At 35.4% G+C, this 72,089-nt stretch overlaps 1 non-coding gene across 1 annotated transcript; it reads right to left on the reverse strand.

Annotated features, from left to right (window-relative positions):
* Positions 1–26,603: 26,603 nt before the first annotated feature.
* On the reverse strand, positions 26,604–26,710 carry LOC113601609 (U6 spliceosomal RNA). The gene has a single exon (XR_003422902.1). It is a non-coding gene; the product is annotated as a U6 spliceosomal RNA (small nuclear RNA).
* Between the last annotated feature and the right edge of the window lie 45,379 nt (positions 26,711–72,089).

Genomic DNA, 72,089 nt, shown 5'->3' on the forward strand with positions numbered 1-72,089 from the left:
TTATTATTTTATTATTATTTTTTTAATTTTTAATTTTTTTCTGTGCTTCTCTTCTCTTTTCTCTTTTTTCTATCAAGCTTCTTTTAAGCAAACCAAAACACATGTAGGATCTAGCTTCCTTTATTTGATTTTTTTTTTTTAATTGAAATTTTTATTTTATTCTATTATTATTATTATTATTATTATTATTACTATTATTATGGTTTTTTCTTGACCCAGAATGACAAGATGGAGGAATTCATCTCAAAAGAAAGAACAGGAAAAATGATGGCCAGGGATTTCATCAATGCAGATATAAGTAAGATGTCAGAACTAGAATTTAAGATGATTATAAGGATACTAGCTAGGCTTGAAAAAGCATGGAGGACACCAGAGAATCCCTTTCTATAGAGATAAAAGAACTAGGGGCGCCTGGGTGGCTCTGTTGGCTAAGCGTCTGACTTTAGCTCAAGTCATGATCTCACAGTTGGTGGGTTTGAGCCCTGCCGCGGGCTTTGTGCTGACAGCTCAGAGCCTGGAGCCTGCTTCAGATTCTGTGTCTCCCTCTCTCTCTGCCCCTCCCATGCTCATGCTCTGTCTCTGTCTCTCAATAATAAATAAACATTAAAAGAAAATTTTAAAAAGAACTAAAATCTAGTCAGGCTGAAATTAAAAATGCTATAACTGAGATGCAATCCCAAATGGAGGCTATAAAAATGAGGATGAACTAGGCAGAGGAGTGAATTAGTAACATAGAAGATAAAATTATGAAAAACAATAAAGGTGAAAACAAGAGGGAAACAAAGGTCAGGAATCACAAAGGCAGACTTAGGGCACTCAGTGATTTATTAAAACATATGATCATTTGTATCATCATAGTCCCAGAAGATGAAGAGAGAGAAAAAAGGGCAGAAGGTTTATGGGACAAAATTATAGAGCAAAACCTTTCCTAATCTGGGGAAGGACATAGACAGAGAACTCCCATTAAACTTCACAAAAGCTGGCTATTTCCAACACATATCATAGTCAAATTCACAAAATACACAGACAAGGAAAGAATTCTGAAAGCAGCAAGGGAAAAAAAGTCCTTAACCTACAAGGGAAGACAGATCAGGTTTGCAGCAGATCTGTCCAAAGAAATTTGAGAATCCAGAAAGTAGTGGCAGGATATATTCAACATGCTGAATAGAAAAAATATGCAGCCAAGAATACTCTATCCAGCAAGGCTGTCATTCAAAGTAGAAGGAGAGACAAAATTTCCCAGACAAACAAAAACTAAAGGAGTTCATGACCAGTAAACCAGTCCTACTAGAAATTTTGGGGCCTCTTTGAGTGGAGAAAAAAAAAACAAAACAACAAAGACTAGAAACAACCAGAGAGCATCCCCTGAAACACCAACTCTATAGGTAACACAATGGCACTGAATTCATATCTTTCAATAATCACTCTGAATGTAAATGGACTAAATGCTCCAATCAAAAGGTGAGGGTATCAGAATGGATTAAAAAAAAAAAAGACCCCACAAGAGACTCATTTTAGACCTAAAGACACCTGTTGATTGAAAGTGGCAGGATGGAGAACCATGTATCATGCTAATGGATGTCAAAAGAAAGCCAGAGTGGTCATACTCCTATCAGACAAACTGGATTTTATTTTATGTTATGTTATGTTATGTTATGTTATGTTATGTTATGTTATTTTATTGATGTTTATTATTTATTTTGAGAGAGAGAGAGAGAGAGAGAGAGAGCGAGCACGAGCAGGGGAGGGGCAGAGAGAGAAGGAGGGAGAATTCCAAGTAGGCTCTGCACTGTCTGCACAGAGCCCAATGTGGGGCTCAATCTCATGAACCTTGAGATCATGACCTGAGCCAAAATCATGAGCCTGATGGTCAACCAACTGAGCCACCCAGGTGCCCCACGTTAAAACAAAGACTCTAATTGATGAAGAAGGGAATTACATCATAATTAAGGGGTCTATCCATCAAGAGGATCTAACAATTGTAAAGGTACTTGGGTGGCTCAGTCGGTTGAGCGTCTGATTTCAGCTCAGGTCATGATCTCATGGTTTATGAGTTCAAGCCCCATGTTGGGCTCTGTGCTGACAGCCTATGGTCTGGAGCCTACTTCGGATTCTGTGTCTCCTCTCTCTGCCCCTCCCCTGCTCACACCCTCTTTCTCAAAAAATAAATAGACATTAAAAAATTTTTAAAAAATCTAACTATTATAAAATATTTATGCTCCCAAATATAAATCAATTAATAACAGATATAAAGAAACTCATTGAAAATAATACAATAATAGTAGGGGACTTTAACACCATTTTACAGCAGTGGACAGATCAGTGAAGCAGAAAATCAACAAGGAAATAATGGCTTAGGATGACACGCTGGACCAGATGGATTTAAGAGATATATTCAGAATATTTCATTCTAAAGCAGCAGAATACACATTCTTCTCGAGTGCACATGGAAAATTCTCCAGAATAGTGGCTTACAAATCAGCTCCCAACAAGTACAAAAAGGTGGAGATCATACCATGAGTATTTTCAGACCACAATGCCATGAAACTTGGTCAACCATAAGAACAAATTTGGGAAGCCCTCAAATACAAGGAGCTTAAACAACTTCCTACTAAGTAATAAATGGGTTAACCAGGAAATTAAAAGAAGATTTAAAAAATTCATGGAAGCAAATGAAAATGAAAACATGTCAGTCCAAAATTTTTGGGATGCAGCAAAGGCAGTCCTAAGAAGGAAGCATATTACAATTCATGCATATCTCAAGAAATAAGAAAGGTCCCAAATATATATCCAAATCTTACATCTAAGGAAGGTAGAAAAGGAATAGCAAATAAAGCCTAAAGCCAGCAGAAGAAGGGAAATAATAAAGACTAGAGCAGAAATAAATTATATAGAAATTAAAAAAAAAACAGTAGAACTGATCAGCAAAACTAAGAGGTGGTTCTTCGAAAGAATTAAACCCCTAACCAGACTTATCAAAGAGAAAAGAGAAAGGATCCAAATAGATAAAATCATGAATGAAAGAGATCACACCAGCACCACAGAAATACAAACAATCATAAGAGATTACTATGAAAAATTATATGCCAAAAAACTGGGCAATCTGCAAGAAATGGACACATTTCTAGAAACTCACAAAGTGCCAAAACTGAAACAGGTAGAAATAGAAAATTTGAACAGGCCCATAACCATCAAAGAAATTGAATCAGTGACCAAAAATCTCCCAGCAAACAAAAGTCCTGGGCCAGATGGCTTCCTGGACTGATGGCTTCCCAGGGGAATTCTACCAGGCATTTAAAGAAGAGTTAATACCTATAATTCTCAAACTGTTCCAAAAAACAGAAATAGAAGGAAAACTTCCAAACTCATTATATGAAGCCAGCATTACCTTGATTCCAAAACCAAAGACCCCTCTATAAAGGAAAATTATAGGCAAATATCCCTGATGAACACAGATGAAAAAATTCTCAACAAGATATTAGCATATCAAATTCAACCGTACATTAAAAGAATTATTCATCATGATCAAGTGGGATTTATTCCTGGGCTGTAGGGCTGGTTCACTAATTGCAAATCAATCAACGTGGTACACTGCTTTAATAAAATAAAGAATAAGAACCATGTGATCCTATCAATAGATGCAGAAAAAGAATCTGGCAAAATACCACATCCATTCTTGATAAAAACCCTCAACAAAGTAGGGATATATAGAACATACCTCAAGATCATAATGCCTTATACAAAAGACCCATAGCTAATATCATCCTCAGTGGGGAAAACTGAGAACCTTTCCCCTACAGTCAGGAAGAAGACAAGGATGTCCACTCATCTTTACTATTTAACATAGTACTGGAAGTCTTAGCCTCAGCAATCAGACAACAAAAAGAAATAAAAAGTATTTGAATTGGCAAGGACAAGTGAAAACTTCAATATTTGCAGATAATGTGATACTCTATGAAGAAAACCTGAAAGACTCCACTAAAAACTTGCTAGAACTAATACATGAATTCAACAAATTTGCAGCATATAAAATCAATGTGCAGAAATCTGTTACATTACTATACATCAATAACGAAGCAGTAGAAAAAGAAATCAAGGAATTGCTTTCATTGTAATTGCACCTAAACCAATAAGATAACAGGAATAAACTTAACTAAGAAGTAAAAGATCTATACCCTGAAAACTATAGAGCATTTATGAAAGAAACTGAAGAGGACCCAAAGAAATGGAAAATCCCCTGCTCATGGATTGGAAGAACAAACATTGTTAAAATGTCTATACTACCCAAAGCAATCTACACATTTAATGAAATTCCTATCAAAAAACCACCAGCATGTTTTACAGAGCTAGAACAAACTATCCTAAAATTTGTATAGGATCACAAAAGACTTTGAATAACCAAATAAATCTTGAAAAATAAAAACTGGAGGCATCATGATTCCGGATTTCAAGCTATATTATGAAGTTGTCATCAAGACAGTATTGTACTGGCATAAAAACAGACACATAGATCAATGGTCCAGAAATGGACCTACCACTATATACTCAACTAATCTTTGACAAAGCAGGAAAGAATATACAATTGAAAAAAGGCAGTCTCTTCAACAAATGGGGTTGGGAAAACTAGACAGCAACTTGCAGAAGAATGAAATTGGACCACTTTCTTATACCGTATACAAAAATAAATTCAAAATGGATGAAATACCTAAATGTGAGGCAGGGAACCATCAAAATCCTAGAGAAGAACACAGGCAGCAACCTCTTTACCCTCAGCCAGAGCAACTTCTTACTAGACACATTGCCGAAGGCAAGGGAAACAAAAGCAAATGTGAACTTTTGGGACTTGGTCAAGATAAAAATCTTCTTCACAGTGAAGGAAACAATCAACAAAACTAAAAGACAGCCTACAGAATGGGAGAAGATATTTGCAAATGACATATATGATAAAGGGTTAGTATCCAAAATCTATAAAGAACTTGTGAAACACAGCACCCAAAAAACAACTCTCCCAGTTAAGAATGAGCAGAAGACATGAATAGACATTTTTCCAAAGAAAACATCCAGGTGGCTAATAGGCACATGAATGATGCTCAACATCACTCATCATGGAAATACAGATCAAAACCAGGATGAGATGTCTGTCCAGGATGACTTCAATTAACAACACAAGAAACAGCAGGTGTTGAGGAGGGTGCAGAAAAAGGGGAACTCTCTTTCACCATTGGTGGGAATGTAAACTGTTGCAGCCACTTTGGAGAACAGTATGGAGGTTTCTCAAGAAACTAAAAACAGAACTACTCTATTATCCAGCAATTGCACTATTAGGTATTTACCTAAAGGATACAAAAAACCAGATTTTAAGGGGTGCATGCACCCCAATGTTTATAGCAGCATTTTCAACAATAGCTAAACTATGGAGAGAACCCAAATGTCCTTTGACTGATGAATGGGTAAAGAAGAGGTGTTTTGAGTGTGTGTGTGTGTGTGTGTGTGTGTGTGTGTGTGTGTAATGGAATATTACTCAGCCATCAAAAATAATGAAATCTTGCCATTTGCAATGATGTGGATGAAACTAGAATGTATTAAGCTAAGAGAAATGTCAGTCAGATAAAGACAAATATCATATGACCTCACTCATGTGGAATTTAATAAACAAAACAGATGAATATATGGGAAGGGGAAAAAAGAGAAGAGAGGGAAACAAACCACAAGAAACTCTTAACAACCCATAGAGAATAAACTATGGCTTGATGGAGGAAGGTGGGTAGAGTTGGCTAGATGGGTGATGGGGACTAAAGAGGGCACTTGTTGTGATGAGCACTGTGTGTTGTATGTAATCACTGAATTCCACTCCTGAAACCAATATGGCACTACATGTTAACTAACTAAAATTTGAATTTAAAAGAAAGGAAAAAAATAAAAAAAATACAAATGTCTAGAAATAGCAAACCTGGACAATTAAGTATCACTTTCCTTTAGGTAATCAATAACTGCCTACTTTTGGGTAATTTTTATTCATAGCATTTCAACTTTATTTTAATGTCTGTCTCCCCCTGCTTCCCTCTTTGTCCATGGGTCTCCTATTACATTCCCCTCTTTCTTTACTCTGTCTTCTCCCCACCCCCAGCCATGTGTTATTCTCCATCTCATATTCTCTCTGTCTCCCTTTGTCTTTCCCTATCTTATCTCTCTCTATATCTTCCTATGTTTGATGCCATTTTGCCTTTCAGCTTACTCTCCTAAAGCAATAAGCCAAAGACCCTAGTAGGGTACACTGATATATTTACATAGCTTGAATTTCAACATATGCTGTATAATTGTTGGGTTTGGACAGCTGTAATTTCTAAGTTTTCCTATGCCTGTATTTATATTTTCAGAATTTCTTGGCTTTTTCTTCATCAGTTAACAACATTTTTTTTGAGCACACACTGTAGACTCAGAACTTTGGTAAGTATTGTGGGAAGTTTGGTAGAATAGAACAGCAACTCATATACCCAAATGAATGCTTACAGTGTAGTTAGAGAAGATGTGATTTTAGTGAACAGTACAAGTCAGAATATGTACTGTTCTCAATTTATAAATAGAGTATGTTTCAAGATTATTTGAGAGATATTCATCTTGGAATCTGAAGGCTTTTTCCTCACAGAAAAAATATTGTATGGCCGTAATAATCTGATCTAAAGAAGCTAGTTATACTTACAATTAGTTGGATTAATGGTGCCATAGAACTTAAATACTACTAGGACAAGATACTCCTGCATTTTAACTGGGATAGTAGAAATACATCTTCCTCCTCTAGCACAGGACTTAGGGTTTATCTCTGGTAGTAGAGGAATGTAAGAACATGAAAGTAGGGGGCATGACAATGTGGACGTGGAAGTGGTTTCTAAAGCAGTGTTCACATGAGGGCAATTTGAGGGTAATATGGCCTCAGTCTGTGTGGGAGAGACTGTTCACACTGTATAAGGTCCAAAGAGAAGGAGATTAATGAATGCTCGAGTAGCCATGGATGTCTGTAAAGAAGAACACAGGACTTGAATTGAGTGTTAAAAAATTAACGGCTTCTTACTCATGTTTTAATATCATTTTTCCTGCATATTTTTTCTGGTTGGTTATTTCTTGAGTTAGTGCCTCCCTTCATCATCAAGTGTTTTAACCGACTTGAAATCTGCGAGTTGGCTGTTCTCATGCCGTTGCTATGTTCAGGAAGCATCTTCTCAGATGATAGAGAGCACAGGTAGCAAGGAGAAGTTCTTCAAGCCATGACATCATACTTAAATTATATGCAACTGACTTTCAGGTTATCTGCATGAGGACTATCTGTGTTTGTGGATTATTTTAAGAGCAATATGAAGGCTGGGAAAATTTTTCTTTGATGTTTTTCATAAACCAGGACATATTCTTGCACCGTTCAATTTAATGTTGAGGTTTGTAAACTCAGCTCTGTCAAGTAAAATTGGAAAGGGATGCTTTTCTCAAAAGATAACAGAATGCTTTTGAAGATGCAATTTACAGAAATTTGGACATCAGACCTGTGTGAGAAAAATATGGCATAGTGGAAAGAGCATTAGACTTAGAGCAAAAGACCCAGGAATTTATCCTTTTGGCTCAGTTTATTAGGCGTGTGGTCTTGGTGAAGGCATTAACTTCTTTGAGGCTCAGTTTCTTTATCTGGCAGAGTAACTAATAATACAAGTTGGTTTATCACATAGAAGGTTCCCAGCCTTGAATGAGATAAAGAGAAAGTGGTACTGCTGTGGAAATGACTACAAATCTACTTACTGATCACTATATTATTCTCTTGGCCCTGAATTACAATCCCAGGGTTTGTATTCCAGGACTTGTCGAATTAGATGGTACCTCAAGATACTGGTTAGTCTATCCTCCTGCCTTTAAGCAGATAATACAATTCAGAAATTGAGACCCAGAGAAGTTAAGTAACTTATACATTGTCACACAGACTGTGAGTAGTTGAAAACTGAAGGACTGTTTTTTGCATTGTATCAGACTAGCTCTTACAAAACATAATGCATCTCATTGGAGCAGAATATTTTTAAAGTAAACAATTATTTTCTTTTTTACTTCAAAACAAGCAAACATTCCTTTAAAGGAGAGATATGGAATGTCTATAATAGTGACCATTTTCATAGTGTGAATTTGGGACTCAGAGTACGGAACATCCATAACTGTATTTCTTAGAACGATATCCAGTTTAACTTAAAATATCAAGTTGCAGAAGAATTTGTATTTGACCCTTTTGACTTGAGTAACTAAAATCAGTAAACATTGCACAGGTCACTCATCAATGCCAAATTTGTGGGAATCAGAGAGGATATGAGTATCTGGTAAATGAACAGAAGAGTATTTACAATGTTTGCTAATTAAAGCAATTGATATTATTTAAGTAAAGAGGAGGGTAAGCCTTTATTGAGCGTTCTTCTCAAGCGATTAAGGAAGATCAATGGATCTCAGTCTCAGCTAGCTGAGGGCTGTAAATTAGGGGAAAAAATACTTTCATCCTACATTTACCTCATTTTATCCCTGTGGATTTAGGAAGCTATTAGTGGGGTGCGCGTGCAGAGAAGCAACAGACTACAATGTCTATTACTCTCCTAATGAGTTGCCACTCTAGCAGTAATCAAAGGAACTTAAAACATAATGATCAAAATAAAAACAAGACCAGTAAACAACCAGCAGAAATTTTTTAGTATCAATTCTAAGAGAAGATTTATCACTTGCTGTTTATCACTAATTGCTACAAGATGACAAACTCAGAATTTTTCAACCTTGCCTGGCTATTTTCTTTTTACTTGTAGCATTCACTGAGGTCAAGTGCTTTTTGCAATGGGGGTGTGATCTTTGATTTATGGCTATTTGATTAGCAGGTCAGAAGCTTGAGAAAGTTGTCTGCAGTATTATTTAGTTGGCTAATTAGTATGCTTGATCTGAGCCAGTAGAATAGAGGTCTCCTTTATAAAGTCTCAAAGAAACAGAAGCAAGTGTTGCTATTTACTCAAACTTTCAGTTAGAGGAATTGAGTTGTAAATCTTGAACGCTTGGGCTTTCTCAGGAGTCTTCTAGCACTTCTGCTCAAACATAAATACATGAGAAGAGCATGGCAATGGTATTCAGTTATTTCTGGTCTTAAATCAACTGAAAACAGTGGGAAGGCAGAAATTAACATAACAGTTGCATTGTAACATAGTAAGACTCTCCCTTCCCTGCTTCTGACTTTTCTTAATCTTCTCAGGACTCTATGCTTTTCAGTCAATTTTTTTTTACTTACTCCTATTTACTTTTACTCCTATTCAACCAGAAGACTTGGTCATTATGTATAATGATCCATTTTACAATTACTGTAGTTCTTATATGTCTGTAAAAAGTCTTGACAACTGCATAAGTTGGAGAAAAGAGCATGGCTGATGCGATTACAAAAATTTATTACAGATCTCAGAACTAAAAAATAAAATAAAACAACTCTGGTCAGTTTCCTCATGCATTTAAACAACAGGCCCTTTTGTTCATAGCACATTTCTAACTCCCTGAAAGTTTGGGGGTTATGTCTTTGGTGCTGGAAATTCATAAATGAAGTAAAATCATCAAAACCTATGAATCTTTTACTTTCTTGGTTTTATTGACCAAAGCATTTTAAGAACGATGATTTGAGGACTTCTTTTGAGAAAGTAGGCAAAGAAAATATGTGCAGTTGAATGTAATTGGGTTTACATGAAATATAGGGAAATTGTAGATGAAATATATATTTTTTAATATTTATTTATTTTTTGAGAGAGAGAGAGAGACAGAGCACAAGCAGGGCAGGAGTAGAGAGGGAGACAGATTTCGAAGCAGGCTCCAGGCTCCAAGCTGTCAGCACAGAGTCTGAAGTGGGGCTCAAACTAACAAACTGTGAGATCATGACCTGAGCTGAAGTCAGATGCTTAACCAACTGAACCACCCAGGAGCCCAGAAGAAATCATGTGAATAAAATTTAAAATATAAATGGGTAGGGGCATCTGAGTGGCTCAGTAGGTTAAACACAGACTTTTGGTCTATGGGTTCAAACCCCACGTGAGCTCTATGCTGACAGCTTGGAGCCTGGAAACTGCTTAGGATTCTGTGTCTCCCTTTCTCTGCTCCTGCCCTGTTCACGCTCTCTCTCTCTCTCTCCTCTCTCTTTCTAAAACAAACATTAAAAAAAATAAAATAAATAATGCGTAACAACTTAATTTTTGATGGATGCATGTTATTCCATTGGTTAGACGTACCATTATTTGTTTAAACAGTCCTTATTGTGGTATTGACTATTTTTCACTTTTACAGGATGAAAATTTGATGTTTGTGTTTGTGAGCGTGTGTGTATATAAATATACACATTTGTTTTATATTCCTCAATAGCTATCCTGCAAAGAGGAGTGTATAGCCCCTGAGCTCCAATAGAGCACTGTGCTATTATCAGAGTAGGAGCTGACATTTATCTCCAGTTTCCAATGAATAAGACATTGTTTTCAGCACTTTACATAAAGTTAATTGCATGAACAACCTGATGAGGCCAACAATGTGATTTTTATGATTATTTCCCCTTCTTACAGGTTATTTCTTAATGACTTATAGAAATTAAATGACAGGTCCGAGGTCATACAACTAGTTAGTGGCAGAGATAGGATTTTAAGCATAGGAAGTCCAACTCTAAGTTCTAATGCCTGTTTTCTCTGAAACATCTGTGTAATGTAAGTTTAAATATTTTGTATGTGACAAAACCTTATAACATACTTTCTTCAAAAATGGAGTCAGGTTTACCTTTATGAGAGTATGTGAGGAAGAGAACAGAGGTCTGGGAAGTGAACTGCAAGAGTGAGTGTGGAAATATAAATGTTTTTCTGAGGGAGTCTGTACATCTCAGAACAGGGGACTTTCTACCAGTAACAATTAGTATCTCATTTGCCAAGTATTTAGGACATAGTTCCTCTTTTATGTGCTGCAGACTTAAAATCTTCTCAAATCCATCTTAAAATTGAATGAACCTCAAAGTGTAAGATACATAGGAAGAATAAATATCAGACTATAATGGCAGCTTTGAAAACTATCTGCAGTATGGTCAACAACCTTATAAAAGTAAGGAAAAAATATAGCAATTTTGAAACACAAAGTGCTAGAAAAATGCCTAAAAAACCAGAAAGGTAAGAATTGACTTTGTTATAAATGGCATGCTAATTTTGTTCTTCTTTAGTCTTTATTAACAAATGTGGGCCATTGTTCCTCATTAAAAAACAAAGACTGCCCAGGGCCACCTGGGTGGCTTAGTTGGTTAAGCGTTCAACTCTTGATTTTGGCTCAGGTCATGATCTCATGGTTTGTGAGATGTAGCTGTGCACTGACAGTGTGGAGCCAGCTTGGGATTCTCTCTTTCCCTGTCTCTGTACCCCTGCCCCACTCGTGTTCTCTCTCTCTCTCTCTCAAAATGATAATATATAAATAAATAAGCATTTAAAAAAGGCTGTCTTTCTTTTCTCAAAACAAAATTAAGATGGGATACCCTTTATGGATGAAATGGGTGAAAGATTATTTCCAGAATACTGTTCAAAGCTTACCTACCGCTGCAGTAATCTTAGGTAACAAATACCCATGAAACCTCAGTGGCACGCAATAAGCTTTTGTTGCTTTCACAGTGCGTGGGATGGTTGACGAGGCAGCTTTATTGATCTTGGTTGGGCTTGCTCACTGGGATATCAGCTGCCTTTGGCTGATCTAGACTGGCCTGGCTGGGACAACAGGTGGAAATCAGTTCTGATCATGTGTTTCTCATCTATCTGTAGGTTAACTGGTATATTTTTATGAGCCTGGCAGAGACATGAAAGCACAAACAAGTGAGCATTTTTACAAACATCATTTATGTAATGTCTTTTAGAATCTCATTTGCCAAAGGAAATGACACAGTCATGCTCAGAATCAAAGGGTAGAAAAATATACCTTTAAAAATATTATTAAAATATAATCGACATACATTGGTATATTAGGTTCAGGTGTACAACATACATTACTCAGTGCTCACCATGATACATGTAGTAACCATCTGTCACTATATAACATTATTACAATATTATTGGCTATATTCCCTATGCTGTAGTTTTCATCTCCATGACTTGTTTACCTTATAACTAGGAGTCTGTACCTCTTAATCTCCTTCGCCTATTTCATCCATCCCTACTCTCCATCCTCCCTTCTGGCATATACCAGTTAAGAGTCTGGTTTTTTATTTGTTCATTTATTTTCTTTTTAGATTCCACATATAAGTGAAATCCTAAGGTATTTGTATTTCTCTGTCTCATTTATTTCACTTAAGATAACACCCTCTTGATCATTCCATTCCATGCTTTCACAAATGGCAAGATTTCATTTTTTTTATGGCTGAATAGTATTTCTTTATATGCTATATCTTCTTTATCCATTCATCTATTGATGGAAATTGGGTTGCCTCCATATCTTGGCTATCGTAAATAATGTTGCAATAAACATAAGGCTGCATAATACCTTTTTGAAGGTAGGGTAGTTCTATTTTCAATTTTTTAAGCAACTTCCACACTGTTTTCTATAGTGGCTGCACCAATTTATGTTCCCACTAACGGTGCACAAAAGTTTCCTTTTCTCCGCAACTTCACCAATACTTGTTATTTCTTGTCTTTTTGGTACTGGCCATATCTGATTGGTAGGAGGTAATACCTCATTGTGGTTTTGATTTGTATTTCCCTAGTGATTAGTGATGCTGAGTATCCTTTCATGCATCTGTTGGCCATCTGTATATCTTCTTTGGGAAAATGTCTACTTGGGTCTTCTGCCCATTTTTTAATTGGATTGTTGGTTATTTTGGTGTTGGGTTGTATAAGTTCTTTCTATATTACCCCTTATCAGATATATCATCTGCAAAGATATTCTCCTGTTCAGTAGGTTGTCTTTTTGTTTTGTTGATGGTTGCCCTTGCTATGTAAAAATTTTTTATTTTGATCTAGTCCCAATAGTTTATTTTTGCTTTTGTTGTCCTTGCCAAAAGAATTTTATGGTTTCAGGTGTCATATATAAGTCTTTAATCCATTTTGAGTTTATTTTTTATGCATGGTATAAGAAAAAATATACTTTTTGGTAGGTAAAAGGTCAAAAGTCAGATGACAAAGGCTGTGAATGCAAGGAGGGTTGAAGAATTGGACCTAATATGCAATCAATGTTTAATTAGACACCAATATTGTATAATTATTTTTATCTCCACCAGATAGGTAAATACAATTCAAACACATCATTAATAATATTGGCTTTGGTAGATAGAGGTAATCATGTTCTATCTTCTTAAGTACTCATATGTGCTGAAGGTTATTAGCCCAAGAGGATGTCTTTTGTGGTCAAATGGAATTCTAATGATGCGATTACAAAATTACCTTTAAGTTTGCCACAGAGATAAACTAAGTGATTACTAAATTACTAATGAACAATCCAGGATTCAGATAGTGTCTCTGAAGAATAGTCATCATAAATTGTATCTTTACCCAATAAGCTGACTATATGAAATATTGCTCCAATACTGGTATTTCTAAGAAGCCTCATGCTAACTATGTGACTACATAGGCAATAATATCAGATTCTTTGTTTTAGAACCTTTCCTGGGACTTGTGAGGTCATACCATGAAGTATGTTTTACAGAGGAGAAAATCAAGGATCAGAGAGTAGTCCGATCAAAAACAGGATAGAAGAGCTGAGCTTTGTTTGGATTAAAAAACCTGTTCTCATTCCACTGCAGTATACTGCTTGATACATGTTGTATAGATGTTTGTATTAAGGAAAATAACTTGTATGTATTGTCATGCTTACTAGAAAATAAAGGCATCTTTTAACCAATTCTGAATATTTTAGAATGTGATACTATTTTTTAAACAGAGTTATTGAAATATAACTTTATGTACAATAGAATGTGCCCATTTTATGTGTGATGAGTTTTGGCAAATACAATATTGCACCTGCTACCACAATCAAGATTTAGACCTATCCGTCACCCCAGAAAGTTTCCCATGCCCCTTCACAGTATTCTCCATCCCTACCCCTGGCTTCAGATGACCATTGATCTGCTTTCCGTCACTAGTTTTGCCTTTTCTAGAACTTCAAATAAATGGCATTATAAAACATGGAGTCTTTTGTTTGGCTTCTTTCACTTAGCACTTTTTGAAGGTTCATTTAAGTTGTTTGTATAGCATCAGTTTTCTTCTTTTTATTGCTGAGTAGTATTCCATTGTTATCAATACACCATATTTTGTTTATAATTGTGTCCATGGACATTTGGATTGTTTCCGGCTTTGGGCTATTGTGATAATGCTGTTATGAACATTAACGTACGAGTCTTTGTGTGGACATAAGTTTTTATGTCTCTTGTGATGATACAGAGAGTGCAATTTCTAGGTCATGTACTAAATGTGTAGTTACCTTTATAAGAAATGGCTGATGTGGCTATGCCACTTTTCATTTCCACAAGCAAAGCATGAGTGTTTTCATTGCTCCATGTTATGGGTTGAATTGTGTCCCCTCAAAATTCATATCTTGAAGCTTTAACCCACACAATGTGACCTTATTTGGGAATAGGGTTGTGGCAGATGTAACTAGTTAAGATGAGGTCATTAAGGTGGGCCCTAATTCAACATGACTGGTGTCCTTACAGAAAGGAAATTTGGACACAGAGATACAAAGGGAGAATGTTATATGAAGATGAAAGCACAGATCGGGGTGATGTTTCTATATGTTGAGGAATGCCAAAGATTGCCAGCAAACCACCTGGAGTTAGGGGACAGGCATGGAACAGATTCTCTTTGGCCCTCAGAAGCAAATGACCTTGCTGACACCTTGATTTCAGACCCCTGGTCGAGCCTCCAGAACTGTGAGACAGTACATTTCTGTTGTTTAAGCCACACAGTTTGTAGTACTTGGTTACAGTAGGCCTAACAACTAATATATTCCACATTGTCATCAACTCTTAGTTTACTCAGTTTTTAAAATTTTAGCCATTCCAGTGTATGTGTAATGCTTCATTATAGTTTCAATTTACATTTCTTTAATGACCAACATGTTGAACATCTGGTGCTTTCTGACTTTCTGTATATCTTTTTTGACCCATTTTTTGTCTTATTTTTGGGTTTGAGTTCTTTACGCTGGAATTAAATCCTTTTCTGTGATGTAGTTTGCAAATATTTTCTCTCAATATGGACTGTCTTTTCATTTTCAGAAGTGTCTTTTGTTTTTTAATTTTTAAAATGTTTTTATTATTTTAATTTTTGAGGTAGAGAGACAGAGCATGAGTAGGGGAGGGGCAGAGAGAGAGGGAGACACAGAATTTGAACCAAGCTCCAGGCTCTGTGCTGATAGCTTGGCTTGAACGTGGGGCTTGAACCCACAAACTGCGAGCTCGTGACCTGAACTGAAGTCAGACACTTAACCAACTGAGCCATGCAGGTGCCCCAGAACAGTGTCTTTAGAGAAGTAAATGTTTTTAATTTTGAAGAAGTCAAATATATCATTTGTCTCTTGTGTTTTGTAGGGTTTTTGGTCTTATCTAAGAATGTGTTGCCTAATCCAAGATCAAAAAGATTTTCTCATATTTCTTTCTAGGAGTTTTATAGTTTAGTTCTTACACGTAGATCTACCAACCTTTTGAATTCTTTTTTGTGAATGGCGTGAGATAAATGTCAAAGTTATTATTTTTTCCATACAAATATTCAGTTATTCCACTATCATTTTTTGAAAAGATGATCTTTCCACATCACATTACCGTAACACTGTCAAATATCAATTGGCCATATGACTGTGGATCTATTTCTGAAGTCTCCATTCTGTTCCATTAATATTTATGTCTTTCAAATGCCAATACTATACTGTCTTTTTTTACTAACTGTATAATAAACTTACTAGCCTCATAATAAGTCTTAAAATCAGATAGTGTAAGTTTTCTAACTTTGTTCTTCTTGAAAAAAAATTTTTTCTATTCTAAGTTATTTGCTTTTCTATATTTTAAAACCATCTCATCAATTTCTACCAAAAAATCCTGCTCAAATTTTGATTGGGATTACATTGAATCTATAGATCAATTTGGAGGTAATTGACAACGTTTTGATATTAAGATGTTATATATCTCCATTTATTTAAGCCTTCTTCAGTATTTTCCAAGAATATTTTATGGTTTTCAGTGTATAGATCTTCCACATTTTCTCTTTTTTATTATTTATTTATTTATTTATTTATTTTTTAAAAAATTTTTTAACATTTATTTTATTTTTGAGACAGAGAGAGACAGAGAATGAATGGGGGAGGGTCAGAGAGAGGGAGACACAGAATCTGAAACAGGCTCCAGGTTCTGGGCTGTCAGCACAGAGCCCGACGCCGGGCTTGAACTCACGGACCGCGAGATCATGACCTGAGCCGAAGTCGGCCGCTCAACCGACTGAGCCACCCAGACTCCCCTTCCACATTTTCTCTTAAATTTACCCCAGATTACATATATTTTTTACATGTTTATTTATTTTTGAGAGAGAAAGAAAGCATGAACTGGGGAGGCGTGAAAAGAGAAGGGGACAGCGGATCTGAAGTGGACTCTCTGCTGACAGAAGAGAGCCCAATGTGGGGCTCAAACTCAAGAACCGTGAGATCATAACCTGAGCCGAAGTTTGACGCTTAAACAACTGAGCCACATAGGTACCTGAATATTATATTTTTTATTTAATTATAAATGGAATTTCAAAATTTCATTTCCATATTGTTGGTAGTATGTAGAAATTAAATAAGATTTTAAAAACATTGCTCCTGCATCATGCCATTTTGCTTTATTCACTTATTAGTTCAATAGCTTATTTATAGAGTCTTCAAAATATTCTACATCAGAGTTATCAGAGGTAGCATTTTTTTTTTTCCTGTAAAGGGTCAAAGGGAAGTATTTCAGACTTTACAAGTCATTGGTTTCCATCAGAACTACTCAACTCTACTGCTATAGTACAAAAGCACCCATAGCCAATATATAAATGAACATTTGACATATAGAATCATGTTATATGTAAGTAAAGAGTTGTGTTTATTCTGTGCAATCTGTATATCTTTTTTCCCCAAGTCTTATTGCACTGGCTGAGGCTTCCTGTATCATGTTGAATAGAAATGCTGAGTGAGCATCCTTATATATGTAATCCAATTACAGTTATAGAAACTCTGTTTGTTTTTCATCACTCTTATTTTTTTTCTCTGTGCTTTGGCTCAGATAAATTCTTTTTATGTATGGTTCAATTCACTAATTATTTTCCCCCTATGATCTCTAATCTTCTGTTTAGCTTAAAGATAAAAAAAAAAATCATGTGTAGCCTGTGTGTGTGTGTCCCATGCTGTGGAGTGCCATTACCAAACACCATTCTCAGAAGATTGCCAATTCACCTGGTAGTCTTATACTTTTTTGGCTTTCCTGATATCTTCTGTTAGTTAGTCTCAACTGTCATAAAATAACAAATTCTTGGGGCGCCTTGGTTGGTCAGTCAGTTGGGCGTCTGACTTCAGTTCAGGTCATGATCTCACAGCTGGTGGGTTCAAGCCCTGCCTCGGGCTCTGTGCTGACAGCTCAGAGCCTGGAGCCTGCTTCAGATTCTGTATCTCCCTCTCTCTCTCTGCCCCTTCCCCACTCACACTCTTGTCTTTCTGTCTCTTAAAAATAAATAAATATTAAAAAATAAAAATTTATAAAATAATGAATTCTTTGTGTCTTGGTCCTCTTTATCTTCTAGTGTGACACAGGTCAGTAAGCTTCCACCTTGTCTTACAACATCTTCCGAGGAGTTACTTTCTAGAAGGATCTGTCATTCATCTGGGGTAACTAGCAGGAACAAGATACGACATATGAGTTTAGGAGGTGGCTGTGGAGTTGGTTGAATGTTAAGAGGGAAAGAATTAAGAAAGTTGGAATTTCTCTTAGGTATTAAGTTTAAATCTGAGGGTGTAGGGACACCTCCGCTTAGCAAATGCTGTTTTAGTTAGTTCTTTCAGAGCCAGATAAAATATCATCTATGGAAAGTGAACTTAAGTCCCTAGGAAGAATTAACAGCTATACTCAAACTTGTATTATAACCCTTTTCATACTGCATTGCAATTATTTATTTGTGTATTTTTATTCTCACTGGATTTTGTCCTCAGCTGCTTTATAGTTTTAGTGACAAGCACTGTGCCTATTTCACAATGCCTGTTTTGGGCTGCAAAGTAATTTGTCTGCTCTTCTCCTTCTTTTCTTCCTTCCTTTATTTCTTCTTTCCTTCTGGATTTCTTTTCTTATTTTTTCTTTTCCTTCCTGTCTCTAGCCCCCTTCTTTCTCTCTCCCCCTCCCTCTTCTTTCTTTCTTTCTTTCTTTCTTTCTTTCTTTCTTTCTTTCTTTCTTTCTCTCTCCCTCTCTCTCTTTCTTTCTTTCTTTCTTTCTTTCTTTCTTTCTTTCTTTCTTTCTCCCTTCCTTCCCTCATTCCTTCTTTCCTTCCTTCCTTCCTTCCTTCCTTCCTTCCTTCCTTCCTTCCTTCCCTCTTTCCTCTCATTCTTTTGTTCTTTCCTCTTTCCTACATCTTTTCTGCTAGGCATTCCAAAGTTAATATTCTCATGAGAAAGTAAAACAACACTTTTTAACCTAGTTTCCTATTTTCCTGTTTTAAAATCTGGTGTTTAGATATGATTTGAGTGTTTCACATCACTTCATTGCTAAAAATGGAGTTTCCTATGGAAAACCAATAGATATAATCTCCTGTTTGTATTTATGGATATGCATATACCCATAATGTTCTTGAAGTATGACAAGGAATTTGTGTTTTGTTGTTGTTGCACACACTTTAATCTTTGTTGTTCTGGGTTAATACCAGGTTGTCCTAAAATGCATATTCCAGTCATTCTTTCATAGATCTATAGTAATCTGTTAATGAACAAATTCACAATTAGAGGGCTCCTGTGTTTTTAGGAATGCTTTTTGTTTCCTAAGCAATTATTATGTGTAATCCAGACCTGTTAACAATCCTGGTTTTCAGTGAGATCAGCATTGATCTTACTCAGTGAATGAAATAACTTCAAAATTTTCTTTGCTATATGTGCTCCCAGCAGCAATTCACATCTGTAATCTCTCTGTTGAATTTCAGTATTTCAGCTTCTGAAGTGGCAAATAGATTACTGGTAGCTGACAGTCTACCTGTTTTTTTAAGTTTTAGTTATGGAACATTTTCATATTGGCCAGAATTCAGACTATAGGTCTATTTCTCATGCTACTGGAAAATAATGCCTTCATTTCTTCAGTCTTGTCTCTCAAAATTATAATCTAAATAAGAGTGTGTGTATGGTATGGGCAGGGTTTTGGGAGAGAAAGAATGGGGATAGAACAAAACATGCTATTTCTCTATACCTCTTACTGATATATTTTTAATGTTAAAGAAAAACAATGGTTGATAGATATGGGCTCCAGGGATATAAAGCTGAATAGGATTTAATTTTTCTGTCTGTATGACCCAATGATGATGGAATTTCCTCATTCTCAATACTAAGACACTGCAATATGACAAAAGCAGAGAAAATAGGTCCTCACAAAGTTATGACAAGTTCAAGTGGATGAAGTCTCAATACTAAAGGGTAAGAAGATAGACAGGCTTGAGTTCTAGTCTTTAGTTCTCAAGACAGAGACTTAATCCTTTAGTAAGCTGAGGTGCATAGTAAGAAAGAAACAAGAATAATGCTTATGGTGACAGTATGTAGATTTTCTGTAAGAGCTGTTGAAGTTATTTATACTTTCCTCTACTGTTTACCCATATCATTTCAACCCTGAGGCATTGTCTTTATATTGCATTGGTGAAAGTGCCAAAACTAAAAATCTCATATTATGTAAGATTTTAGAGATATATACTTTTCTATGTGCATGGTTTGCTCTGGATTATCTGAGGGCAATTGGCTCTGTGTTTTGTTGGTTACTGGAGTTGGAGACCATATTTTTTGTTTAGCATGCAGTGGGTTACACCCTGTGATAGTATATTAGCTTGCTATTGCTGTATATCACATTTCCACAACATAATAGCTTAAAATAATTTTTATCTGTTTATTATCTTACAGTTTTGTATGCCAGAAATCTGGGCACACTGTGGCTGGGTTTTTTTTTTTTTTTTTTTTTTTTTTTTTTTTTTTTTTTTTGCTCAGAGTCAAAGAAAGGCTGCAATCAAAGCATTGATCAGGCTGAGGTTGGTTCTGTGTGACGCTGTAGTCTTCTTCCAAGCTCACACTGTTAGCTGAATTCAGTTCCTTGCAGCTAGCTATAGGACTGAGGTCCCCAGTTTCTTGCTAGCTGTTGGGCAAGGGCTATTCTCAGTTCTTAAGGGATGATCTTAGGTACTAGCTATGTGGCTTTTGTGGAACCTCATGGTTTACCACTCCAAAGCCAGCAAGAGTGTTTATTATGCTTTAAATCTCCTTCTTCTGGAAAGCCTCATTCCCTTAAAGGGTTTCAGCTTATTAGGTGAGGCCTATCAAGAAGAATCTCCCTTTTGTCTTTCTTTCTTTTTCTTTGTTTCTTTGTTTCTTTCTTTGTTTCTTTCTTTGTTTTTTTTGTTTCTTTCTTTGTTTCTTTCTCTCTTTCCTTTGAATGTATTTGACACCCAACATTACATTTATTTCAGGTGTACAACTTAGTGATCCGCTAAGTTTATACATTGTTCTATGTTCACAAGTGCAGCTACCCTTGTCCTATCACATTGCTATTGCAATACAAAGTATTCTCCTTTTTATTTTACCCAAAATGAACTAATTTGTGATCTTAGTTACATCTGAAAAATCCCTTAATTTTTATCAAAATAGGTCGCTTAATGAGAGGAGTAAAATCCATTATATTCACAGTCTAGCCAGACTCGAGATGAGGATTATACAGGGTATATATACCAAGGATGGGGATCATGGTGTGAACATCTTAGAATTCTGCCTACTACTCTTTGTATATTCTTAGAGACTGCAATATCATTTTTATATTAAACCAAACAGGGGATAACTAGGGATTCAAATCTGATGAGAAAAAGATGCTGTTTTGTCTCATTTTCATTTATTGATTCTATCTTCTTGCCTAAAACTGTGTAAACATCCTAAGATCTTGATTTTGGGAGCACTGAGGTATAAATAAATACTAAGAAACATTTATTCTTTTCCTAAATCAACATGAGTATTTAAATGTTCACAATTTTAGATGATCTGGGTCACATTTTCTGTCATTCATTCCACCAGCTAAGCCAGTGACTTCTTCGTTGATTAAACTTTTCATGGTAGTGTGACTCAGTGATCAGTTTTATACTGTCAAAAGAGAGAATTTGTGAGATTGTATCATACTGTACAGTTTTCTACTATGTTTGTTTTGAATAAACATAACAAATGTAATTTTTTTCTTTTTTTATTATTTATTTATTTTGTAAATGTAATTTTTTTCTAATTACACTGTTAATTGGTGGACAGTTTAGAAAATGCATGTTACCTTGGCATCTCAGGCTTTCCAACCAAAAAACAGATATAGCACTATTTTCTTTAATATCAAAATACTTGGGACAATGTCTATCTTGACATTTCTGTCCCTGGTATAGGATACTGGGTAAGAGTATTGGTATCAGATATCCCTGGTTTTGAGGTTGAACTTAGCTTTTTAGTTGTTGTGTGAGCTTGGGCAGGTTAGAAATTTCCCTAATCTTTCCCCATCCTTTGTAACATGGTGACAATAATCATCACTATAATTGTACATTTATTTAGTAGATTAAATGAAATAGTGCATGCAAAATGCTTAGCATAGTATATCACACCTAGCCACACTCAACAAATGTTAGCTATTAGTACCATAATTGTTATCTGTGAATTTATCAGACCAATATACTTTTCCTAATGTCAAACTTGTCTAGCTTGTTTTATAATTTAATAATTGCAGTGGACGGATGGTGTAATTGAGATTTAACATGGGTAGGGTAATAGGAGGCAAGCAAGAGGGTGGGTGAATCTGGCAGTAACTTTGCTTGAAACATGGAGGGAAGATTAGGTGTCACCGGACCTGCGAGGATATCTGGAAGAGGAATTACTCATTTCCTAATTTTAGTTTTGCTTTCTTCAATTTTGTCTCCTCTCTGGGATCAGAATTGTCTTTTTAATAAGCAAATCTATATTCCTTTCTTCCTCCAGAACTTTCAGTGGTATCCCATGGCCTCGCTGGTGGAATCCAAACTCTTTCATAGTGTGTAATGTTGGTGCTTTACGATCTCACCTTTGTCTATCCATCCCTGTCACCTACTTCTTTTCTAATTTGTGCTTTACCTTTTCTGCATTTATGCTTTCCCAGATTACAAGCTCTGTATAGCTTTCCAAACATGTCACAGTTTTTCAGGAATGATTCTCTCTGCCTGGAATGCCCTCCCTTTCCTTTTGATCTTCTAAATCCTTACTACAAGTCTCACCTCAAAGGTACTTCTCTTAGCCCTCACAGATCCCAAAGGCAGATGTAGGTACTTTATTCCACTGTACAATGCAGAGTCCCCCATTGTGGTAGTTATCATCATGTATTTCTTCTGTCTTTCCCACTAGATTACAAGGAGGGGCCATGTATTGTCAACCCACCACACCCTTGCCTCAGCACTTGTTCATATATTTCAGCCTCACAATTTCACAAAAATCTCATTAGGTAGATAGAGAAGAACTTTCATCCTATTTTATAATTGGGAAACTGGAGACACACAGCTCTTAGATGCCTTTCCTATGTGACAGATCTAGGATTTAGATAAAGGATTTCTGGAGGTAAGATGATTTTTTTCTGTGTTGAAATATTAAGTTATAGTAAATCCACCGATATTTATTGACTAGCCATGATGTTGAAATCTCAGCATTGTGTTTTACTGATGATAAAGATTTTTAAAAAGGTATCTTTTAAAAGGTTCTCTTGACCTACTTTACTAATACTAGGACAATATTCTTTTCACTTGTTGGTAATTGATATATAGTAGGCATAAACATATATTTATCAAAGATGGATGGATGCATGGTAATTATCAAGGTAACTCTTTGGTATTGAGCTGTAAATAAAAAATGAGCTGTTAGTGATTCCTTCTACTATTTTGGGTTTGGGGGAATGTTTATTTATTATGGATTTCAATGTTGCATCATTCAGGAAGGTGGGTTGATAGGTAATATTATACAAATAAAATGAGATAACTCAGGTTAAACAAAACAGAGGAGGCATAAAAGGAATGAATAGATCATTGAGATAAGTTAATTAGCATTACATTTTATAAGAAAGTATAGTAGTCAAGATAAAAAGGGGCTACACACTAATGTATATAGTTTTTTTTTTTTTTAAAGAAGGCATATATATTAACTTGTCCAGGTAAATTTCCTAGGACTATAAGGTTGAAGTGATTAATGAGTAAGACTAGAGAGTATCTGCTCAGGTCTAAGCAATTGCCCTCAGAGGAAGGTCTCATGGATAAAATAACATCTCAACCCAGACATCCTCACCATATTTGCACCTGTGGGTAACCAGTGTCAAACCATCACTTTCGAATGTACCAGAATTATAGCCAACTGCTCCAGGTTTTCTGAGGCCTGAAATTTATTCAGTTTTGGAGACTGACTCTAAAAAATTAATTAAAAATTATGAACATAAAATTGAGTATTAAAAATATATTTTGTTTACAATAAAAAAGAAATCATAGCAAATAGCAGATTAGTAAAAACTGACATATATCACAAATGTTTCTTTTCATTTGATTTTGGTTTCCATAAGGAAGGATATTTCATTTATTATGTTAAAGAACAAAATTGAAGATTCTTGCACCAAAAACGGAGAGTTAAGCAGGGAATCTAACCCAACATAAAAGATAAGCTCTATGGCTGAGGCCTGTGGGAGGGATATAGTACCTATCCCATGTCAGGGAATCAAACTATTGGAGTGCTGCTGATGAGGGGAGCTATTTGGGCTCATCAAGTTAGTTAGGCCCTAGATAAGTAGTGAGCTGCCTATTTTTGTATTTTCTAGGAAGTGACTTGTGTACAGGAAGTACCCATCTCCAGACTGGTGTTTTGTTGTGTTTGCTGTGTAAGTGAGGTGCCCGTTTCTGGATCATGGCACCTTCAGCAGTCATTTTAGTAACAATTAGGTCTGTACTACTGTCAGAAGGCTAGGTGGTCATGTTAGGATTTATTATCCCTCCTTTGATCATTCTGCTCACCCAGAGAAGGGCTGACCATAAAGTGTTCTATCTCTTTTTGGCACAGAATCATCACTTTAATGTCCTTTCTAGATAACAGCTGCATGATAACATAAAAACACCTGCTAATTCCTTAAATCAAAGCAACAATAGTTACTATGGAAAAAATAAAATATTATTATTATATTTTAAAAAATTTTGTGTAAATCAGCTTCCTGTTTGAACTAGCCTAAAATAAGTAAATAAAAACTCAGACATAATTTGTTTATTCTCTGATACCCAGTCAGCTTTCTAAAGAGATTCCCTCCCCCTATTTGCATTGAAGCATTAATCAGAAACAGAAGGATGTATTAGCCAGAGAACAGATACCCCTTGTGAGTCCAGTAAATGCTTTAGAGTTTAGTGATCTCCATTACTATGGTAGCAAATGACTCTTTGGCTATGCCCATACGACTTTTACAATTTCCTTTGTAATTTCAGCCGTGGTACTATACAATCTCTGTTACTTCTAGGCAACTTTCATCATTTCTCTGTCATTTATTCTGCTGCTTATAAAATTCTACTTTTTCCTTCTCATATCACAGTTTAACATGTGTAAATCTTAATCCTTCCAGATAAAGGGAAATTATATAGCTGTTTAGCTGTAACTCAGGAAGTATGTCCAGGACTGCCCTTACAAATACTCCTTTAATGAATCCCAATTCAGTGTTGTTTATAAATGGCTTTTTTTCCCCCTTGAAAATGACAGGTATTTCCTCTGCAGGACAAGTATTCATTGTGGAATTTAGAGCTATCATATTCACTCCTTTGCCTAATGCTCTAATTTCCCGACTGACAAAATTAATAACTTTGAATTGCCCTTGCATTCTGGCAAAAGAAAAATGGTAAACACTTAACATATAGTAGACACATGATTTATGATTTTGGGGTGCTATAGAAGGAAAGGGGATCTGAGACAGGTTCAGGTAACCTGATAGAAAAATGATGAAATGATCAATGTCATATTAGAAATTATTAAATACTAAAAAATATCAGTTATCAAAATATAAGCTCTTATTTCTGAGATCATCACAGAAACCATAGGAAATGCTCTTGCTGGTTTATCTGCTAAACAAGTAGCTCTTGTCTTGCCCATCTAGGTGCCACTAATTTAATGTTTATCCTCAACGGGCTTGTTGAAGGACAATTGGCTATATTTAGGCAAACTATAATTGCCAAATGGTAATTTTATAACTTTGTTACTTTCTCTCCATTTACGGGGCGTAATATAAGGAAAAATTTTTCCTTCTCCCATTAATTTACTTATTCGTTCTTTTTTTTTAATGGAAGTATAGATTCATAGCTTTCTATTTATCCCATGAATATTCTGTTACTACCATTATTTGCTCAATTTATTCCATATTTAGCTGAGTGGAAGCTCTTCAAACTGGCACCTATATCCTTCTAGCTTACTGACATCATGCTTTTAGCAAATTTTACCTCCTGGAACTACAAGATGTTCCAGGCTCACGTTTTACCTTCCCTGCCTTGATACTAAGAGTCAACTACATTTCCAATGAGGCCAATTCCTTTTAATGGGGGATGGTATTTAGAAACCAAGATCAGGATTTCATGCGAGATGGTATATTAGAAATCAAAATCAGGATTTACGGTGTGTTCATTGCTGCTGGGGTGTCTTTTCTTCTAGGCTCTCAAAAGGCAGAGCTAAAAAATATAAATACACTTATATCCACTTTTCTTTCTTTATCTATCATCTGTCATTATCCATTCATCCATTTAAACCCGAATTTATACTAATTATTCTCATTGCAATTCAGCACCGTGGAATTCATTCTAGCCTTCCTATTTCCATATTTGTAACTCCCTTCTCCAGCAGTAAGCAGTCTAGCTTATTTAATCCTCTAAATATTTAATCATTTGTTCAGTCCTACAATACACAGAAGGTAGTTTAAGAATTATAAACTCAAACTACCATCAAAAACAGACCCTGTAAATAGAGATCTATATTTGTTTACAGGTTTTTGTTTTTGTTTTTGTTTGTTTTCGGCTTTAGACTCAGGGTCAAAGTACTGTGTTCCAAAGTTACTCAGGTTAGTTTTATTTTTCCCCTTCTATGTAGTTATGCTTTTTTAAAAATTTGGGATATAGTTATATTATAATGTATCTGTTATTTGAGGTTTTATTTTTCTAGTGCTTTAAATTTAATTTGAGTACATAAAACAACATTATTCATTAAAAAATTAAAACGACATGATTCAATGTCAAAACTATATATAAATATATATTCAGAAAAGACTTCTTGCCCTCTCCACAATCCCTTCCACTCTGTTGGAGTTCTTGATTCATCCTGCTTGAATTCTTTTTGGAAAAAATAAGAAAAATATGAAACATTTTAAGAGTTGGTATGTCACCATTGCACAGGGGTTATAGCAATCTATTTTGTATCATTTCAGTTTTTGTATGTGTGCTGACCAAGCAAGCATTAGTGGCTTCCTTTTTATTACCTTGTGATGGCAGTGGATATAATACAGTGGTAATTAGATTTGTGGGGGTTTGGCATTGTTGGATCCCTAAATTGGCCTACAGGGCTATATTCTTAACTTTTCCAATGTCTTACCTGTTTACACAATCAGCATTAATTGTGGTCTTCTATTTTAGGATGGCTTAAACTAAGAGCCTTCCCCTGAATAGTGCTTTCACTTCTTAGCCTTGGAAGAGTTTGCTCTTATAAATAGGCTAATCATTTTGATTTTACTTTTCCTTTTATAATTCTTTTATTTTTTTCTGGTAATATTCTGTTGCCTATTTTATTCTTTAAAATTGATTCCTTGCCTTTTACATGGATTCTGCTTTGTAATTGGCTATTTTTATTTTTAACAAGTGGGGCTTAAGGAACTGGCTTTAATCAGCTGCTATCTCTATGCTGGAATATTATTTTTAATTTTATTTTTTTAATTACCATCCAAGTTAGTTAGCATATAGTGCAACAGTGATTTCAGGAGTAGATTCCTTAATGCCCCTTACCCATGTAGCCCATCGTCCCTCCCACAATCCCTCCAGTAACCCTCTGTTTGTTCTCTGTATTTAAGAGTCTCTTATGTTCTGTCCCCCTCCCTGTTTTTATATTATTTTTGCTTCCACCCTTGTGTTCATCTGTTCTGTGTCTTAAAGTCCTCATATGAGTAAAGTCATATGATATTTGTATTTCTCTGACTGACTACTTTTGCTTAGCATAATATGCTCTAGTTCCATCCACATAGTTGCAAATGACAAGATTTCATTCTTTTTGATTGCCAAGTATACTCCATTGTATATACATATACCGCATCTTCTCTATCCATTCATCCATCAGTGGACATTTGGGCTCTTTTCACACTTTGGCTATTGTTGATAGTGCTGCTATAAACATTGGGGTGCATGTGCCCCTTCAAAACAGCACACCTGTATCCCTTGGATAAATACCTAGTAGTGCAATTGCTCAGTCATAGGATAGTTCTATTTTTAATTTTTTGAGGAACCTCCATACTGTTTTCCAGAATGACTGCACCAGTTTGCATCCCCACCAACAATGCAAAAGAGATCCTCTTTCTCCACATCCTCGCTAACATCTGTTGTTGCCTGAGTTGTTAATGTTAGCTGTTCTGACAGGTGTGAGGTGCTTGTTTTGATTTGTATTTCCCTGATGATGAGTGATGTTGAGTATTTTTTTCATGTGTTGGTTTGCCATGTCATTTGCCCATTTCTTCACTGGATTATTTGTTTTTGGGTGTTGAGTTCGTAAGTTCATCTAGCTTTTGGATGCTAACCCTTTATCTGCTATGTCGTTTGCAAATATCTTCTCCCATTCTGTCAATTGCCTTTTAGTTTTGTTGATTGTTTCCTTTGCTGTGCAGAAGCTTTTTATTTTGATAAGGTCCCAATAGTTCATTTTTGCTTTTGTTTTCCTTGCCTCTGGAGATGTATTGAGTAAGAAGTTGCTGTCGCCGAGATCAAAGACGTTTTTGCCCGCTTTCTCCTCGAGAATTTTGATGACTTCCTCTCTTACGTTTAGGTCTTTCTTCCATTTTGAGTTTATTTTTGTGTATGGTGTAAGAAAATGTTCCAGGTTCATTCCTCTGCATGTTGCTGTTCATTTTTCCCAGCACCACTTTCTGAAGACTGACTTTATTCCATTGGATATTCTTTCCTGCTTTGTCAAAGATTAGTTGGCCATACGTTTGTGGGTCCATTTCTGGGTTCTCTACTCTGTTCTATTGATCTGAGTGTCTGTTTTTGTGCCAGTACCATACTGTCTGGATGATTACAGCTTTGTAATATAGCTTGAATTTGGGATTGTGATGCCTCCTGCTTTGGTTTTCTTTTTCAAGATTGCTTTGGCTATTTGGGGTCTTTTTTGGTTCCATACAAATTTTAGGATTGTTCCAGCTCTGAAGAATGCTGGTGTTATTTTGATAGGGATTGCATTGAATATGTAGATTGCTTTGGGTAGTATTAACATTTTAACAATGTTTGTTCTTCTTATCCAGGAGCATGAAATATTTTTCCATTTTTTGTGTCTTCTTCAATTTCTGTTGTAAGCTTTCTATAGTTTTCAGTGTATAGATTGTTACCCCTTTGGTTAGATTTATTCCTAGGTATTTTATGGTTTTTGGTGCAATTATAAAAGGGATCAATTCCTTGATTTCTCTTTCTGTTGCTTCATTGTTGGTGTATAGGAATGCAACCGATTTCTGTGCATTGATTTTATATCCTGCAACTTTGCTGAATTCATGAATCAGTTCTATCAGTTTTTTGGTGGAATCTTTTGGGTTTTCCATATAGAGTATCATGCCATCTGCGAAGAGTGAAAGTTTGACCTCCTCCTGGCCAATTTGGATGCCTTTTGTTTCTTTGTGTTGTCTGATTGCAGAGGTTAAGACTTCCAATACTGTGTTGAATAACAGTGGTGACAGTGGACATCCCTGTCTTGTTCCTGACCTTAGGGGGGAAAGCTCTCAGTTTTCCCTCATTGAGGATGATATTAGCATTGGGTCTTTCATATTTGGCTTTTATGATCTCGAGATATGATCCTTCTATCCTTACTTTCTTGAGGGTTTTTATCAAAAAAGGGTGCTGTATTTTGTCAAATGTTTTCTCTGTATCTATTGAGAGAATCATGTGGTTCTTGTCCTTTCTTTTATTGATGTGATGAATCAGATTGGTTGTTTTGCAGATATTGAAACAGCCCTGCATCCCAGGTATAAATCCCACTTGGTCTTGGTGAATAATTTTTTTAATGTATTGTTGGATCTAGTTGGCTAGTATCTTGTTGAGGATTTTAGTATCCATGTTCATCAGGGAAATTGGTTTGTACTTCTTCTTTTTAGTGAGGTCTCTCTCAGGTTGTGGTATCAAGGTAATGCTGGTTTCCTAGAAAGAGTTTGGAAGTTTCCTTCCATTTCTATTTTTTGGAACAGCTTTGAGAGCATAGGTATTAACTCTTCCTTAAATGTTTGGTAGAATTCCCATGGAAAACCATCTGTCCCTGGACTCTTGTTTTTTGGCACATTTTTGATTACTAATTCGATTTCCTTACCAGTTATGGGTCTGTTAAAATTTTCTATTTCTTCCTGTTTCAGTTTTGGTAGCGTATATGTTTCTAGGAATTTGTCCATTTCTTCCAGCTTGCCCATTTTATTGGCATATAATTGCTTATAATATTCTCTTATTATTGTTTTTATTTCTGTTGTGTTGGTTGTGATCTCTCCTCTTTCATTCTTGGTTTTATTTATTTGGGTCCTTTCTCTTTTTGATAATCTGGTTAGGGGTTTATCAATTTTGTTAGTTCTTTCAAAGAACCAGCTTCTGGTTTCATTGATCTGTTCTACTGTTTTTGTTTTTTTTTTGTTGCTGTTGTTTTGTTTTGTTTTTTGTTTTTTGGGTTTTGGTTTCGATAGCATTTATTTCTGCTGTAATCTTTATCATTTCCTGTCTGCTGCTGGTTTTGGGCTTAATTTGCTGTTATTTTTCCAGTTCTTTAAGGTGTAAGGTTAGGTTGTGTATCTGAGATTTTTCTTCCTTCTTTAGAAAGGCCTGGATTGCTATATACTTTCTTATGACTGCCTTACTGCATCCCAGAGGTTTTGGGGTTTGGTGTTATCATTTTCATTGGCTTCCATGAACTTTTTAATTTTCTCTTTAACTTCTTGGTTAGCCCATTCATTCTTTAGTAGGATGTTCTTTAGTCTCCAAGTATTTATTACCTTTCCAATTTTTTTCTTGTGGCTAATTTCGAGTTTCATAGCATTGTGGTCTGAAAATATGCACGTTTGATCTCAATCTTTTTGTACTTGTTGAGGGCTGATTTGTGTCCCAGTATGTGGTCTATTGTGGAGAACGTTCCATGTGCACTGGAGAAGAATGTATATTCTGCTACTTTAGGATGAAATGTTCTGAATATATCTGTTAAGTCCATCTGGTCCAGTGTGTCATTCAAAGCCATTGTTCCCTTGTTGATTTTCTGATTCGATGACATGTCCATTGCTGTAAGTGGGTGTTGAAGTCCCCTATTATGGTATTATTATCACTGAGTTTCTTTCTGTTTGTGATTGATTTATATATTTGTGTTTTTCCACGTTAGGGACATAAATGTTTACAATTGTTGGAACTTCTTGGTGGATAGACCCCTTAATTATGATATAATGTCCTTCTTCATCTCTTGATACAGTCTTTATTTTAAAATCTGGATTGTCTGATATAAGTATGGCTACTTTGGCTTTCTTTTGGTGACAATTAGCATGATAGATGGTTCTCCATCCCCTTACTTTCAATCTTAAGGTGTCTTAGGTCTAAAGTGGGTCTCTTATAAACAGCATACAGATGGATCTTGTTTTCTTATCCATTCTGTTACCCTATGTCTTTTGATTGGAGCATTTAGTCCATTGATGTTTAGAGTGAGTACTGAAAGATATGAATTTATTGCCATTATGTTGCCTGCAGAGTTGGAGTTTCTGGTGGCATTCTCTGGTCCTTTTTAGTCTTTGTTGCTTTTGGTATTTATTCATTCATTTATTTATTTATTTATTTATTTATTTATCATCTTTTCTCCCTCTCAGAGAGTCCCCCTTAAAATTTCTTGTAGGGCTGGTTTAGTGGTCACAAACTCCTTCAATTTTGTTTGTCTGGGAAACTTTTAATCTCTCTTTCTATTTTGAATGACAGCGTTGCTGGATGAAGAATTCTTGGTTGCATATTTTTCTAATTCAACACATTGTATATATCCTGTCACTCCTTTCTGGCCTGCCATGTTTCTGTGGATAGATATGCTGTGAACCTGATCTGCCTTCCCTTGTAGGTTAAGGACTTTTTTCCCTGGATGCTTTCATGATTCTTTCTTTGCCTGAGTATTTTGTGAATTTGACTATGATATGTCTTGTTGATCATTGGTTTTTGTTGAATCGAATGGGAGTCCTCTGTGCTTCCTGAATTTTGATGTCTGTGTCTTTCCCCAGGTTAAGAAAGCTTTCTGCTATGATTTGCTCACATAAAAACACCTATTTCTACCCCTATTTCTCTCTCTACCCCTATTTCTCTCTCTTCCTCTTCTGGGACCCCTATGATTCTGATAGTCCTTTTTAATTAGTCACTGATTTCTCTAATTCTTAAATCATGCTCTTTTGCCTTGGTCTCTGTCTTTTTTTCTGCTTCATTATTCTCCATGTTTGTCCTCTGTATTGCTGATTCTCTGCTCTGCCTCATCCATCTTTGCTGCTGTGGCATCCATTTGAGATTGCAGTTCAGTTATAGAATTTTTTTTTCATCCTGACATGCTTTTACTTCTTTTATCTCCACAGAAAGGGATTCTAATCTATTTTTGACTCCAGATACTATTTTTTTTCAATATATGAAGTTTATTGTCAAATTGGTTTCCATACAACACCCAGTGCTCATCCCCAAAGGTGCCCTCCTCAATACCCATCACCCACCCTCCCCTCCCTCCCACCCCCCATCAACCCTCAGTTTGTTCTCAGTTTTTAAGTCTCTTATGCTTTGGCTCTCTCCTACTCTAACCTCTTTTTTTTTCCTTCCCCTCCCCCATGGGTTTCTGTCCAGTTTCTCAGGATCCGCATAAGAATGAAAACATATGGTATCTGTCTTTCTCTGTATGGCTTATTTCACTTAGCATCACACTCTCCAGTTCCATCCACATTGCTACAAAGGGCCATATTTCGTTCTTTCTCATTGCCACGTAGTACTTCATTGTGTATATAAACCACAACTTCTTTATCCATTCATCAGTTGGTGGACGTTTAGGCTCTTTCCATAATTTGGCTATTGTTGAAAGTTCTGCTATAAACATTGGGGTACAAGTGCCCCTATGCATCATCACTCCTGTATCCCTTGGGTAAATTCCTAGCAGTGCTATTGCTGGGTCATAGGGTAGGTCTATTTTTAATTTTTTGAGGAACCTCCACACTGCTTTCCAGAATGGCTGCACCAGTTTGCATTCCCACCAACAGTGCAAGAGGATTCCCATTTCTCCACATCCTCTCCAGCCTCTATAGTCTCCTGATTTGTTCATTTTGGCCACTCTGACTGGCGTGAGGTGATATCTGAGTGTGGTTTTGATTTGTATTCCCCTGATGAGGAGCGATGTTGAGCATCTTTTCATGTGCCTGTTGGCCATCCGGATGTCTTCTTTAGAAGTGTCTATTCATGTTTTCTGCCCATTTCTTCACCGGGTTATTTGTTTTTCAGGTGTGGAGTTTGGTGAGCTCTTTATAGATTTTGGATACTAGCCCTTTGTCCGATATGTCATTTGCAAATATCTTTTCCCATTCCGTTGGTTGCCTTTTAGTTTTGTTGGTTGTTTCCTTTGCTGTGCAGAAGCTTTTTATCTTCATAAGGTCCCAGTAGTTCCTTTTTGATTTTAATTCCCTTGCCTTTGGGGATGTGTCAAGTAAGCAATTGCTGTGGCTGAGGTCAGAGAGGTCTTTTCCTGCTTTCTCCTCTAGGGTTTTGATGGTTTCCTGTCTCTCCAGATACTATTCTTATTATCAAGATTCTAAATTCTGGTTCAGACATCTTGCTTGTATCTGTGTTGGTTAAGTCCCTGGCTGTCGTTTCTTCCTGCTCATTCTTTTGGGGTGAATTCCTTCATTTTGTCATTTTGAAGGGAGAAAAGGAATTAATGAGGTTAAAAATTTTAAATAAAAAACTATATAATTAAAAAAATACTAAAATTAGAAATTAAAAACAACAACAACAACACACACACACCCACACAATCAAATAAATGATGCTAGATCCTAGATGTGCTTTGTTCTGAGTGGTGAAAGGGGCTTGATAGTTTACAGAAAAGGGGAAAGAAAAAAAAAGGAAATCATTTGAAAATTTGAAATAATGAGTACACTGAAGTAGAATAAAATGAAATGATGGAAGTTAAATAGAATTTGAAAAAAATTACACAAGAGTAAAATATATAGTAGAAAAAAAATCAAAGAAAAATATTTTTAATAAAAATTGAAAATAAAAATGATTTTTTTGTCTTTCTATATTCAAGAAAAATAAAAGAAACAAAAATGAGAAAAACAAAAATAAAGAAAAGATAGTTGAATAGATGGACCAGCGAACAAACTGAAATGCGATTGACATTACTTTGTTTTCCCCTAGAAATCAAACTATGAAATGCTTTATAGTGTGTAAAGTAACCATGCTGATGAAACTTGTGTTCCTGAAGACCAAGTTTAGCCTAGTTGGGTGGGACTTAGTGTAATGCCTCTGTTGTCTGCTAGATGGTGCTGCTTAGCTTACTGGGGTGGACTGTTGTGGCGTTTGTGGGTGTGTATGCATATGCACAGGAACAGTGAAAATGGCATCACCCAGCTACCCAGTGTCTAGTATTGGAACTCTGTTCTCCCTGATCAGCAATTGCACACCTGTCCTTTGTCTTTGACTTCCATACGCTTCCCACTTTTACACTTTCTGTGACCAAGCCCCAGGCAGCACTTCCCTCCTGAGTTTTATCTCAGATGTGGCTGTTTTTCCCGACCCCTTACTTCTGAGGGACTGCAGCTTTGACCCGTTCTGCCCTCTGCTGGAGGGTCTCACCAAGCAATCGCCAGTGCCAGCCACACCCAGAAGCAGTCATGGGACTGTGCTGCTGTAGATGCACAGAGACTGCAGCTGGATGCCAGCCCACCCCAGAAAAAGTTCACGCGATCGTGTAGCAGCAGTGTTTCAGGGATTATGGCAAATGACAACATGCATCTGGCAGCAGGCTTCACCCCCAATGACCTTGTTCCAGTCCCAGCAAATGTGGTTTTTCTCCCAGGTCCATGGGGGCCTTTGCCTTTGGGGGACCCACACACTCCTACCAGGTGTCTTCTCAGCAGGGCAACTGCCTCTCCACATGTGGCCTAAAGACCCCCAGACTTCAGTCTGCTCCTGGGGATTTGCCCATCTTATCAGAGCACCACCAGGTATCGAGCTGCAGAGTTTCAGACTCTGCACACTCCCCCTATTTATAGAGTCTGTATGGAATTTAAACCATCTCCTTTCTCCTTTTTCCCTTTTTAGTTCAGTCCCTGTGGCTGTTTCCCCTTTTCCACTTTCTCTCCAACTGCTTTTGGGGGGGTCCTTTCTCCGTATTCTCCCTCCCACCCCCTGCCCCATCTCCATCCTTTCTCTGCATGCAAAAACAGCTCCCTGCCCTCCACAGCTTCTCTCTCCCCCATTTCACCTCTCTTCGCTGCATACCTGCTGAGTTCTGTGGTTCAGGTTGTACACATTGTTGTGTTAATCCTCAGATCAGTTTTCTAGGTGTGCAGCATGGTTTAGTGTTGATCTGGCTGTATTTCATGGATGCGAGACACAGATAAAACTTCCATGCTCTTCTGCCATCTTGACTCCTCCTCCAAGAAACTATGCGGGAGTACTATTAAAAGGTTTTGATAATCTACTGATACTCAATAATTTTTAATTTAATTTTTGAGTTTGTTTCAAATTAGTTTGATAGGGAAGACTTGGAAAAACTAAAATATCTGAAATAGGTGTTATTCTATTTCTTTAAACTTTCTTTTATTCCTGATATCATACATCATGTATACTTGAGTCTCAGCCAGCCCTTTTTGAACCATTTTTGACCAATGAATGGAGAAACTAGAAACTCATGTTGATGAAGGTATAGCAGGCTTGGACAATAGGGGCTTATGATTGAAAGCTCCCAGAAAAAGGTCTAGAGCTAGGGACTCCAGGCAGAGGATTTCCTAGCTTATACCCATGAGGGGCAGATCAAGATCAGTCTATGTCAAGTTTTAGCCTCTTCTGACTGTAGACAAAGATCTTATAAAGTTTCTTTCTTTAATTCTGGGTGTGGTGTGTGTATATATTGTGTGTTTTGAATAGAATGAGATAGCATAGAAAGACAACATGGTATAGTATAGTTTTTGACTGTGATCCCCATCAACAATGTATTTTTACTTATATTCCCTCCATAAATATGTATTTATGTATAAGTTATATAATTGTTCAGCCCTATTCATATAATTTGTAACCCATAAAACAAAATTAGAATTAAAATTATATATACAATATATGGCATATAATTATATTATAAATTTGTATTTATAATATATGTAAGTAGAACTTTTAATAATTCTTTTCTTTTCATGCTAGTATATGATCTTATATACTTCTTGAGTGTATAGACCCCACTTTGGAAGCCACAACTGTGATGAAAATCACATAGAATTTGAAGGCCTGGGCTCCAATTTTGGAATTACAATTATTGACATAGTAATCCAAGGACATTTACTTATTATCTGTACACTTTACTCTTCTCCTTTGTAATGAGGATCGAATGAAATGATATATGTAAACTTTCTAGTACATCACGATATAAAAATATTTTCAACAAATTTTGATAGAATCTGAATGGCATTTTATATTTTTCTTCTCAAGAGCTATGATCAGGGAATACATTTAGATATAAATGCTAATGAAGAATGAAGGAATCTTATGATCATTTATATTATTTGATGAGGGGAGCAAAAGTTTGCCCAATGGAAAAAGTTGCCTGAAAATTTCAGTATGCTCTCTTTTACCTGATCACATTTATGATTTCTCAGCAATAAGTCAAATTCACTTCCTGTTTTATAAATTTAAAAAAAATGTTTATTGAATGGTTGGCATTATCCAAGCCCTGTGCAAGGAGACAGAATGGTTGAAAAGGTGAGCATGTAGATTGTTATTTACTTGAGATTTTGTGTGCTTTGTTTTTATTTGATTTATTTTCCTCAACTGAGTTTAATATTTATGTTATACAAACCATAAATTTGACATGGTTTAGGGAGAAAGTACAGACTTTGAAGTTTAATATACAGATTCAAATTCCATGTCTGTGATTTGTAAACCATGCAATCTCAAGCAATATTCCTGAACTTTATGTCTCCTATCTGCAAAATGAAGATCATTATTTTCATTGTTGAATTGTTGTGGGGATTAAGTGATAATGTTTGTAAAGTACTTGCATACTTCTAGGCAAGTGAAGTTATAACCAACAAATATTAGTTATATTTAGAAAACACTTTGAAAGATCCTTGTTAACCATAAAAATAAATATCTACATCCCATTTATAGAAGAGTTGTCATTTAATTCATGCCCTTGCCCTCAGATCAAAGCAAAATTCATATTAACATGGCTATATCTAATCCCTACTATAACTGCTTCTGAGTTTTAATCCTATATTGAGTTTTAATCTTATATTACCATTTCTCATATATCAGGTAAACCTTTACATTTTAGAAAAGAATTTGTTGATTTTGCTATTTGCTTTTTAGGACATATAAGATGACCATCAGGAATGACATAATTTAGAGGTTTCCAAAGCAAGGAGTGCTGCATTTATATGTTTGGCTTTTTGCCTGTGAGGGTTTCAGGAGGAAATCCAACAATATATCTAAGGAAATAGTATATATATATTTTAAAATTGCAACTTATTTCAGAGCTACTTCACAGGACTTCTAAATGCCCTTCTGGAGTTATATTGTTTGTTTCAAAGGAATTATAACTATAAAGCAAAATCATTGTTTATTAAGTAGGACTCTGCTTGGTATCAGAAACCAACATGAGGAGACCAACAGAAAACAGAGCACTATAATTGGAATGCCAAGGTATTGATTATAGCAAAAAGCAGGAAAGTTGTAAGGAGCCTGGACCAAGTGATGCCAAATTATCAGCATTACCAAATTATTGAATTCTGATCTGCTTCAGTCTTCTGCCTTATTGTTTTCTCTCTTCAGAATGACTTTCTTTCTTATACAATCTACATGATGTGCTGAAAACAGCTGTCACACAGTTTCATGTTTACATATTACAAATCCAGCCAAAGGACTGATTATCCTTCCATCTTAATTATAAATTCTTCAAAGAGAAAGTTAGTTTGAGTCTTCTTGGGTTACTTCTCTACCATTCTCCTCATCATTGTGGACACATGGAGAGAGTCATACAGCATAAATGAGTCTGCTGGTTATTTTGTTTTTGTTTTTACCTTCAAACCTGTTTATTTTGCAATATTCGTTTCAGGTATGCAATATAATGATTCAACATTTCTATACATTTCTCAGTGCTCATCACAGTAAGTGCACCATTTTTTCATATTTATTTTTTCTTTGAGAATAGAAAGATATGATGGATCAAAAATTTCCCTTTTGTCTGAGTTTATGCTCCCAGTAGCCCAAATATCTTAATATTTATTTATTTATTTGTTTGTTTTTAAAATATATTTATTTTTAATTATTCAATTAATTGATTTAAGTTACATCCAAGTTAGTTAGCACGTAGTGCAATAATGATTTGAGGAGTAGATTCCAGTGACTCATCCCATATGTATAATATCCAGGGCTCATCCCAGCAAGTGTCTTTCTTAATGCCCCTTATCAATTTAGCCCATCCCCCCCACCCGAACCCCTCCAGAAACCCTCAGTTTTCTTCTCTGTATTTCAGTCTCTTATGTTTTGTCCCCCTCCTTGTTTTTAAATTATTTTTGCTTCCCTTCCCTTATGTTCATCTGTTTTGTATCTTAAATTCCACATATGAGTGAGGTCATATATGATATTTGTCTTTCTCTAACTTACAAATTTCACTTAACGTAATACTCTCTAGTTCCATCCTTGTAGTTGCAAATAGCAAGATTTTTTTCTTTTTGATTACCGAGTAATACTCCATTGTGTGTGTGTGTGTGTGTGTGTGTGTGTGTATCACATCTTCTTTATCCATTCATCCATCGATGGACATTTGGGCTCTTTCCATACTTTGACTATTGTTGATAGTGCTGCTATGAACATTGGGGTGCATGTGCCCCTTTGAAGCAGCACACCTATATCCCTTGGATAAAAACCTAGTAGGGCAATTGCTGGGTCATAGGGTAGTTCTATTTTTAATCTTTTGAGGAACCTCCATACTGTTTTCCAGAGTGGCTGCACCAGCTTGCATTCCCACCAACAATGCAAAAGAGATCCTCTCTGTCCACATCCTCGCCAACATCTTTTGTTGCCTGAGTTGTTGATTTTAGCCATTCTGACAGGTGTGAGGTGGTATCTCATTATGGTTTTGATTTGTATTTTCCTGATGATGAGTGATGTTGAAAATTTTTTCATGTGTCTATTGAGTCTGTTGGTCTTTACCTCTCTGGAATGATTGTGGTCAGGTTGGAGATGGCAAAGAGAGAAATTCTAAGAACAATGGCTCTGTAGTGTGGTCTTGAGACCCCTGGTGTCCCTTTTAGGTCCTTTGGTCAGGTCAAAAGTATATTCATAATACTACCAGTATGCTGTTTTCCTTTTTTCACTTTTTTCCTTTTGTGAGTATAAAAATGAATTTACTTGAGGCTATGTAACATGTAACATATTGAATGCAAAAGCAGATATGAGATCCCAGCTATCTTATATTAAGCCAATATTAAAGAGGTTTTTACAAAAATGTAAAACAATGATACAATTCTTAGTAATTTTTGTTTTGTTTTTGGATTATGTTTCAAAATATTTTTTGTTTATTTTTTTGTTTAATATTTTGTTTAATATTTTTTGTTTATTTTTTTAAAATAAATTATTAGCACATGACTATTATTTCATTTTATTTTTTTACTGAGATATAATTGACATATAACATTATGTTAGTTACAAGTGTTCATTCTAATGGAATAAATCTGTAGATTGCTTTGGGTAGTTGAACATTTTAATAATATTGATTCTTACAATTCCATGAGCATGGAATATCTTTCTATTATTTATGTCTTTCTCAAATTGTTTCATTAATACTTTATTAATGTTTTATTAATGCATAGGTCTTTCACATCCTTGGTTAGATTTACTCCTGGGTATCTTATTCTTTTTTATGCAGTTGTAAGTGAGATTTTTTAAAAAAATCTCATTCTGATAATTTGTTAGTAGTATACAGAAATGCAACTGAGTTTTGCTTATTTATTTTGTATCCTGCAGCTTTATTGAATTAATCTTTTGTTCTAACAGCATTTTGATGAAGTCTTTAGGGTTTTCTATATGTAATATCATGTCATCTGCAAATAGTGACAGTTTTACCTTTCTCCCTATGATTTGGATGTCTTTTATTTGTTTTTATTGTTTAACTAGCCCAGCTAGAAATTTCAGAACCAAGTTGAATAAAAGTAGTGAGAGTAGGCATCCTTGACTTATTCCTGATTTTGAGAAAAGGCTTTCAGCTTTTCACTGTTGAGTATGATGTTAGTTGTAAGTTTGTCATGTATGGCCTTTATCATTTTTAGGTATATTTTCTTTATATCCAATTTGTTGATTAAAAAAATATTTGTTTATTTTGAGAGAAAGAGAGAGAAACAGTACTAGTGGGGGAGGGGCAGAGAGAGAGGAAGAGAGAGAATCACCAGCAAAGTCCCTATTGTCAGTGCAGTGCTCAATGTGGGGCTTGATCTCATGAACCGGGAGATCGTGACCTGAGCTGAAATCAAGACTTGGATACTTAACTGACTGAACCACCCAAGTGCCTCAAGATTTTTTTTTAAGCATAAATCAATATTGAATTTTGTCAAATGCTTTCTATACACCTATTGAAATGATCCTACAATTTTTATCTTCTATTTTGTTAATGTGGGATATCACATTGATTGTGTATATTGAAATATCTTTGCGTCCTTAGAATAAATCCCACTTGATCCTGATGTGTGATCCTTTTAATGTATTACTGAATTTAGTTTGCTATTACTTTATTGAGGATTTTTGCATCTATGTTTATCATGGATATTGGCCTGTAGTTTTCTTTTCTTGTGATGCCCTTGTTTGGCTTTAGTATCTGATAATGCTGGCCTCAGAAAATGGAAGCTTTATTTTCAGAATACAGAAGTCAATATATGTTATTGAAATCTATCTAATTCATTGTTATTTTTATCAATTAGGATTGTCCATTTGATCTACCATGGACTAAGAAAGGTGAATTGAAGCTTGCTGTTATTATTAATATGTTGCTCTCAATTTTTTACTCGTATATTTTTTCTTTTGCTTTATGTATGCTAATACCATTTTATTTTAACACAAATATTCTTTATTTTCTGTGTATTAATTATTTTTATTTTTAGAGTACATAATTTATTTATTTAAATTCCGGTTAGTTAATACACAGTGTAGTATTGGTTTCAGGAGTAGAACTCAGTGATTCATCACTTACATGCAGCACCCAGTGCTCATCCCAACAAGTGCTTCCTTAATGCCTATCACTCATTTAGCCCCCCCACCCACCTACGTACCTCCCCTCCAACAACCCTCAGTTTGTTTTCTGTATTTACGAGTTTCCTATGGTTTGCCTCCCTTTCTGTTTTTATCCTACTTTTCCTTTCTTTCCCCTATGTTCACCTGTTTTGTTTCTTAAATTCCACATATTAGTGAAATCATATGAGTTCTTTCTCTGACTGACTTATTTCACTTAGCATAATACACTGTAGTTCTATGTGGTATATATATATATATATATATATACACACACAATATAATATTACTTGGCAATCAAAAAGAATGAAATCTTGCCGTTTGATACACAAATATTCTTAACAGTTATAGTCATTGCAAATTGTGTTCTTTAAGAATAAAACCAACTTTAAAAATTCACTGAATAGTTTTTTTGCTCTGAATTAAAATTTGTTGAATATTAAATTATTTGCATTTACCTTTGCATAGCCTTTTATTTTCTGACATTCCAAATTACTGTTTTTAAAATAGGTCTTATATATAGCAAACAGTTTTTTCTTTCCTGATTTTTTTTTGAAAATACTTTTCTTTTAATAGATAAAGTTAGCCTTTTACATTTATAATTAAGGAAAATGTTTAGTATTATATCTGCCTTTTATTTTGTTACAATTTATATATTTTAGCCTTAATTTTTTAGATGATCTTTCACTATCAAAATACATTTTCTTTATTTTGAAGGTTTTTTTTTGTTGTTGTTATTAATTTGAAAGATTTATCTTTTTGTGACATTGATTTCTCCTAAATCACACTTTGATATAATTCCTTCAATCCTCTGTTTTTTTGGACAATTTCTATTGATTTCGAATTTTGATCAATGAGATTAATCTATTTTTTTTGCTACCCCCTTACTTTCTTTCTCTGTCACCATATTAGTTTATGTTTATAACTCTTATACTTAATTTACCAGCTTCAAGTTGTATATTTGATCCTAGATGTAAATGACATAAGCAATATTTTTGACTTTATTTCCCTTTCATCTTAATATATTTTTCTTAAAGTTGTACTCTATTTCCTTTATTGTTATTTAAGCATATCCATGATTATAACCATGTTTGGCTATAATTTTTGTTCCAAGGAAACATTTTTCTCATGAATAACTTTTTTGTTTTGTTTTGTTTTGTTTCCCCCACCCCTCTATTATTTTTCTCATATACTATCTTTGTAAATATCCTATCCTGTGTCCTTTTTGACTACTCGTCTTGGAACAAATGAAGGTCTTCTCAGACCAACTATTCACAGGATTTTTATGTAGGGAATATTCCAGAGCTGGATTGTAGGCTAATTGGAATTTTCTGTGTTGCCTAAGGATTATTATGTGGGTTTCTTTAGCTTTGACTTTTTCTGAACCAAAGGGGAAACAAAGCTGTGGGGTTATTAATACTGTTTCTTTTTCCCCTTGCTTCTCGCCAACAGTTAAATTCCTGCAAATGTGCCTTATTTATGTGACTCCTCTCCTGGAACTGTCCTTTTTGTTCTCGAAACCAAATTGCTTCCTTGAAAACTCATACTGCCAGTGTATTCAGGCTTTCCACTGTTGGAAATAAAGGACTTTAAGTTTTAGCTGAAAAAAAAAGCCTTTAATTTTGAATATCTTGGTTTTCTGATTTCAAAAGCACCATGTATTAATTTTTATGAACTGCTATATGATCTGTAATGCTGTTAAAAATGATTTAATCTATTTTTTGATTTGTGATTTTAGTTGTCTTTGATTTTTGTTGATTATTGATATGTATTTCTATTTCTTATTTTTCTTATTTCATTTAAGTGACCTGTAAAAGGTGAAGAAAGTTCTAAATTTACTCTGCTCTTTGAAATTGGAAGGTTCTCATGCTGTCTTATGAATGAACTGGCTGTTCACAACCTTTGCTGAAGTGTATGTTTGTAGCAAATTTTCCCCTGCCCATAACTGGTTGGATATGGAATAAACTTTCCCAAGTAAAATTAATCAATTAGAATGGGTTGAACCAATCAGATTTTCAAAGAATTTGAGCTAAGACTTTGCAGTTAGTTTGTCACAGGTATTTGAGTTGAAAGGTCATATAGATTCAGCTGAGGAAGCCATTCTGAGCTAGAACTTGGATAAGTAAGTTGAAAGAAAAGAAGAATGGAACACAGGTATAGAACAAAGTGGAGAAACAATGAATAAGAGAAGTAGAGATCAAAGAAACCCTGTGATTTCTAAGAGAAAAATCATTGTATTTCAAGCCTCTTTTCTCTTCCCATGAAGCCTGGCCACAGTATATCTTATTCTTCAATTCTGTGAGATATCTGTTTTTCTACCATACTACCCTTGATATATGTAGTAGATTTACTGTGTATTTGTTTCTTGCAAACAAAAAATAAAAGTGAAAAAGAGAGTTTCCAAACATAGAACTGATAACACTTAAGTAAGACATGCTAAAATTAAAACAAAATGGTTTCATACATACTGGAATAGTAGTTCACATAATGGAAATTTTTGCACCATAGAAAATTCTTAAAATGTCTGTCTGTATGTTGAGGAAAAGTTATAAAGAGTTAAGGCAGGCAGGTCATATATGGCCCATGTTAATATGAGTTCATCCAAGAGAGGGCATGTTGATTTGGTGTGAGACAGTAAGTTAATTAGTGCAGTAAATTAATATAGCACACAAGTGACAATACTGTATCCAAAACAATTTATTGGTGTTAATTTCTTCATTTACAAATGCACAAAGTTCGCCTGTTGAAATAGATGTTTTAATGTATACTATAAATTGTTTCTGAACTTGCACGTTTTAAAAAAATTATCTGTAGTTTAGTTAAGCTTTTGTGAGGGTGCTGGAGAGGACCTTTCTCTCTTAACCCTGCATAATTGAGCATTTGTGTTTTATGTATAGGGAAATAGGCACTGCTAGGACCATAGGCAGAACTATGAAGGATTACTTGTCTTCTGATGTTTTCAGACTTCCTTTTCCTTGCATTTTCTTTACTGCAGAGCTTACTTTCTTTTCCCTGCCTTACATGTTCAGGACCCAGGCTCACTCTTATTTCAAAAGCTACCCTTAGTATAGGATCAGAAACCTGTTCATACTAAGATTTAAGGAACTGATAAAAATGTTTTATTCTCAACCTTAGTATCAATAATATGTCTGATATTTATTGAGCATTTTATACCTTACAAAACCCTTTCATATACCGTGTATCTTTTAATCACGACTTCAACTTTATAAAGTGGATGGTATCTCAAGTGTATGAATAATGAAACTGAGACTCAGATACTAACACTTAGCTTTGAATTCAGATCTCTAAACTCCAATTTAAGATAAAAAACTTAAGCTAATAAAATGAGTCTTCAAATATAGAATTTCTGGTATCACTTGTCTACAGTGAACTGACTTTCTCTATTGAAAGATGGTCATAGCTCATGGACAGTAACAGAAACTGATAGATTATCAGGCTGAAAGCATGAAAATTCAATGTAAAGAGGATGAGGGGGATGTTGTTTAAATTAGGGAAAAATAACTCTCTGTACTTCAGTAATCTCTGAAGACTATTACAAAGAGTTGTGTAATAATTAAGGCAATGTGTATGGTAGAAGGAGGATCAACTGAAATCCTGCAGACATGGGATTTGAACCTAATTCCAAATCTGCCACTCACCAGCTGTGTTGCTTTGGGCAAAGACACTGAACGTCTTTGAGCTTCAATTTCTGTATAAGTAGAGCTACTAATACTTGTTTCATAGGACTGTAGTAAGAGTTCATTGAAACTTAGTTATGAGACTAAAATGAATACAATCATTTATTGAGCACAAACTAAATATTCTTTTAATTTGTACTAAGAATTACGGGATGGGTATCATTGTTGTAAGGATTTAATTGGTGAAGAAACTAAGCTTAAAGTTTACCAATCTGCCCAAAGTCATACAGGTAGTAATCTGTGGAACCAGAGTTCATACACAACTCCACCTGATTCTGATACTTGCATTGCATATTAATACTTAATACTTGGTAACTTTCCTATAATGATCAGCATTTTTAATGATGGTGGGGTGGTGGGGAGTCATTTGTTGTTGTCTGTCCAGAAAAACTTCCCTCCTTCTTCTGTTAATAGCATTTCCCTTCTGTTGGGAAACTAGTTCTCAGCCACTGCAGCAGATGGAAATGTCATTACCTAGCATGGGGTAAGCATGTGACTCCAGTAAGGACAATCAGAACACTTCCTTGTGTTATGTTCAGGGAGTGAGAAACCTTTTAGTTCCTTTGGGATTGTGACAGTAGCATTATGTAAACTGGAAGCTGATTAAGAACTGATAATGTAAGCCACATCATGTCATGCTCCCTCCATAGTTGTGGAGGAAGTCCTCTCGAGTAGGAGAAATGAGGTCAATACAGAGAGAAACTAAATGAAGAATGAAGAAAAAGTCTTGATGATAAAGAGAAAAAGTACCTGAATCAAGATTTTGCATAATCCATTGGGTCAGTACAACTCCCTCATTTGTATGAACTAATTTGAGTTGGATTTATGTTTACAACTGAAAGTAATCAAGAGAGTATAAAATGTTATTAGTTATTTCTTTAAGAAATCCAGGGAGAAAAAGATGTTCTTTATTGTAGTGAGTTTCTACTATGGGGGTTTAAAATAAAATAATTTAGTGTTTAAAGAGGAAAACATTAATTGTATAAAATTTTTCAGTTATAATTTCTCAGAGGGGCTGAAAAGAAAGTATTTTAAGGATTTCTTAAAAAATATGACATAGTATGGGCTGCTGGGTGGCTCAGTTAAGTGTACAACGTTGGCTCAGGTCATGATCTCACAGCTCATGAGTTTGAGCCCGGCATTGGGCTCTGTGCTGACAGCTCAGAGCCTGGAGCCTGCTTCGGATTCTGTGTCTCCATCTCTCTCTCTGCCCCTCCCCCCCCCTCACACTCTGTCTGTCTGTCTCTCTCAAAAATAAATAAACATTAGAAATTTTTTTAAAAAATATGACATAGTAGGTACTAATAGTCATGATTCACTATTAGATTATTTAAAACACAAAAGAGAGCAATTTTTTACTAACTAACTTGATACCTTTATAAAAATATATTATTTTTTATTGCTTCTGCTTGCAAAGCTCTTCACTCAAATGCTCATACAGCTCCCTCTCATTCAAGTGTCTGCTCCACATCACCATGAGGGTCTCCCTGACTCTTCTATCTAAACAGTACCCTACTTACTTTTTACCTTCTTCCTGACTTACTTTTTGCATCATGGATTGTAGTTACCTGATGCTGTAGTTTAATGTATTTGTTTATTACCATTTCCCACACCAGAATATAAGCTCTATAGGACAAAGATTTTGTATCAGTATTACGGAATGAATGAGTCTTTTCAGATAGAACATTTGCTATGGACTTAAGTATGAAAAAAGAAAAGAAAAGAAGAGTATCAAAGACATGCTGGATGATTAGCTTTGATCAACCCCAGATCCTCCTCTCCTGGGGACATGCCAAGTCCATATTTCTCAGTCTACCTCAGTTGGGAGTGGTCATGTGATGAATTGGAATGTGAGCAGGAGTGAAGTACACCACTCCAGTCCTAGTCCGTAAAATCTCCCACACATAGGGTTACCATCATTTCAGTGTGCCTAGGACACGTGTGGGTTACACATGTTGTTGTCAAGTGGTGCTTCTACTCTGTAAAATATCCAAGTTTCGACAATTTTAGAGACAAAACTATGCATGACACTCTAGGCCTTTTCCTCTTCTGCAGCACATTGCTGATAAGCCTTGTGACTCTGAAAGCCACACATTACAGATTGCGTAGCCACAAGAAGGAAGGATACTGGATCCTTAAGCCACCACTTGGGAGAGAGCTGCCCATCTGCTCACTTTGGACTTTGAGCAAGGAAGTCCTTGTTCTTGAGCTGTTATACATATCTGAATTTGAAATTTATAGCTATTACTCTATCCTAACTAATGTAGGAATCTAAAAGTCCAATTGTTAATACTCAGAATATATACATTAGGAAATGTAGATGCTAGTTTTAACAAATACAAATTTATACGAATACAATTTAACTTTCCAATTATAAATTACTATTGACCCTTGAACAATTTAGGGGTTAGGGGCATGGACACCCTGCATAGTAAAAAATCCATGTATAACTTTTGTCTCCCCCAAAACCTAACTACTACTACCCTGCTGTTGATGGGATGCCTTACTGATAACATAAACAGTTTGATTAACACAATTTTGTGTGTTATATGTATTATATACTGTATTCTTACAATAAAGTAAGCTAGAGAAGAGAAAATTTTAGGAAGAAAATCATAAGGGAGAGATAATATATTTATAGTATTGTAATATAAAAAATCTGCATATATCATGCAGTTTAAATCCATATTGTTAAGGGTCAACTGTATTTTAAAAGGCTTACTGAATCAGGTGAGGTGTAATATTCCAATATTTTATGATTTGTTTTATAATGTCACTGTTGTTAGTAAAAATCAACTCAGAGTCATAATAAATTGAGCATAGGCTGCCTGTTCCCACAGGAATGGTTAATCTGGCTATTTTACTGTGGAACATTCCATGTGCATGTAGGAAAATACTATATGACTGGTTGGAATAATTTGATTACTGTATGTTCACCAACTGGAAAGTCTAGTCATAATATCCTTTTTGTCTTCATTTTGTCCCTTGATAACCAATTCATGAAGCTAATCAAGCTGAATCAAATCTTTCTGGAAGGCAGAAGTCTTGCAAACTGTCTCTGACACCATCTGCTGCACAAAGAAAGAAAATATGGTGTACTAATTGGTATGTTATCAAATAGCCAAGGGACTGAATTGTGGTGGTTTTGGAGTCAGCGGATTTCTGTGAGATGTCAAATTCTGACAGATGCTAGAGAGTGCACAGTGTCTGGTCCTAGAAATATGGAGAGAACTTCCTTCCTGAAGCTTGACTTGCCTTTCTCTGCCTTTGTGGTCAGAGACAAAAGCACAAAACACAAAATTATATTTCCTTTGGGAAATTATATACACTGCAAATTTTAAACTAAACAAATATACATTAACTGAGACCATATCCAAAGAATACGGAATTGCATACTGAAGAGTTTTCTGATTCTTTGCAGATAGTCACTACTAAAAATTATTTGTTTTGGTCTCTGCTTTTTATTTTGGAAGATTTTCACAATGATCTGGTGACCTTTGTTCTTTAAGGATTTTACTAAAATGTTGCTTGGGAGCTCTGTGTGGGAAAGCAGGTCCTTCTGACAAGTGAATTTAACCATAGGGTGATTGCATCTGGCAAGGTGGAATTTTCACTTTGGTAATCTCCCGTATCAATATCTGGAGAATGTTTCCCTCCTGAAGTCACTTGGGCCCTTGCCTAAAGAGCATAATTCTGTATACCAGCCTTCTGAAAGTTGGACTAGAGGAATGAAGTCGAGGTCTTAGCATTCGGTATGAAGATTTACAGATTCAAATCTTGAGTCTCAATCCCACTTCCAAGCCAAACATTCTTGAGGTCCCAAGTTTATATCCTCTCAGTTTAATTTATCCAGAATAAACCTCCCATCTCTGAGGTGATATTGGGCATTCTGACTGTGGGATAGCTTCTGGGCTTTGAGACAGGGTTCTGAAACTTTATTTTCCCCTTGTGTCCCATCCTTACCTTCTATGGTACCCTGTGGCTCTATGACCCTTCAAGTGGAATGAAATAAGGAGTTTGCTCCAAAATTTCTCTGAATAATCACATTTTGTGGACTGAAGAAATTGTAAATTGTTTCACATGATGTAACAAATATAGGAAAATATGTAAACAAAAAATGAAAAAAATTGTGAGTACAGTGTAACCTTTATCATGTACTAGTGACACACTTATTAATATTAATCTCTGACTTCATTGAATGGTATCTTAAAGAAATATTTTTACTTAATGATGGTAACCAATATTCAGATATCTTCCTGTTGTCTATGTAGCTCTTTCTTCAGAAGAAATGTTTTGTAATTTGATTTGAGTAGAAAATTGGATAACATATCACACTTTTCCTATTGAACTTGTACTACATGGCTCAGGTTTCTCTTATGGTGATAGTTATCACTAGTCAATTACTAGATAATACTAGGCAAAACTTTTATGGTATATTATGCTCATGAAACAAAATTTTATAATATTATTTGAGAATGTTATTGGAATATTTTTAGGACAATAGAACAATCCCTTTTATAGCCTAATCATACAGTTGGCATAGTAACGTAGAGTTTTCATAAGAGTAGGGTGAGATTGCACACTATACTGATGCTCTATCTAAATCAGCACACATCCAGCAGGTGATGTAAGGAAAAACTGGATAATTCTAATGTGACCCAGGGTTATATTTCTTTGGGCATATTAGTAATATGTACTATCCACTCTAAAAACAACAGAAATATCATGTAATTCATAGAAAGAAGACGGATTAATTCACTTTGTATTCTGCTAAATCTCTAAGCAAGCTTAAGCAATTTACTTTCTTGTTTCTCTTTTACAAAGTTGTTATTGAAGTATAATTGGCATGCAGTACTATATTAGTTTCAGGTATAACATATTGATTCAACAATTCTATGCATTACTCAGTGCTCACCGTGATTAGTGTAGTCACCATCTGTCACCATCCAATGTTATTACAATATCATTGACTATATATCCACTATGCTTTACCTATCATTTCTTTGACTTACTTATTTTATAGCTGTAATTATTTTTTCAGTATGAATAAGTCTCCCTATAAATAGGATGAGCAGATATAGGTAAAGATATCTTATTTTGAGGAAAGTCTTTATTCATTATTTGAATGTGTTTACCCAAATAAAGCATCACTGCTTATGTCGATGCGCTTATTTTGGTTGTTATATTAAAAAACTTTTGAAGTCATTACAAGCAACACCAGATGTGTCTAGGGATTCAGCCTTTGTGAAGGCAGCCTCAGGCTCTGTAATTTTTTCCTATTGCTGCCATAATAAATTATTTCAAATTTAGAGGTAGAAAACAACACAAATTTATTATTTTACAGTTCTGTAAAAGTCCTAGACTGGTCTCACTGGGCTAAAATCTAGGTGTCTAAAGGGCTGAATTCCTTTCTTGAGGTCAAGTTGAGAATCTATTTCCTTGTATTTTCCAGTTTCTCAAGCCTGGCTAAATTTCTCGGTTAGGACCCCTTCCTCCATTTTTAAAGCCACCAGTGTAGCATCTCTCAAATTTTGCTTTTGTTGTTGCATCTCTTTGTGACAGGAAAGGTCCTCTCCTTTTAAAGATTACATAGTTAGTTGGGGCCAACCTGGATAATTCAGGCTAGTAGCCCATTGCCAAGGTCCTTAAACTTAACTACATTTAAAATACCCTTTGCCATGTAAAGTAACATATTAAAAATTTGGGGTGTTAGGGTGTGAATATCTTTAGGGACCATGATTCTCCCTATCACATATTATCACCTTGAATTCTCTGGCAAAATAGGGATGCAGACCCAGTTCTGGATATAATCTCATTTCTGCAGCATATTTCCTATACTATTTTGCTGGAGGCATTGTCACCATACCATAAGAGCTACTCTATTTTTTTTTCATGAATTTGGCAAATATACAATTTCTATTTTGTTCCAGACACTGGGGTAGGTATTGAGGAAATAAAAGTGAAAGACAGAGCCTCTGTGCTCAAGGATCTTGCAGTAGATTAAAAGACAATTGCACAGTGTCATCAGGGTAAGCACAATGTGCCATGGGATCTCATGGGATACCCACCAAAGCCTTGAAATTACAGCAAGATGTCCTGTAGAGAATTACATCTAAACTATAATAAATCCTTTGCAAAGAACAACCATGTGTGGAATTGGAGAGATTATAGGACCATTACATTTTTATGTATTTTACTGCTATATTCTGGAGGTAATGATGGTACAAGAAACAGACTTCTGCTCTAAGGAAATGGATAGTCCAAGACCCAAGGAGTTTAGTGTTCTAATCTAATAAACTTAGTAGAGGTGAGAACCTTTATACATCATTGTTACAGCAAGTAAGGACAGAGAAACAGTGGAAAAAAAAACTGAGGTGGTTAAGAGGGTTGAAAGACAAGAATGTAAATGTTAGGAAATGCCCACATGAAAGACTTACTTAGATTGTAAGAACACTGAAAAGAACAAAGGTGTTCTTTTTTTCTTTTTTAAAAAAATAAATGTTTATTCATTTTTGAGAGAGACAGTGTGAGCTGGGGAGGGGCAGAGAGAGAGGGACAGAGGATCCAAAGTGGGTTCTACACTGACAGCAGTGAGCCAGATACGGGGCTCAAACTCATAAACCATGAGATCATGATCTGAGCTAAAGTTGCACAGTCAACTGACTGAGCCATTCAGGTGCCCCAAGAACAAAGGTGTTCTAAACTTGAGGAAGTTTACCACATAGAAGTGACTTTTTTTTCATCTCAGGAAAAATGTTCAGTTGTTGATCATTTTGAGTGTTTTTAACCTTCAGTTGACCTTTTAAAATGGACTTAGTTTCCAGTAAAGCAGTTACTTTTTACAGATAGACAGAGTAGAAAGTGTTCTGAAGAAGAGAAAATACTTTTTATTGAACTTAGTTATCATTTATTTGGGATAAAGGACTAATTTACAGAACTGATTCATTAGCCTGGTCTTACTTTTGAATTATGGTGCTAAACAGTTTATGACCTGACTACAGTAATCACTTATCACTGAAATTCCCAGAAAATGTTTGCAGAATGCTTTCAGTTGTTCCCAAGAACTCCTTCTCACTCCTTATTTTTAAAAGAACTGGCAAGTTTCCATTTGTGACAACGTGGATGGACCTAGAGGCTATTATGCTAAGTGAAATAAAACAGAAAAAGAAAAAAAATATAATTTCAATTGTATGTGTAATCTAAAAACATAGCAAATGAATAAACAGACAGACAATAAGCAGAAACAGACCTATAAGTAGAGAGAACAAAATGATGGTTGCCAGAGGGCAGGGCATGTGGCGGATGAACAAAATAGGTGAAAGGAGGTGGGAGATACAGGCTTTCAGTTATGGAATGAATAAGTCATGGGGATAAAATACAACATAGGGAATATAGTCAATGTGATTGTAATAGTATTGTATGGTGAAAGATGGTAGCTGTAGTGAGCATAGCAGTAATATATAAACTTGTCTCATCACTATGGTGTACACCTGAAACAAATGTAACATTATGTGTTGACTATACTTTAAATAGAAATAAAAAATTGGCGAATTTAGATGATACTACCATCCTGCAAACTCCTAAAAGGACTGTGTGAATTCTGGACATGTTAGGAGAATGTTACCAAGGGGCGCCTGGGTGGCTCAGTCACCCAACTTCGGCTCAGGTCATGATCTCGCTGTTCACGAATTCGAACCCCGTGTCAGGCTCTGTGCTGATAGCTCGGAGCCTGGAGCCTGCTGTGGATTCTGTGTCTCCCTCTCTCTCTGCCCCTCCCCCTGCTCACACTCTGTCTTTCTCTCTCACAAAAATAAATAAATATTGAAAAAAAAAGAAAGGAAAAAAAAAGAAAAATGTTACCAAAATTCATGTAGGATGAAGGAGGGCATAAGAACACCTATGAAGTAGACCCCTCTGTTTCATCCCGCTACTCCATGTCCTGCTACATTGCATTCTACACTTTGTATTTCCTTTAAATCTGGCCTTCTGACTTATTTGTACTGAACATCTTTTTCTGAAAAAGGTGGGCTGGGTCAAAGAATCTAGTTTACGAGCAGAGTATTATTGTTTCATCTTATCACAAGATGTTTGTCGTTTTCCAATAAAAAACCTCAGTCCTTTTGTATGTTGTGTTAATTATATAAATTAACTTAAATACCACATTGACAAAAATAAATAGTTGAGTAGGTACATTTTAACTTACAGTGGTAGCAGGCAAAAAAAAAAGATAGATGTGCTTATTAGTTTTGTCCTAAGAGCTTGGAATTCTTAAATTTTATTCTCATATTGCAATTTAAGAGAATAGGAACTCCAGAATTTTCAAGTGGAATAGGGAGTTCTTGTAATAAAATATGAAGAACATGCATGTTATTATATTATAAAGATTTGCAATTATGCCTTGATCACAGCTAAGGGATTACATGTTTTTAATGAAGTGCGCATTGTCAGTGTGCAAAGCAATAAATGAAAAAAGTTACAGAACAGAAAATTTAATATATATGATAATACACGTAAATCTATTAGAGAAAGAAAAGCAGAATTAATTATAATTCAGTACCCAGAGGGTGAATAAAAATGGTAAAGAATTATGAAATAAAAAATTCATTTTGTAATTAGTTTAGCATAGTAAAATTAGAAAAGAAGTAAGTTTTTTTTAAAGGTCCTGATAATTTATAAAATATTTCATGAAAGGAGAGCAGGAAAAATGTTAATTATAAGCAGTACCTAAAAGGGAAAAAATCTATTGTATCCTGAAATAACAATGATTAACTTTCTAATTAATTCATGGTTTCATTTTGAAAACTAATCACAACAATGTTTTGAATACTCTAAATATTCAAGTGAAATGCAAAGATATGCTTAAAACATTTGTGAAGCTCAAGTGGTTTTGAGCACCAATAATTCCTCCAAGGCCTTCTGGAAAAGCAACATGAAGTTAAACTTTTTCTTCATTCTTTGGGATTGTTCAACATAGTTATTAACATTTGTGAGAGTTCTGATGGCTATTTGCTTATGTATCGATTTGGTTGTTCTTTTTTTTAATAAAAATTTTAAAGTTTATTTATTTATTTTTTGGGGGAATGAGCAGGGAAGGGGCAGAGAGAGAGAGAGAGAGAAGCACTGTCAGTGCAGAGCCCGATGTGGGTCTTGATCTCATGAACTGTGAGATCATGACCTGAGCAGAAACCAAGAGTCGGACACTTAACTGACTGAGGCACCCAGGTGCCCCTTGATTTGGCTGTTCTTAACATCAGGAAATGCATTTTTTTTACTATATAGTGTTGCTGTTTTCAGAGTAGAGTTATTGTGATGGAAAAAAGTATCAACAAAATGAAGTAAAGATACACGAGCCAGAACTTATTTTTTCAGTCTCAAATGTAGAGTGTACCTACAACAGTCTAAAAGCCACCTCGTTAATAGTTTAGGCTTGATGTATGCACATGGATTTTGAACCATTGTAGAATGATGGACTGCACAATTTTAGGTGAGATATAACCTTAGTGCAGGGTTCAGAGAGATTGAAAGTTGTTTGTTTTGTGAATAAGCATGGTTTTGTGAATAATGGGTAAATACTCAGGAAAAAGAATGCAGAGATCAATAGAGCCATCTCTTGTTTTTCTAAACTTTAGTTTTATGTGAAGTATGTTACTTATGCATACAATATATATATATATATTTTGATCAATTTGATCAAAAGTAATTCTTTGTTTAATGGTTCTGCACCCAATGGAATAGATGTATCTCAAAAAACCTCTGAGGAAAAATTATTTTAGTATATTGTATTATATTTCAAGGCAAATGATACTGACATTTACATTACTAGTTCAACTGAGGTTGTCAACTAAAAGTTCTGATTCAATTCAAAAGTTCTGGCCAGTTTGTTACATAGAAGCCCAATGTGTTTGGTTAGGAATTGTAAATGCCTCTCGAAGGTTCCCTGGCTTCTTGTTTGCCAGATTTTGATATTTAGTATATTATTTTAATGCAACCGAAATTCCTTATTTGTGTGGAATTGGCTACCTGCTATGAACTGAATTGTGTTCCTCTAAAATTAATATGTTGAAACTCTGACCCCCAAAGTGACTGTATTAGGCAGATAATTCCGATTAAATGAGGTCAAAAGATGGGACTCTAAATCAATAGGACTCATGTCCTTATAAGAAAAGAGACACCAGAAGTCATTCTCTCCTTCTCTCTCTCTCTCTCTCTCTCTCTCTCTCTCTCTCTCTCTCTCTCTGTGCATGAACAGAGAGTCCATGTGAGGATGTGAGAAGGTGACCATCTACAAACAAGAAGAGACATCTTACCAGAAACCAACCCTGAAGGCACTTTGATCTTGGACTTCCAGCCTCCCAAACTGTGAGAAGATAAATTTCTCTTCTTTAAGTCACCAAGTCTTTGGTATTCTCTTATGGCAGCCCCAGCAGACTAATATAGTACCAAGTGGGAGGGTTGGCTGGATTAAATTAAATATTTTGTGATCATGTGTCTTAATGTCCTTGTGTAGGGAACCTGGGGATTAGATTCTAAATGCATTGGAGACCCAGGCCATGCGTTGGATGTGGTTTTGGGGTTTGCTTTATCATGGATAATGGGTAAATACTCAGGAAAAAGAATGCAGAGATCAATAGAGCCATCTCTTGTTTTTCTAAACTTTAGTTTTATGTGAAGTATGTTACTTATGCATACAATATATATAATATATATGTTAATTGCAATATATGTATTACAATATATATATTAATTACTATATATATATATTCATACATTTTATGATCATTTTGGTGGAATATTCACCATTTTATATCATTCTTTTAGGCCAGTGTTTTAATGGTTTCAGAGCAGTGTAACCTGACACAAATCTCTATATAGGCTTGCCTCGTAGTTCATATTTCTGTGCCTTTTTCATCTTTGAAGAAAGTTCATAATGAGTAAAGATATTTTAATGTGTATAATTCTATGGGGAGGACATGGAGGGAATACTGATTTCTTCATCATATAAAACCTATTAATTTGACTGCTTATTTTTATTAAGAGAAATCAAAACTCCATGCATTCTATTTTGTAGTACTTTTTTGGTTAAAAGCTACAGTTGTTAGTAATCATGTCTTCATAAACTAAAAACACTACTGTCATCTCCTCTACTCCATTTCATTGGGATAGGTATTTTTTATTCTGGTTACATAAGTCAGCTAAGATGGGATAGTTTTTAATTTGAGTGAAACACTCTCAAAAAGAAAAAAAAAATGTTTTGGGTATACATACTGTTACAAAACACACTGCTATTTTCCAACTTTGCAAAAAATGAAAACATTTATTTACCATCTTGTGACTTTGAAAATAAGTACTACTATTTGACAGCATTACATCTTTTATTTGTAGCAGTATTAAGGAAAAATATGGACAGACTAGGGCTCGAATCCCTGGCTCTGTCTCTTGACCTTATTAAAGTCATTTTACTTTTTGACCTTGGTTTTATCAGCAACATATGTATAATAATTTATGTCTTGAGGTTGTTATAAAGACTGAGTAAAAAATTTGTGTTATACTATGCATGGTGACAGACACATAGGTAATGAAAATTATTTCCCTAAAGAATGAAATTTTGAAGAGCTTCTATTAATTCACTGCATTCATGGTTGCTAGAAGCTCGGCCTGAGGTCAGTGTGGATGTTTTTCCAGAATGTCCTATGTTTCCAAATGGTGCTGGGAGCAGTATATGGGCATGGCTCAATCTTTTACTTTGTGCTTGCTTTTTAGGGCATATGTGAAAGGATTAACTGAGGTAATACATATCTGCAGAGTACATTTCATAGCCCCTGAGATGTAGTAAGGGGCCACCACAGTGAACGCTACCCAGTGACATCATGATCATTAACCACCCTTCAGTGATCAGTACTACTCATTCCCTATTCTGGTTACCTCAGTGGTGGTTCTGGGCAATGACATAATGATTTGGGGACTGGCTGCATTTATTATCCCTGGGTTTTATTTGTAGAACAGTCTACACTGAATTAAGCAGTAGCAACAGGGACGGAATGAAGGCTCCTCAGTATATTCTGTCATTATTCCATTTAATTTTTGACATGATTTAAAAGGTGAACACAGACAAATATAGGATAGAAGAATAGAAGAAAAGTGCAGGTCTCTTACATAGATTCCCCATCCCCGCCCCCTCTCTTTCTCTCTCTTTTGTTTTGCACACTTGTTTGCAGCCAGGAAAATATTTCAGCCATATATAATAGTGACAGAATATCTTCTACTGCATAATGATTGATAAACTATGTGGTAACATTTGAAAAATAAGTACATTGGAACTAGTCCAAGTGGTGACAGCAATTTATTCAAATAGCATTAGAAATAGAAATAAATTACCTTATTGAATTTTTCAGGACCCTGTGAGTGTTAGTCAGATGCTTGTACATGTAGATGTCTGATGTACTTCTAGATGCATATATAAAGTTTATAAAGGGCAATGTTTTCTTAAACAACTGTTGTTTTTACTAAAGTTGTTAGTGGGTATGAGTAAATTACACACATAGAAAGAACTCCAGCATCGGGAAATATCACATGTGGCTGATGAATGAAATGAAAGTACCAAATCACCATAATGATCACATTTGGTACTAGAAGGAAATAAAAATTAGCACAGGACATAGATTCTGAATATATATTTATGAAATGAATAATTCCGGGGTGAATCAAAGCTGTGTATCTTAAGGATAACACCTTAGGTGTAACATGCTTCTATTTCATGAATGTATTACTGTGTGCATGTATTTTTTGCGTTAGTTTATGATGTGACATAAATAACAGGAAAGAAATGAAAAAAATCTTTTTAAAAAAAAATCCAGAAATAATAAGGGGCTGTTAAATGGACTAGACTTGTCTTTAATGCCGTATCACCAAACTCTACAGTTTTATCCTGTCCTTTGATATACATTCATCTAGGTTTCTTGTGTCCACTCATTTCTAGTATCAGGCCCAACTTCCTCAGGCAGTGTTTTCATTCTCCTCTTGCTCCACCTGTCACCATCTTGGATACCTTGAGTATTGGATAGTGCACTTGGCCCTCTGTTGAAAGGGTGGAATGGACCTGAGAACTTCTCAGCATATAATTACACTGACATTGACTTACTGTATTACTCTTTGGCTTGGCAATACCCCTGACATTCACTGAGTAACAGTGAATAGTTGTTGAATTAATTTATGGATGGAGGTTACCTAGGTGAAGACAGAGAGACTGAGAAAGGGGAAAGGTGTTTCTGCATATTAAATAGCATGCAACAGAAGTAAAACAAGACATGCCTAGAATATTGTTCATGGCATTATGAATGAGAATGGCAGTGTAGCAGAGTGGAGGGTATACTACATGGGAAGAACTGAGTCTGGAGATCAGGCCTGGATTACCAAGAGTTGGGCAAGACATTTTATCTCCTGTCCTCCCACTGATTCATTTCCAAGGTGTATATTTTGGACTTGGTTGCCTCTAAAGGGTTATTTCATGTCTTGGTTTGGCTTTTACAATTGGACCGAATTGTAAAGATTTTACAATTGGACAGAAATGCCTGCCACTGTTTCCATTAAATTATAAGTAACAAAATTTGGCTAGGTATCTAATACCTTGGGAAAGAGGTATAGAATTCTATGTGTCACATGATAAATCAGAGCAATGTTTCAACAAACTGAGATTAATTTTTAAGGTAGCAGTATGATTTAATGTATCAGAGATATTTTAAATTTATGCTCATATAAAATGCTTTTTTTAAAAATATATGAACTTTATTGTCAAATTGGTTTCCATACAACACCCAGTGCTCATCCCAAAAGATGCCCTCTTCAATGCCCATCACGTACCCACCCCTCCCTCCCACCCCCCATCAACCCTCAGTTTGTTCTCAGTATTTAAGAGTCTCTTATGCTTTGGCTCTCTCCTACTCTAACCTCTTTTTTTTTCCTTCCTCTCCCCCATGGGTTTCTGTTCAGTTTCTCAGGATCCACATATATAAAGTGTTTTTAAGAAACTGGAAAGAACAAGTATGTCACTTAACCAGAATCATAAGTTCATGACGAATAATTAACAGTATTGATTTTTGAAAGCTATCAGAAATAGTTGATATTAGAGAGCTAGGAATAACTATTTCAGGATATTTATGATTATTCAAGCTTTTATTAGGGAATTTCTCTAATTTTGATATTTGGGTCTTAGTAAATTTCTAGAGAAGTAAGAGAGAATAAAAAAGATTAAATTTAGTAATACAGAATTGAAAAGAGATTGTAAGAGTCAATATATTAGGGTTTTTAAAATTAGGATGGAGAAGATTCCTAACTGTTTTCAAGAATTTGAAAGGGAATTATGAAAAGGATTATGTTCAATTATTCTTCATCTCCATTGGGGATTGAAAGGGAAGCAAGGGGCTTAATTTGCAGCAAAAAGAAGAATTCATTTAGTTGAGCTTTTTTTTTTTTTGGCTTAAATTGTGATTAAACATTATAACAGTTGACCAAGAACTGTTAGGAGTTCCTACTTTTCTTTCTTTCTTTTTTGAGTGAATAGAGACGAACTTATATCTTTATCCATGTGAATGTACATTCTCACTTCATGATTCTTTGATGATCCTGTATGAACTTTTGCATTTCTACAGAGTTAGAAGCATTAACAGGAGATTTGTTAGAAAATTTTTTTCTCCCTCCAAACATATTATTTTGTTTTATCCTTTAAGATGAAATCCAGCACACATTGTCTGCTTTGATATCTAAACAATCTTATGAACATTCATGCTAAAAAAAAAGAGGCCAGGTAAAGGCCATTTAATTCTTTTTCGCCTTTGTTCTTTCTCTCTGGTCCCAGGGTAAATGTAGAATTCATTTGAAAAGCTGCTGTGAAGTTGTGTGGGCTGATGCATTCTCTGGCAGCACCATCCACGGCCTGCCAGTGCGTTGAAGGGAGACAGGGTAGACTTGTGGCACTTTTTCAGTTTGTCTCTTAAACTCACTTCATGTATAAACAGCTTCGGTGAGCTTTTCAAGTGACTCCCAGGAGGTGGATCACCTCCCTACTGTTCTACATTAGAGTAAAATTTAGCAGACTTTTAAAAGCATTTCACAATCTCAGAACCGAAACATAAAATAAATTCAAGTATTTGGATTTTTGCCAAGTCCTTCAGAGAAAAAAAGACTCTCCTTTTCCAAAGAGCGAGGCTTGAAATTTCCCTTGAGGATTTAGTTAAATAGAGGGATCCATGGCTCACGTCTTTCCAACTTCAGACATAGGAAATGATTGCCCTCCTAGGGTATTTGCCTGGCATCAGTAGATGCCTAGGGTTGCAAGCTGGTTAATAGTTGAGTGGTGTGTGTGTGTGTGTGTGTGTGTGTGTGTGTGTGTGTGGTTGTACCTTTGTAGCAGACAGAGAGAAAGTAGTAGGCTAAAAGGAAGGACAAGAGGACAATCATTAAATATTTGGAAATTAAAAGGAAGTTACAGAAAAATTTAGGAGTCATCATGAATTTGAAGGTATGTTCTAAAATGTAAGGTTCTACTTCCAGCTCTGCTGCTTATTTTCTGCCTTGCAAATCCTTTGGCAAGTTACTTAGTCTTTCTAGTTTCAGTTATTTCTTCCATAAAAAGGGAATAATAAAAATGACCATCTCACAGAATTGCCGTGAGAATTGAACCAGACAATGAATGAGAAATGTCTATTACATGAGAAACATTGAACGCTAGCTGTGATTGCTAATATTAGGATGAAAGGTCAAAGAATACCATAAGTGACAAAAATCTGTGGCTGAATTAGCTGTTTTCACAAAGTTTGCAACTTCTTCGAACAATCCTGGATAAACTCACCGAAGCTGTTTATACATGAAGTGAGTTTAAGAGACAAACCTTCTGCATTGAGATAAGTGCAGTTTCCCAGTAGGCCAGATATTACTATTTGCTGCTATGCCCTTTGTCTGCTTCCAGAGGACATTCGTTATAGACTTGGTGCTTTACAGTGCACCTTGTGCACCTGTTTGTTGGCAGTCTCTTGAGGATGCATAGTTTGGGTCCAGGGCTTTGGCTCAGCTTTGCCAGATCAAGTGGGACAGAATCTCCTGTCCCCATGAATATGCAACACTCAGCAGTTTCCAGCTGCTTCCTTGCCATTTACTGTTGGCTTTATCCCTGTGAGGTAGATGGGTAATTAGCATGGATTTTATAGCCACCTTAGGAGAGAAAAGGAAATAACCAAGCAAATATGAATGTGGTGGAGAATTTAATTGTCTACTGCTTCCTTCTTAGCAACCTAGATGCATTGTGCAAATGTTTTTCCACTCCTAGGGTTCACATGTGGTGGAATTCAAGTTCTTCCTGTTTTAAATAATCATTCATCCCAAAGGAAGTTTTCTCATTAACAACAACAAAAGCACACAGACATGTCAGTTGTCTACGATGATATTTATTCTTTCATATTTAAATAGTTGGAGATGGAGAAGAAAATAAGAACTATCAAATGTTGGGTTTCTGTATATCAAGCTGCATAAAGGTTTCTCTTTGACCTTTGGGAAAGTTAACATAAGGTGCCAGTATTCCTATAATTATATTATTAAATGTTTGCCCACCCTTTCTCTCTCTGCCTGCCCCCCCATCCCTGTGCATTTGCAGGATATGAATTTTTTATTCATGTGAACTCAGGAAATAATAACACTAAACAACATTAGTTGGATGCTAACTATGTAGCAGGCTCTTTCCTAAGCCCTTGTACATGTAGGCTTATGGAAGACATCAGGAGGAACAAGAACAAGTAAAGCTGCATGCTTTTGACATTTCTTAGAATGAAAACTCGGTGACCCACTTTATCCTTTTTGGTGGAGAGGTCCAGATTTGTGTATGTACTTCTGGTGAAATGACAGCATTCCTGGTTGGGATGTGTGTTGATACTACTTCAAAAACAAAGTAACAGTTTAGTACATCAGTCAATTTCTTTTATAAATGCTTGGGTCCTTGGTGGCTAATTTTAAATCTTGCTTGTTTCTCTTCTCTTCCACATTCGGGCTCCTATTTTATATTCAAATCATATAGACTAATATGATTATTAGTTCAATTAATATACATTTTGAAAATTTATCTCACTAAATAACTAAATGTGTTTCAAAGACAGATGTAAATTGGCTTTTGGATTGTCTAGAGCTTTTTTTTTTAAGGAGGGCAATCACCTATAGTCCTAAATTGAAGGAAAAAATACTACATTCAGCAAACGTGTATGTATTTTTTTAACTTTTAAAATTTATTTTATTTTTGGCAGCTAAGATAAACAAAACACCATTTAGAATCTGAAAGAAGGTATAAGCAGTTCTCTTTATCATCAATCCCATTTTAAAATTCTGTTGCTCTGCTCCATTCAGAGATACCTCTTTAAGGATCTGTATTCCATCCCTCATCACCTTTATGCCCTCATTGGACAGTTTATTCTCATGTTTAAGCTGCGGCTTTTACAAACTGAATTCAACTTGAAGTTGATTTTGTCCACAACCGAGTTTCATGGAAACACTGCACAGGAAATTACTGATATATGAGACCACAAATAACCATATTTTAATTTGATGAGGTACATCACATTTTTTTCTCAAGTACTCAAGTATCCTTTGGAATGTCTCCCTATGTTAGAAAGTGAAGTCTGAACTAGTAAAGCTCACACTCCATGCTTCACTCTCCTGCAGTGCCATAAATGGGGAACTTGTAGATTTTCATGCTCAGTGTCTCATCTGCAGCCTCTGGAAAACATTTGGAGTGAGTTTGTTTGGTATATAATAAGCAGATATTTAATTTTCACTGTTTTCTTTCCCAAACATATGATGTGGATCTCAGATAATACTCAGCTAGAAAAATAATAGATTTATATAAAGTGCAGTACCTAGGCAAGAGGATAAGAATAATAGGAAGATGGTTATTTAAATTTATTCACCCCACTTTCAACAATGGACAGATCATCTAAGCAGAAAATCAACAAGGTAACAATGGCTTTGGATGACACACTGGACTGGATGGGCTTTACAGATATATTCAGAAAATTTCATCCTAAAGTAGCAGAAAACACAGTTCTCTCAAGTGCACATGGAACATTCTCCAGAATAGATCACATATGGGTCACAACTCAGTCCTCAACAGGTACAAAAAATCATACCATATCATGCATATTTTCAGACTACAATGCTATGAAACTTAAAATCAACCACCAAAAAATTGGAAATACTGCAAATATTTGCAGATTTAACAATATCCTACTAATGAAAGAATGGGTTAACCAAGAAATTAAAGAGGAAATTAAAAAGTACACAGAAGCCAATGAAAATGAAAACACAACAGTCTAAAACCTCTTGGATACAGGAAAGGCGGTCCTCGGAGGGAAGTATATGGTAATCCAGGCCTCCCTAAAGAAGGAAGAAATGTCTTAAATATACAACCTAATCTTACATCTAAAGGAGCTAGAAAAAGAACAGCAAATAAAGCCCAAAAACAGCAGAAGAAAAATAATAGATATTAGAACAGAAATCAATGATATTGAAATAAACAACAACAACAACAACACAGCAATGAGGGTAGAACAGATCAACAAAACCAGGAGCTGGTTCTTTGAAAGAATTAACAAAATTGATAAGCCCCTAGCCAGTTTGATCAAAAAGAAAAAGGAAAGGACTGAAATAAATAAAATCATGAGTGAAAGAGGAGAGATCACAACCAACACTGCAGAAATATAAACAATAATAAGAGAATATTATGAGCAATTATATGACAACAAATTGGGGAATCTGGAAGAAATGGACAAATTCCTAGAAACATATAAACCACCAAAACTGAAACAGGAAGAAATAGAAAATTTGATCAGATCCATAACTGGTAAAGAAATTTAATCAGTAATCAAAATCTCCTAACAAACAAGAGTCCAGGGCCGGATGGCTTCACAGGGACATTCTATCAAACATTTAAATAAGAGTTAATACCTATTCTTTTGAAGCTGTTCCAAAAAATAGAAATAGAAGGAAAACTTCCAAACTCATTTGATGAGGCCAAACTCAATTACCTTGATTCCAAAACCCCACTAAAAAGGAGAATTACAAACCAATCTCCCTGATGAACATGGATGCAAAAATTCTCAGCAAGATACTAGCAAACCAAATCCACAGTACGTTAAGCAAATTATTCACCACAGTCAAGTGGGATTTATTCCTGGGCTACAGGGGCGGTTCAATATCCACAAATCAATCAACATGATACATCACATTAACAAAAGAAAGGATAAGAACCACTTGATCCTCTCAATAGATGCAGAAAAAGCATTTGACAAAATACAGCATCCTTTCTTGGCAAAAGCCCTCAAGAAATTCAGGATAGAAGGAACATACCTTAAGAACATAAAGGCCACATATGAAAGACCCATCAGTAATATCATCATTAATGGGGAAACACTGAGAGCTTTCCCCCTAAGGTCAGGAACACGGCAGGGATGTCCACACTCACCACTGTTGTTCAACATAGTTTTGGAAGGCCTAGCCTCAGCACTCAGACACAAAAAGAAATAAAAGGCATCCAGATTGTCAAGGAAGAAGTCAAACGTTCTCTGCAGACAACATAATACTCTACTTGGAAAACCTGGAAGACTCCACCAAAAACTGCTAGAACTGATACATGAATTCAACAAATTACAGGATATAAAATCAATGTACATAAATAAATTGAATTTCTATACATCAGTAATGAAGCAGCAGAAAGATAAATCAGGAATCAATCCCATTTAAAATTGCACAAAAACCATAAAATGACTAAGAAACCTAAGTAAAGAGGCAAAAGATTTGTATGCTGAAAACTATAGAAAGCTTATGAAAGAAATTGAAGAAGACACAAAGAAATGGAAAAACATTCCATGCTCATGGATTGGAAGAACAAATATTGTTAAAATGTCAATACTATCCAAAGCAACCTACACATTCAATCCAATCGCTATCAAAATAACACCAGCATTCTTCACAGAGCTAGAACAAACAATTCTAAAATTTGTACTGAACTAGAAAAGACTCCGAAAATGAAAATCAAAGCAGGAGATATCACAATTCTGGACCGCAAGCTGTATTACAAGGATATAATCATCAATACAGTATGGTACTGGCACAAAAATAGACACATAGATCAGCTGGACGGAATAGACAACCCAGAAATGGACCCACAAATATATGGCCAGCTTCAACAAAGCAAGAAAGAATATCCAGTGGAAAACAGACAGTCTCTTCAGCAAATGGTGTTGGGAAAACCAGACAGTCACATGAAGAAAAATGAACCTGGACCACTTTCTTACACTTTACACAAAAGGAAACTCAAAATCAATGCAAGACCTAAATGTAAGAAAGGGAACCATCAAAATCCTAGAGGAGAAAACAGGTAACAACCTGTTTGACCTTGGCTGCAACAACTTCTTACTAGACACATCTCTGGAGGCAAGGGAAACAAATGCAAACATGAACTATCGGGACTTCATCAAGATTAAAAGCTTCTACACAGTGAAGAAAACAACAAAACTAAAAGCAGCCTGTGGAATGGGAGAAGACATTTGCAAATGACATATCAAATAAAGGGTTAGTACCCAAAATCTATAAAGAACTTATGGCACTCAACACCCAAAAAACAAACAATCCAGTGAAGAATTGGGCCAAAGACATAAATAGACACTTTTCCAAGGAAGACATTCAGATGGCTCACGGATTCATGAAAAGATTCTCAGCATCACTCATCATCAGAGAAATACAAATCAAAACCATAATGAGATACCACCTCACACCTGTCAGAATGACTGAAATAACAGTTTAGGAAACAACAGATGTTGGCAAGGATGTGGAGAAAGGGGTACACTTTTAGATGGCTGGTGGGAATGCAAACTGGTGCAGCCACTCTGGAAAACCATGTGTAGGTTCCTCAAAAAATTAAAAACAGGGCTACCCCTACAACCCAGCAATTGTAGTACTAGGTATTTATCTAAAAGATACAAAAATGCTGATTCAAAGAGGCACATGCACCCCAGTGTTTATAACAGTACTATCAATAATAGCCAAGTTATGGAAATAGTTTAAATGTTTCAACTGATGAATGGATAAAGAAGATGTGAATGGAATACATACATACATATATACAGAATGGAATATAACTTGGTGATCAAAAAGAATAAAATCTTGCCATTTGCAACAACATGGATGGAACTAGAATGTGAAATAAGTCAGTCAGATAAAGACAAATATCATATGACTTCACTCATATGTAGAATTTAAGAGAGAAAACAGATGAACATGGAAGGGAAGGAAAAATAAGATGAAGAGAGAGAAGGAAGCCCACCATAAGAGACTCTTAAATATCGAGAACAAACTGAGGATTGCTGGAGGGGTGTTGGGTGGGGGGATGGTTTAAATGGGTTCTGGGAATTAAGGAGGGCACTTGTTGGGATGAGCACTGGATGTTATATGTAAGTGATGAATCACTAAATTCTACTGGATTTGAATAAAATTAAAAAACAAATAAAATAAATAAATAAACAAATAAATTTACTAAAGTATAAGGAGAGGAAGAGAGTGAGAAAGAATAAAATGTTCAAATAATAAGTTATAGAAATGAAATGTATTACTTTTGAATTTTATATGATAGGAAAACTAAAAAATCTCATAAGTGGGAACAACTTAAAATAGGCCTTCATTTTTCTACATATGAGAAAAATGGAAGGAAATGTTACAACTTCTTTCAAGTTTCTACTAGTTGTAAGTTATTTCAAATTATGGATTTGCTTGGTCACATCAGAGGTTAAGGTTTACTTGAATTTCTCCCGTGAGCTCTGTGGTTTTCTGGAAACAAAGAAGAAAAGATAAAAAAAAACCCTAACATCTTGAGTGATTTCATTATGTATACAAAAAATAAATTTGTAAATTTCATTGTTTTTAATCCCCAAACATATAGTATGAATCTCAAATAATACTCAGCTAGAAAAAAATGGATTTATGTAAAGTATAATAAAAGGTAAAAAGAGGAATAATAAAATGATTAAGTTCATTAAAGTATAAGGAGAAAAGAGAACTTGAATTTATTTTTATATGAAATATGGAATAGAAAGAAAATAAAATTTTCTTTGGTTTGTTAGGTGCTATTATGAACACTGTATCCATTCATGCTTACAATTACACGGGAATTTTAAATTATGTAAAGCATGAAATTTTGAACCTAGTCATTTGTCGTATTTCCAAATTCCCACAAGATGGCAGAATTTCAGAACATTTAGAGAATGTGCCTGGATAAGTAGCTAGAATTATTTTAAATCTTGTAACTAGGTTAAGCACAAATCCTGTTTTCTGATCAGTGATGCAAATAATCCACAGAGCAGGGTCCAATTCTACCTCTTGTTATTTAAAGATTCTACTAAATTGAACTAATGAAACAATGGATTGTGAGTTTACAGTACTACTAAGGTTGAGAACCACTTTCTTATTTTTAAACTCTAATTTGAGGTCAACTGATAATCACCCAGGAATGTGCTGCCTCATCTGTGTGTTTCATTTATTTTATTCATGAGGGTCAGAGATGAGCAGGGATGCAGGCCTTAACAGATGGAACTCTGCGTCTTGGTATTTTAGAGGTTCCAGTCACATGGTAGTGTGGTTCTGTAAGCAGTGAGGAGCATTCAGCCCTGTCCATCAGCAAGCTTCTGCTTATAAATATTTAAATGATTAAGTTTAACATGCACTGGGTGATACAGGCTTGCTGTTGGAATCTTTGGAGAAGCAAACTCCTTTCTCTCTCTCTCTCTCTCTCTCTCTCTCTCTCTCATTCTCTTATTCCGTCTGTCTGTCTCTCTTTTTTGTTGCTAGTGGTGATTGTAACTGTTAGTGACTCATCAAAGACAAGTACCTAAGAAGCTATTGATGCTTTTGTAGCCTAAGGAAGGAAAAGGGTTTCTGGAATCAAATTGGAGTAAACTACACTAATAACCTAAGACAGAGGTTTGAAGTTAGCACCTGTTTCAAATTTTGCCTGAGTTTATATTTCTCTTTTTTTCTTTTTCACAGATGGGCTTTTACATTCTTTTTTTTAATGTTTATTTTATTTTTGAGAGGGGGAGAGAGAGAGAGAGAGAGAAAGAGAGAGAGAGAGAGAGAGAGCACCCAAGTGGGGGAGGGTCAGAGAGAGAGGGAGACACAGGATCTGAAACAGGCTCCAGGCTCTGAACTGTCAGCACAGAGCCAAATGTGGGGCCAGACTCATGAACAGTGAGATCATGACCTGAGCCTAAGTCTGCGTTCAACCTACTAAGCCACCCAGGTGCCACTAAATTCTTTAATGTGTTTCATTTGTCTATCTATGGATAGGGTTATCTGGGGACAAATGGCATTTCTCTTTTGAAGTTACCTTTCTAAGCTAGAATGTTAGACAACTAAATTAGCTAGAGAGCTAGACATTTCCTTCATTTGATGAGTAGGGTATCTTTACTTTTGAAAATAATTTAAGTGATAATCTTGGTGCTAACATTATACTTCTGCCTGAATGTACCTAGAACTTACCCAGTGCTAATGGGAGGTGTCAAAGCTCATGAGAAGAAATTACTAACGGCAAACATCTCTAAACTGAGGATAAAGAATTTGTTATCTCTTAATGTCAGAATTGTGAATGATGGCACTTGGTTTTTATGGTGTTATGTGAGGGTATCTGAACTTGAGAAGTGATTGTGTTAATTGGTTAGATGGAGGATTGTGTGGAGGCTAATAAATACTTGGGGTAAAGTTTATTTACGTGAGCTGAATTTAAGTTGTTGCACCAACTGCTCCCAAAATGCTTATGGCACTGTGTGGGCAATATTTCTTAAGGTTTGGCAAACTAAATTGTTTTGCCTCCCCAGTGACTACATTGAAGGCATAGCCACTGTTCAGGGGTGACTCAGTAACAATAGCAAATAACAACTTTGAAATCTGCATAATTGTGTACTTATAATGCCAGAGAACACCTTGAAGGGATACCAGATTCTTCTACACTCTACTTCTCAACCTCTGAATGACAGACTGAATGGTATCTTTCTTGTTCCATCTCAACATGCACTTGAAGAAAATTCAAGGTGATTTTGTCTGTAAGAGAGAGCTCTCAGTATGAAATGAATATCTTCTGGGAAGAAAATAAAAATCTCTGGGATGTAGAAGATTTCTATAGTTTTGTTTCCACTTTGATTTTTGGAAAAACAAATAGCAACATAGAAATTAACTATGTTTAAAAATATTTCAGAGAAATATTTCAGGGATGATCTTTACATTCTATTCTAATGGTTAAATATACAGACAAAAACATTCAACCTCTGACAACAAGAAGCCTAACTGACCATGGGTTCAGCTAAAAACAACAAAACCAATAATACCCCCACTCCAAATTCATTCAGTTGCAGAGAACTGTATCCACTCTAGCTAGTTTAAATATAAAGAGATTTATAACCAAATATTAAATAACTTACAAAATCATTTGAAGGAATAGACTCCCAAAGTCTCACCACAGAAATGAACCACAAAATTGCTGCTGCTTCTGCTTCCATCAGGTGGTTTCCCATTGAACAGAGAAGTTGCTGCAATAGCTACTGACTTCAGAACATTGTCACCTCTGCCAGAATCCACACCAGCAAATGGATGTGTTTGTTGTGCTTACCTTTCTGCCACTTATCTCAGCTCAGAAGTCAAGTCTCTCACAAGTATGTCTAATAAAAAAAACCAAATCATATCTGGAACATTGTTGTAAGAGAGTTAGACATATTTTTCATAATGCAAATTGTGGTAAGAAAGATAATTGAGTTTTTTGGATTACTTTTATCTTTCTTGGGCAAAATGGCTAATTGAACACTTGGGATACTGAATTACATTCTGTCTCAAATATTTATTCAAAATAATTTTAAGAATTTTCTTTTTCCTTTTTCTTTTTGTTTCAAGTTTTCATTTACATCACTTACACATAACACCCAGTTCTCATCACAAGTGGCCCTCCTTAATACCCATCACCCATTTAGCCCATTTCCCTACCCACTCTAGCATCCCTCAGTTTGTTCTCTATAGTTAAGAGTCTGTTTTATGGTTTGCCTCTCTCTTTTCTCCCCATATGTTCACGTGTTTCATTTCTTAAATTCACATATGAGTGAAATCATATGGTATTTGTCTTTCTCTGACTTATTTTGCTTAGCATAATATACTCTAGCTCCATCCACATTGTTGCAAATGGCAAGTTTTAATTCTTTTTTTATGGCTGAGTAATATTCTATTGTATATAAAACAGTCCTTCTTTTTCCACTCATCAGCTAATGAACATTTGGGCTCTTTCCATAATTTAGCTATTGTTGATAACATTGCTATAAATATCAGGGTACATATATCCCTTTGAATTGGTATTTTTGTAGCCTTTGGGTAAATACCTAGTAGTGCAATTGTTGGATTGTAGGGTAGTTATATTTTTAACTTTTGAATAATCTCCATACTGTTTTCCAGAGTGGATGCACCAGTTTGCATTCCCACCAGCAGTATAAGACTCTGCATCCTCGCCAACATCTATGATTTCCTGTGTTGTTAATTTTAGTCATTTTGACTGGTGTGAGGTGATATCTCTTTGTAGTTTTGATGTGTATTTCCCTGATGATGAGTGATGTTCAGCATCTTTTCATGTGTCTGTTAGTCATCTGGATGTCTTCTTTGGAAAAATGTCTATTCATGCCTTCCTCCCATTTCTTAACTGGGTTATTTGTTTTTTGGGTGTTTGAGTTTCATAAATTCTTTATACATTTTAGGTACTTTAGGAATTTTCTTACACCTGCCTTCTTTTAGGTTTGCTTTTATATAAAATGTGACAGACTGTATGAAGTTCTGGTCCTAATATATAATAAAGGAGAAGCAAAGCTTATGAAGGAAAATATGGTGGAAAGAATCAAGATAATGGAGCAGCTTATGATAAATCTGCACTGAAAATCTAGGACTCCTCAGTCTGGGGAGGGCGAATAGACAGAATTTATGTCAAATGTAAATATGAAGGAATTTACAGGAAGAAAAAGCAAAACTAGGATTTGTTTTGAATCTTGAATAGGTGTACTTTAAGGTAAGTACAAGGAGGTGCTACCCACCTAACCTACATGTGTCATTTCATTCTTGCTATGTATACAGAACTGGCTAGACATGGTGGGGACTTTTACCATTAGAAAGTGACTTTGAGACCCTGAGGAAAATGGGCAATGTATGTGCTCAAGAATTTTTACAACATAATACGTTAATGAAAATATAAAATAAAAAAACACATTCAAGCCTTGTTATATTAATTCATGAAAGGCACATTATTAAAGGAAGTCAGGAGATCAATATCTCTAAGCCTTTGGGCTAGGTCATGGGAAGGAAGTGTAGCACAATGGAAGGGCTTTGGGTTTAAGCCAGATTTTAATTCAACTTTGCCATTTGCTAGTTGTGTGATCTTCAGCAAATAATGTCTAGTAGCTTCAACTTCTTTCTCTGTAAATTGGAGGTAATATACTAGCATTTAGGGTTGTTAAAGATTAGAGATAGAAAAGGTAAAATGTCTAGCTATGTGCTCTGGTACATAACAGACGTAAGGAAGCTATTATTTTTTACTACTACTTTGTTAGAGGCAGAATGCCAGTGAGGTGGAAACTTAATACAAACCTGTGTGGCAATGTTCATCTCCTTTTACATGTGTGTAACCCCGTGTGGTGTTCCTCACTCACATCTTTATGTATGTGGACCATACACAGATTTTGAATTCTTGCATGTCATTCTAACCTACATACTAGACACATTCTAATTTTTATCTAATAACCCCTGTCATATATCTGCAATGGTTTCATATCATGCTTACAATTGTTTTGAAAATGCACAATTCCATTTCATCAAAACTTTAAAGCCTTACTTTGTGGAGGTTGGGAAGGATGGGAGAGGGTTGGGATAGAATGAAGATGGATGGGGAAAGGTCCCAGTATATAGGTAAAAGGCCAGGCAGATAATCCATAGATAGATTAGTAAGTATTTAGATGATAGATACGTAGATGATAGGGTAAATGAATTAGTGAGAATAGAAGCTGAAGAGGTAGGGCAGAAGTGTGGCAAAACAGAGAATGTGTGAGATACAGTTGGGAGACCCAGGTTCTGTGTCTTGTAACCTGAAATATCTCAAGTTTTTCTCTGCTCAGATATGTGCTGTTTGCTTCATGTGATTTAATTTCATATGCTTCTAAATGAAGAAGGGCTGTACATTTTTGAAGACACATTGACAAATATCATGCTTGGTAACAAATCTAGGAAGAACTTATGCAGGGTGTTTTTTGCTTCCCTCCCTTCCCTCTCTTCTTCCCTCTTCCTTCCTTCCTTCCTTCCTTCCTTCCTTCCTTCCTTCCTTCCTTCTTTCTTTCTT

The sequence above is a fragment of the Acinonyx jubatus genome, chromosome B3 (assembly GCF_027475565.1).
Source record: "Acinonyx jubatus isolate Ajub_Pintada_27869175 chromosome B3, VMU_Ajub_asm_v1.0, whole genome shotgun sequence".
In the NCBI taxonomy this organism is placed as follows: Eukaryota; Metazoa; Chordata; class Mammalia; order Carnivora; family Felidae; genus Acinonyx; species Acinonyx jubatus.